We start from the raw sequence: 72,089 nt of genomic DNA on the forward strand, positions 1-72,089 counted from the left end.
CTGATGATTTCTTATTTGTTTATAAATTTAATTTTTGTAATTACACATGAAGGTTTGATGCCATTACCAAATTCCCTACCCCGTCCAGAAAGCGAAAGGGAACGAGGTTCGTGGAAAGTGTTCAGAGGTGAATGGGAATTTCCCTTCTTCTTCCCCTTCAAATACCTCAATGCTGTTTGCAATGGGCCAAATTACGATGAATTTCAATTAAATTATCATAATGTTGAATTATCGATAATTTTCAGTGTAAAAAAAGATGAAATTTGAAAGTTCCAAATCAAGGTAAGTAGACCAACGTAAAGGGGGAAAAAGTGTAAACTTCTTCAATAATTATGCGTACAATCCAAACTTAAAATTTCCGTGTAATTAAGCTTACGGTACAAATTGTATGCCTATTTTTCTCACAACTTAATGGGTTGATTCCTTTGTGATATAAACGCACTATATAATAAACATAAGCTTCAGCAATTATTATAGGAGAAAGCAATGGATATATGAAGCCAAAAATTGTATTTTTTGTTTGATTTTTTTCTTAAATAACATCGATCGTTTTCGATCATTTTTACAAACCAACTCACTATCAATTTTCCATATATAGAAAGTCCACCCCCACCCCCCAGATAAAGGAGAATTTTAGAAAAAGCTGGGACGCATTCTGTTTATTTTCAATAAAGAGCTAATACACTAAATTTAAGCTCCGTAAGTTTAACGGTTTGCGAGATACTCAATTTTTATTCTCAATAATTAGGATCCTCACTACCTCCTTAGGATATTATGTATTATAATGAAAGCAATATAACATCCCAGTTTGGATTAAGGCATAAATATAGCGTAAAAATACAGGGCCAAAAGTAATTTGATTTGACTTTGCAATTTGACCGTGATGATCAGGCACACATAGTTACATTCAGTTTTTTATATAATAATTTATATATTACAGTGATTAAAAATGTATTTTTTTCAGTAGTTAGATCCTCTAAAAACTCACAGGTCTCGAAAGCCAAGTAGTAGTATAAGTCCTATTGCTCTTATTACAATTAAAGATATCAATATCCAAAAGTGCCTGAAGTTCTTTTTTCACTTAGTTAGATATACTCACCTCAGGTAAGTAGACAGAAAAAACTGGAAAAGGAAGGGAAATGAAGGTCTTGAAAGTAAAACGAAGACAAATTTACCAGTCTTCAGAAGATACTGTCTACAATGCAGTGAGCAGAGAGGGTCGGTAGATCATACTGAGTCGGTGGGTCGCAGTGGGTCACGGTGGGTGGTGGGTCGCAGTGGGTCATGGTGGGTGGTGGGTCGCAGTGGGTCACGGTGGATGGTGTTTTACAGTGGGTCACGGTGGGTGGTGGGTCAGTGTGGGTCATGGTGGGTGGTGGATCGCAGTGGGTCACGGTGGGTGGTGGGTCACGGTGGGTCACATGCTGTTGTCCCACGACCCAATGACCCACCAAGAAAAAGACCCACTTGACCCACTGACCCACTCCATCTCTGGTCACATGTGGGGGAAGGTTACCGAGACATGTAACAATTATCTAAAATGACCGATATAAGCGTCAAATCCATAGCTTTCGTGGTCGTTGAGCTCAATGGTGAAACTTAAGATCGCGTTTACTTTGAAATTTAGCCTCAATCAGCTTAGGAACGGGGGTCATAATAGAGGGGTCATCGAGACGAAGCGTTTGTTTTTTTAATTTCGAACCAGGAGTTCTCATAGGGAGCGTTTACCGGGACCGGCCTGGGATCTGGGCTGAGAGTTACCAAATTTAGCTTATGGGTACCTTGGTCAAGGCCGCAGGCCAAAACAATATATATACTGTATATCGTGCTTGTCAAAAGTTCCGGAACGGCTAAATATCTCGGATAGTATGCGTTTTTTCGAAAATTTAGAAGGTACAAAAGTTGCAGGATATGAAAGGAACTATCGGAAGCTTGTGCCTGTCTAAAATATGTACGGCCCTGTGTGGGACCCAGGGGGCTCAACTTTGATTTTTCAAATGAGAACCCTTTTTATTGCAAGTTAGGTATCTCCAAAGCAAACTAAATCAAAATATGTACTACTCAAAGTTATAGGATGTAAGTACCAGGCCAGTAAACTAAATAACATGCAATGCAGGAAAATTACATAAAGATTAACATATTATACAGTAATTTCGCCGTGTATATTCAAAAGTATGTTAATAATAATAATAATAATAATAATAATAATAATAATAATAATAATAATAATAATAATAATAATAATAATAATAATAATAATAAATTATCACGTTTACTGTATAGTTTTAACTTTAACGAATTACTTACGTCTTCGTGCGCGTGGACATTGGTTCTAGTCCTTTGGGTATTATTGAACACAGAGGTTCTTAACATAGTTTGGCCACAACTGTAAGTCCTGTCGTTAGGAGCTCAGCTGTTTGTTTTAGTGTTTCGTAGCAATTATTATTGTTAATGTTTAGTGCTGAAATTACTGTATAATATGTTAATGTTTATGTAATTTTCCTGCATTGCATGTTATTTAGTTTACTAATGGGCACTAATTTGTCTCCAGGTCATCGAATAAATGAGTTTCGGCATGCACTTTGGTAGAAATATCATTACAGGAAGAACATTACCGGTTCGCTCCAAACATCAGGGCTGAACTTAGTAATACCAACTTATTTGATTTATGATTTCCTGTGGGAAGATCGTGTAGGGATAACATGGTGAAATTCTGAGTAATACAGCTAAACAATATAGGTCCAAATTCTTTGCAACTCAAAGTTTTTTTTTTTTAATTTTACAAAACGATCGTGAAAAATCGAAGAGTGACTTCTCATACTAAACGAGCAATCCTTGAGAGGGTGGAATCACACATCGGGTGGAGATGATTGACGATGTTGGTTGAAAAAGGACAAAAAACATCTACGGGGATTACCAGTGCCGTTCAAAACTTCACTGATCTGAAGTATTCTCTTTTCATGTTATTGGTCTTAGAAAGAATCAGTGCACAATTTGTTAAAAATACATTTTCGGTAGAGTAATCTGTGGGGTATCGGTATCATCAGGGGCGGATTTTAATTTTGAGTATGCCCGCTCCCTCACTTATGGATACATACACACATTTGATTGATTAATAAGAGGAGGAAATAAATTTTACAGGACTGGTTGATGCTATTTGTTAAATAATTATCTACCATTAATATAAAAAGTGGAAAGTATATTTACTCTTTATCGTATCTTTCCGCGTTTATTTTTTTTTCTAAAATCTTGGGTAGGCCCGTGCCTACACTCTAAAGCCGGCACTGAGTATCATGCTTGGCTTCCAACTAGAAAACTTCCATTCGATTCCACACCAGATAACATATTCTTTTCGCATAAAAAATGGCTGCACGGAAGGTGAATGATCAATATTCTTTGCTCAAAGTTCTCCATCTAGAGATGAGAGCAAGAATCATGTATCGTGGTGGATTTTTCGTTTCATAAGTAAGTGCATTTTTTTCATGGATATTATCTTCTGCCCCTTGAAGCGATGGAAAATATGAGAAAATCATTTAGCGTAATATAATTGACCTTTAAAACTTTTAAAGCCGTGGATCCAAGTAAAACAACAAAACATTACGTTTGCAAATGCAATTTACACAACAAATAACACGAACAGTGTGACAAGCAGGGAAAACAGAGAAACTGTTATACGGTAAGACGAGACAAACAAAAATCATAAACTGAACGTTTAAAGTATATAGCAAGAAAACGGACACCTGAGAGTGTGGTGCAGTGAGTAACGTTCTATCCTACCAATCAGTCGATCCATGTTTGAATCTTCGGCAAGTACCTTTTTTTCTTTTCGTAGAAGATTAGCCGTTATTTGTAATATTTACTCTTTTTACTTTTCATCAAAGGAACAGCCAGTACTTGTAGTATTATATTTTTCTCTTTTCGTCGAAAGAACGGCCATTACTTGTAGTATTATGGTGCCCTTCTGTTAGATTTTTCTTATTCTCGTCTAAGGGAATAATATAAGGCTGCAAGTATAATTCTACCTAGGTAGATCAAGAGTAACGATATTCTGGATTTCTTTCCATTAATAAAATATAAAATTAAGCTTAAATCGAAAACTAAATATACAAGTAATTGAAATGAAAGTAGCAGGTTGGTTCAATTTAACCTCAGGGCAGAAGAGCAAACCACTAGGCAGAAAACCAAAGCAATATAACCTGAGGCGCATTCAGCTGGCTGTTTTATCTCTGTTTTAACTGTGAACTGAACACACCTTTTTAAAAACACAATGTTGTCAACGAATTACTGGTCTGTGTATAAACATAAAAAGAAGAGGAAAGAAACAATATTAGTATATTTTGTTTTATTATTAGATGTTTCAGTATGTTGAGAAAAAGAAATCATGTCCACTATTAAATGAGAATATGATCAATAAGTTAGTGTTCATACCGAGTGGAATGACAGCACGAATTCTGGAAGGTCATATTCTATTTGGGAATACTCACGTGCGAATGAAAAGAATGTGACAGTTATGGAATCAACCTATCAAGAGATTGATTTCTGAAGGGAGTTCATTTAGTTAGGGATCCCAAGTTAAGTTGTAGAAGCATGTCTCATATAGTCTCGGTGCTGAAAGGGATGTTACACTCCCATAGAACCAACTGATCAGTCTTAGAAGTATCAGTTTCAGGAAAGGTGATATATTTGTGAACTGTGAAAGGTCTCTATTAATCTACAAGCCAAGCTTAGAGCAATTTCCACATAACCCAAAACAGATTAAAGTCACAAATATACGTATAAAAGTTGATGGCTCGCTGAACCATTGTGATCCATAATTAAACTTGATTTTTAGCTCCGTAAAATTGTGATTCTAGGTTCACTGGAGAAAAAGCTGGGGGAATGACAAGGACATGTCTCCTCCAATTTGGAACTGAGGAGGAGTGTCCTCACAAAATCCGATTTGAAGGTTTTTTTTTTGCAGGAAGGTGATGATTTGTGTCCGATTGCCACAAAGGAAAGTGAGATGAAATTGATGTCCCCCAGAATAATCCTCAAATCTGCCTGCCTCCCTATGTTGAAAACAATTCTTCTGCCCTGATGCTCCACAGCATTGTTTATCAACTTCATAATATTTTGAACATGGCTTTAAATAATATATGTGAACGGTCTTACCCCCTCCCCCTAATGTTGAAGACAGATTTTCGCCGCTGTCTAGGTTCGTAATTCGGGTTCAAAAGACCTGTAAATATATTTTCAAAAATCGAAAAATAGAATATACAATTCGTTTAAAAATATAGGCTGGAGCAATGTTTAAAGGTCCGACACGAATTAGTTGAAATGTTCATTTTTCGAACGAGAAGAGTTTATGGAAATATTTTTTCCGAAATATTCAAACATCTTCTCCAATAGAATAGTATATCAATCGAAGTGAAATGAAAAAGATCACAGTGATTCCAACTGCCAAATATCTTCTATGTTTATTGTAAACAGCTAAAATGCTTACTTACTTTGGCCCGTTTATGAATACAAAATTAGAAATTAAGATATTGGATCAGTTGCCTTGCTTTCTTTGCTAGAGTTGGAATTCCCAAAAACGATGCACCACGTGGTCATAGATTTGTAAGGAGGAGTTTAAATGCCGAGATTCATCTTCCTATCATAAGAGCTTCATCAGAAACTTTCTTTCTTTACATTTTTAGTACTCCTTTCTTCGCTTAGGACATGTATTATATGGAAGTAAGGTGAGAAAAGCCCGGCGAGAGTTAACTAACAAGGGGAAAGCAGACTTTTTAAAATAAACTTCGGGGATATACTTCGGAGGTAGTACTGCACGTTTAAAGTGTTAATATTACATACTGGGGTAGCGCAATTGCCAGAAATATTGGGGGAAAAGCGTCTTAAAGGTTCCAACTCGCCTCATGTATGAGACGAAGCGTAAAGTTACCAAGTGAAGGCGTGGCAGAGCCAGAAAGATCCACGTCTCAGGTGTAAAGGGTCCTGGATTTGATTCCTGCTTAAGTCTTTTTTGTTTTTTTCTTTATCCAATAAAGCAGCCATTTTTAACTACAAGTAAAATATTAATTCATAATATGTTTGTGAAGTTTTGTCAAATTTCCAGTAGACGTCAGCTAATCATTTTTTCCAAGTACTAAATGTATTTAAATATTCATTTCAAACGTCTCATTCGATTTCCCGTGGTGATCGGACAGACAATCACGATGTCACTTTTACATATTGACCGCCTATTTAGAGCTTGTCCCCTTTCAATTTTTTTAGAGCTATTTTTTTCAAAGCAATCGTGAAGAATCAAAGAGTGACTTCTTATACTAAATGAGCGATCCTTAAGAAAGTAGACCCAAGCACTTGTATCATGATAGAGACTATTTGTGCATGTTAATTTGGAAAGGGAAAGGAATTATCAGGACATTCGAAACACTTCATTGATCTGCAGTATACACTTTTTGATTTATCGTTCTAAGGAAAAAGCACTACACCATTTGTTAAACAAACTTTGGCTAGCGCAATCGGTGGTGTATCATGGTCTCTGCAATAGGCATATTTCTGAAGAAGCTTGTCTGTTGTAGAGACTCACATGTGTGAAGTTCAGGAAAATTTCATTTTTTCCGATCACCGCCCTCTGATACATACCCCTGGTTAGATATACCTGCTACCTCGTTTTCATTGTTTCACTTCTCTAATAAATGTCACTGGAATTTTTGCCTCGTTTTCACTTAACGTTTCAAACGGGTAATACGCTCTCTTTTACCACTTCTCACGTGCTGTATGCATTATTTAAAAAAATCGTTTTACTTCGAGTGGATTCGAACTTACGTTCTTTGGATTTATGATCTAGCGTCTTAACCACTACACCAGGCAGATTTGAGGATTATTCTGGGGGACATCAATTTCATCTCACTTTCCTTTGTGGCAATCGGACACAAATCATCACTTTCCTGAAAAAAAAATTCAAATCGGATTTTGTGAGGACAGTCCTCCTCAGTTCCAAATTGGAGGAGACATGTCCCTGTCATTTCCCCAGCTTTTTCACCAGTGAACCTAGAATCACAATTTTACGGAGCTAAAAATCAAGTTTAATTATGGATCACAATGGTTCAGCGAGCCATCAATTTTTATAAGCATATTTGGGACTTTAATCTATTTTGGGTTATGTGGAAATTGCTCTAAGCTTGGCTTGTAGATTAATAGAGACCTTTCACAGTTCACAAATATATCATCTTTCCTGAAACTGATAGTTCTAAGACTGATCAGTTGGTTCTATGGGTGTGTAACATCCCTTTCAGCACCGAGACTATATGAGACATGGATCTACAACTTAACTTGGGGTCCCTAACTAAATGAACTCCTTACAGAAATCAATCTCTTGATAGGTTGATTCCATAACTGTTACATTCTTTTCATTCGCACGTGAATATTCCCAAATAGAATATGACCTTCCAGAATTCGTGCTGTCATTCCACTCGGTATGAACACTAATTTATTGATCATATTCTCATTTAATAGTGGACATGATTTCTTTTTCTCAACATACTGAAACATCTAATAATAAAACAAAATATACTAATATTGTTTCTTTCCTCTTCTTTTTATGTTTATACACAGACCAGTAATTCGTTGACAACACTGTGTTTTTAAAAAGGTGTGTTCAGTTCACAGTTAAAACAGAGATAAAACAGCCAGCTGAATGCGCCCCAGGTTATATTGCTTTGGTTTTCTGCCTAGTGGTTTGCTCTTCTGCCCTGAGGTTAAATTGAACCAACCTGCTACTTTCATTTCAATTACTTGTATATTTAGTTTTCGATTTAAGCTTAATTTTATATTTTATTAATGGAAAGAAATCCAGAATATCGTTACTCTTGATCTACCTAGGTAGAATTATACTTGCAGCCTTATATTATTCCCTTAGACGAGAATAAGAAAAATCTAACAGAAGGGCACCATAATACTACAAGTAATGGCCGTTCTTTCGACGAAAAGAGAAAAATATAATACTACAAGTACTGGCTGTTCCTTTGATGAAAAGTAAAAAGAGTAAATATTACAAATAACGGCTAATCTTCTACGAAAAGAAAAAAAGGTACTTGCCGAAGATTCAAACATGGATCGACTGATTGGTAGGATAGAACGTTACTCACTGCACCACACTCTCAGGTGTCCGTTTTCTTGCTATATACTTTAAACGTTCAGTTTATGATTTTTGTTTGTCTCGTCTTACCGTATAACAGTTTCTCTGTTTTCCCTGCTTGTCACACTATTCGTGTTATTTGTTGTGTAAATTGCATTTGCAAACGTAATGTTTTGTTGTTTTACTTGGATCCACGGCTTTAAAAGTTTTAAAGGTCAATTATATTACGCTAAATGATTTTCTCATATTTTCCATCGCTTCAAGGGGCAGAAGATAATATCCATGAAAAAAATGCACTTACTTATGAAACGGAAAATCCACCACGATACATGATTCTTGCTCTCATCTCTAGATGGAGAACTTTGAGCAAAGAATATTGATCATTCACCTTCCGTGCAGCCATTTTTTATGCGAAAAGAATATGTTATCTGGTGTGGAATCGAATGGAAGTTTTCTAGTTGGAGGCCAAGCATGATACTCAGTGCCGGCTTTAGAGCGTAGGCACGGGCCTACCCAAGATTTTAGAAAAAAAATAAACGCGGAAAGAAACGATAAAGAGTAAATATACTTTCCACTTTTTATATTAATGGTAGATAATTATTTAACAAATAGCATCAACCAGTCCTGTAAAATTTATTTCCTCCTCTTATTAATCAATCAAATGTGTGTATGTATCCATAAGTGAGGGAGCGGGCATACTCAAAATTAAAATCCGCCCCTGATGATACCGATACCCCACAGATTACTCTACCGAAAATGTATTTTTAACAAATTGTGCAGTGATTCTAAGACCAATAACATGAAAAGAGAATACTTCAGATCAGTGAAGTTTTGAACGGCTCTGGTAATCCCCGTAGATGTTGTTTGTCCTTTTTCAACCAACATTCGTCAATCATCTCCACCCGATGTGTGATTCCACCCTCTCAAGGATTGCTCGTTTAGTATGAGAAGTCACTCTTCGATTTTTCACGACCGTTTTCTAAAAAAAAAGAGAAAAAACTTTGAGTTGCAAAGAGTTTGGACCTATGTTGATTAGCTGTATTACTCAGAGTTTCACCATGTTATCCCTAGACGATCTTCCCACAGGAAATCATAAATCAAATAAGTTGGTATTACTAAGTTCAGCCCTGATGTTTGGAGCGAACCGGTAATGTTCTTCCTGTAATATATTTCCACAAAAGTGCATGCCGAAACTCATTTATTCGATGACCTGGAGACAAATTAGTGCCCATTAGTAAACTAAAAAATATGCAATGCAGGAAAATTACATAAACCTTAACATATTATACAGTAATGTCAGCACTAAACAAAAAGTATTATCCGCACTAAACATTAACAATAATAATTGGTACGAAACACTAAAACAAACAGCTGAGCTTCTAACGACAGGACTTACAATTGTGGCCAAATTATGTTAAGAACCTCTGTGTTCAATAATCCCCAAAGGACTAGAACCAATGTCCACGCGCACGAAGACGTAAGTAATTCGTTAAAGTTAAAACTATACAGTAAAGGTGATAATTTATTATTATTATTATTATTATTATTATTATTATTATTATTATTGTTATTATTATTATTATTATTAACATACTTTTGAATATACACGGCGAAAATACTGTATAATATGTTAATCTTTATGTAATTTTCCTGCATTGCATGTTATTTAGTTTATTGGCCTGGTACTTACATCCTATAACTTTGAATAGTACATATTTTGATTTAGTTTGCTTTGGAGATACCTAATTTGCAATAAAAAGGGTTCTCATTTGAAAAATCAAAGTTGAGCCCCTGGGTCCCACACAGGGCCGCACATATTTTAGACAGGCACGAGCTTCCGATAGTTCCTTTGATATCCTGCAACTTTTGTACCTTCTAAGTTTTCGAAAAAACGCATACTATCCAAGATATTTAGCCGTTCCGGAACTTTTGACAAGCACGATATACAGTGTATATATTGTTCTGGCCTGCGGCCTTGACCAAGGTACCCATAAGCTAAATTTGGTAACTCTCAGCCCAGATCCCAGGCCGGTCCCGGTAAACGCTCCCTACGAGAACTCCTGGTTCGAAATTAAAAAAAACAAACGCTTCGTCTCGATGACCCCTCTATTATGACCCCCGTTCCTAAGCTGATTGAGGCTAAATTTCAAAATAAACGCGATCTTAAGTTTCACCATTGAGCTCAACGACCACGAAAGCTATGAATTTGACGCTTATATCGGTCGTTTTAGATAATTGTTACATGTCTCGCTAACCTCCCCCCACATGTGACCCGGGCTCGCATACAATTTCACCTGAATTTGCAAGTCATCGCTAATGAAAGTGTCACCATTGACCTCAGCGTCCGCGAAAACTATGGATTTGATACTCATATCTGTCATTTTGGATTATTTTTACATCTTGGTACCCCCCCACCACCTGTGACCCTCGGTCCGCATACGATGGTAGCTGAATTTGCAAGTCATCGCTAATAAAATTGTCACCATTGATCTTAATGACAGCGAATATTTTGAATTTGTTACTAATATCGGTCATTTTGGGCTATTTTAACATGTCTCGGTATCCCCTATCCGCTGACCCGCGGCCCGCATACAATAGTAGCTGAATTTGCAAGTCATCTCTAATGGAAGTGTCACCATTAATTTCAGCGAGAGCAAAAACTATGGAATTGTCACTAATATCGGTCATTTTGGGCTATTTTTTTTACATGTCTCGGTATTTCTCCCCCCCCCCCACCATTGCCGCTGACTCCCGGTCCGCATACATTTGTTATTAAATTTGCAATTCATTGCTAATTGAAGTGTCACCATTGATTTCAGCGAGCGCGAAAACTATGTATTTGACACTAATATTGGTCATTTTGGATTACTTTTAATGTTTCGATATTTCATCCCCCCCGGTGACCCCTGGCAAGGAGCTGAATAGCGTGAATTTGGAAGTTTATTGCGAGAGGAGCTTTATTATTGATTTCAGCGACCGCGAGAACTATGAATTCGACACTAATATCGAAAATTTTCTACCACTTTTACATGTCCTGATAAACGCCCCCCTCAGACCCCCTGGTTCGAATTTTGAGAAAAACGTTTAACTTTGATTTCGAGCGTGGACCAAGGTATTTGTGACTAAAATTTGGTAACTCTCGGTCTATTTTTCTGGTTCCCAAGCCGGTTCCGGTAAAAGCCCCCCTGAGACACCCCTGGTTCGAAATTTAAAAAGAACGGCTTTGTCTTGATCTGGGGCATGGGTTAGGTACCCCTGACCAAAATTTGGTAACTCTCGGTCCACTCGTCTGGTTCCCAGGCCGCACAGAGACAGACATACAGACAAATACACAAACAAACTCTTTATTTTATTTATATTAGATAAAGAATTAATATACTGAATATCAGCTCTCCAACTTGAACGGCTTGTGAGATACTAAATTTTTCGCAAAAATTCGGACCCTCTTAGAATACGTAATATAATGAAACCGATACATATATGATAACTTCCTAGTTGAGATTGAGGCCTAAGTATATACCAAAAATCATTTCATTTGACTTTGCAATTTGGATATGATGATCATGCACACATAGTTACATTCATTTTTTTATATAATAATTCATATATTACACATGATTCAAACATTTTTTCCCAGTAGGTAGCTCCTCTAAGAAATCACAGGCTGCGTCTAAATAAGTCCTATTCCTATTATTACAGTTGCAAATATCAATATCTAAAATTGCCTGAAATTCTTTTGTCAATAGAAACAAATGAAAAGAAAAAAAGATGCCTTGAAAGTAAACAAATTCACCAGTGTTCAGAAGCTGTCTACAATGCACTGAGCAGAATGAGTCTGTGGGTCGTACTACGTTGTTAAGTCAGAGTGGGTCCTGGTGGGTAGGGGGTTGCAGTGGGTCACGTTCCGTTGACCCGTGGCCCCCAACCCGCTCCCTGAACCTTCACTAATTTAAGATAATTTACAAAAAAATGCAAGAAAGCAATTATTAATAACATATATATAAAAATATAGAAATATATTTTGAAGGAAAATGTAAGGTGTAATCGAGACTCGAACTCGATTTGCCCACTCAATAAGCAGACACCTTACCGACTTATCCACGGCACAATGTGCAACTTGTCGTTTCGAAACTTTATTTCTAATGTGTGTGTTACGTAACACCGCTACCAGATGTCAGTAGTGGTGCGATCACCGTCTTGAAGACCCATTTCGAGGTTACGAAATCACTCTTTTAACCCCTATGAATCCGATTTTTATATACCTATCTCTCTCTCTGTCTCTCCCTCTCTCTCTCTACACACACACACACACACACACACACAATGTTTATATTGACAACAGTAAGTAAGAGTATAGATTAAGTTATTCTTGATTTTAATCTACAGAACAAATGCTTTTAATGAAAACATGGGACCTGTTGCCGTAGATGGCTAAAGGCCGTAAATAAAATTCAAACTTCAAGTGTAACTGGGGTAACTCCCGACAATGGCTGATTTAAGACGTTTGATAACAGCGCGGGTAATGGCTGGTTTATAAACGCAGGAGCTAGAGCAAGTGTAGGTAAGTGGTTACAGCTTCTAACTGTCATTCTAAGGGTCTGGGGTTCGAGTCTCGGCCCTGGACTGATTTAACTTTTTTCAAGGAATTAAAACACTATAAATAATGTTCGCGTTTGATGCTGAATGAGATTTATCCTCTGAAGGAAGAAAAACTAGGACGGATACAGGGGGCAGGAGGAAAGACGGACACTGTTTATCCTTAAGTGTTAAAATTTAATTTATTCCCATGTCTTTTGCTCTTTCCTTTCCCTCTTTCCTTCTTTTCTCATTTTGTTTAGCTTTCTATACTTTTTCGGTCTCTGCATGATGCCTATTATTCTTTTCGTTTCCTTTGCATTAATTCCTATCTCTTTGATCTTAAAGTGAATGGAATTTCTGCAGATTTATCTCGTGGTTGTTTCTCTAAGTGATGCTCTCAGATAGTAATACTTTTTCCTCCAAATGGAGGAATATCCTGACATTTTATGTTTTCGGGCATGTATCTGCTGTCATGTTGGTTGTCCAACTATCAGATATACAGTGAAACTATTCTGCTACTGGAAAAAGCTATCATTTCTTACGTATCCAACCTCCATTTATTACTGTCGCTGACTTTACACAAAGATGGTAATTTTATTGCCAAAGAGTAATAATACACAATTCAGATGACTGTCACAATTTTGGATTAATTGTAATGCTTTCTTCGGTAATGAAGTAATGATTACTGCGGGTAAAGAGTCGAAAGACCACTTGCAAACCTCATGAATTACTAAGTATAACATTCTGGGAAGCAGTGTTTCTTTCAGAAAAAAATGTTCCGGGGACTCACTTAGTATTCCGGGGGACACTGATAGTACTATTCTATTTATTATTATATTATAGACGTATTATTTTTTCTCCTTCGAGGGGGTACTTTCAGAGCTCTTTGGGGTGCAGTGCCCCCCCCCAAAAAGCATGTCTGGAAGAAACACTGCTTTGAAGAACAAATGTTGGAGGGGGATGTATTATAACAATTTGAGAATCGAAACTCATGTCTACCCTCCAGTTTAATAATCATTTATGCCTTGAGCAGCTCCCTTCCCACTCCCACCCCCACTCCCCTACTGAGTTTCTCAACTTTACGACGGCAACTATCTGAATTTGCTTTTTCGGCGGAACCTTATGTGACTCACGTGTCAACGAAATACTTCGTAGAACAAAGATATGATCTTTGAAACCTCAGTATGCAACATGTCTTTCCAATTGATTTTCTATACCTTTTGTTGCTTGAAACGGATGGTTCTCCTCCAAGCAGTAGCTTTCATCTCTTCCACTCACAAGTGTACGACCAAAGAAAAGCTGTTTCTTATATATTTGCCTATTTCTTTTGTTTTCTGGTAGGATAGATTCTTTTCATTTTATAATACTTATCATAAAAACACATGGCAAAAACAAAGTTCCAAAACTCCTTTATATATTTACCATATCCACGTGCATCCGTGTATGACACACACACACAAAAAAAAAAGAAAAAAAGAAAAAGAAAAAAGAAAAAGAAAAAAAGAAAAACGGAATTTCATGGATCATCAGTAAATTTACTCAGAATTCAAAGAATCAAGAATTAGGAATCGAGTTTATTAAAACTGTCTTCTCAAACCGAAACTGGTTCAGATAAACCATTTCCGGCTTGATCATTGATCACCATAAATCGAAAACAGCAATACGTATTGTGATCCGGGTTTCTGTTTTGGAAAAACATGCTTAATCTCTATTATTAACTCTCTACTAGGGATGGCCAGACGGATCCGGATCTCGGATATCCGGATCCTACAAGATCCGGATCCTGATCCTATAAGATCCGGATCTCGGATCCGGATCCGAAATTTCGGATCTTGGATCCGGATCCGGAATTTCGGATCTTGGACCCGGATCCGGAATTTCGGATCTTGGACCCGGATCCGAAGTTTTGTATCTTGGATCCGGATCTGAAGTTTTGAATATTGGATCCGGATCCGGATATCCGGTTCCTGCATCCACACCCGAAATTTCGAAGTTCAGATTTGTACTCCTGTTTTGAATATTTTAGGCCTTAGATTGAGACCCAGAACTAAAATATCCATATGTATAAAATTTACTAGGTGAATTTTATCTAACTCAGTGGGAAGACAATTCAATTTAAATGACAAAAGATTACATCAAAATCTCATTTTCACATTTTTCGGGGTTAGACCATTGTTCCGCACACCCCATCATTTAGTCTTTAGTACCGGTATATCTTTAAACGTACTACAAGTATGCCACTTTCATCTGAAGTCAGTAGTTGTATAGATCTGCCTTTTTTATATATTAATCGAGTTAGGATTAAAATTCGATTGTTTGTGAGACCTATGATAATATTTTCAGAATGAGTTATAACGTTGAAAAACTGCATAGTAATGCTGCATATTTTCTTTGTGCCACATTGGAATTTAATGTAGTCTATCTTATACAATCGGCTCTTATGATTAATTCAATGATCTGCAGCATTACGCTAAAATCATAGATGTCTTTGAATTTTCGTCATCATTTCTATTTCTTTTTTATTACGAGCAAAATAAATATTATAAGCGGTATTTTACATAATACATATAGACGCAGATCAGTCAGTTGATTGCTTAAAGTTTATAGCAAAGCTATTACATTTCTAAGACACTGGCGGCCTTAGAACAAAATCCATGGCTTTCCCATAAAATCTTAAATATCTCTATATAAAAAGGGCAAAGTCCTGAGTGACTGAGTGAGTGAGTGACAGATCACCGTACAGACCAAATCGCTTAAGCTACAAACTTGAAATTTGGACAGTTTATAGGGTTTGTGACGTAGGACACCACTAAGGAAGGACTTTGGGAAATTCGACGAGGAAGGGGGGAAATGGGGTGGAAAATATTGATGATTCTTGACGTTAGATACTTCAAATTTGGTATTTGGGTTTCTCATTGAAAATAATTTGATACTTGTTTAAGTGCTTTTTGATATTTAAATTAGAAGGGGCAGGGAAGATATAGAAAGTAAAAGAACGGGTGGTAATTGCAATTTTGCAATTAGTATAATAATATGCCTATATCTCGGAAACTTAAAGGGTTAGAAACATGGAATTTGGTATTTGGACTTCTCACTTAAAATAATTAGATACGTATTTCAACGTTTTTTTTTTGTGTGTGTGTGTGTGGCCCAGAAGGGAAGAAAAAGGGCGAGAAAAAAATTAAGTGGGGATTACAATTATTGTATTAATATGTTATATCCTTTAAGGTTAGAGACTTGAAATTTGGTATTTGCACTTCTCATTGAAAATAATTTGACATGTGTTTCAGTGTTTTTTGACGTTTTAGTAAAAAGGAAAAGAAAAGAGATGGAAAGGAAAGAGGGTGGGAATTGTAATTATTATAATAACATGTCGATATCTGGGAACCTCTGAAGGTTAGGAGCATAGAATTTGGTATTTGGACTTTACATTTGAAATAATTAGGTATGTACTTAAGCGTTTTTTGATGTATGTCTTAGAGGGGAAGTAAAGGGGGGGGGAGAAAAGACTTTTATATCTCGGAATCCTGGAATGTTATAGAAATGAAACTTGTTATTTGAACAAAAATTCGTTATCTTATGAAATGAAATGCTTGTGTTTTACATCGCACGTTTATGCCGGTTACGCTAAAGGAGACGGTGATTATGAGAAATAAATGAAATGAAGAAAGTAGGAGGAAACGGGAAAACCCCGAGAAAACCCACGAGCACGGTGTTTGTCCACCACAAAGTCCACACGGTGCAAGCTGGGATCGAAACAGGTACCCCAAGCACCGGAGGTGAACACTCTACCACTGAGCCACCGCGGCCCCTTAAAAATTCGTTACGTTTGCAGGCGTATGATGTGCGAGGCCGTAGACCGAGCAAATGTGTGGGCTGGGGGGAAAGCCCCCATGTACTCGCACTGAAATTCGGCATGTCTCGGGATACCGGAATGTTATTACATACAATTTGATATTTGAACTGAGATTCGGTATGGTTGTAGGTTTACAAGGTACGAGGTCATAGGCCGATCAAATGAGATATCAGAGGGTCTAAGGGCAAATCCCCAGACATTTCTTTTTAAATTGATTATGATTAGAGGCTTTTGTGGTGCGAGGCCCTAGTAACGGGGGTCTAGTGGCGAAGCCCCCAACTAGCCGAGGTCTATTAAGTATATAAATGTATTTGCGTAATGACTGGAAATTGCATGTATGCCTGTGGACAAAATTGCATAAGTAGCCACGAGAAATGACAATTCTTTAAGATAAAAATTTTAAAAAGCTACCAAAATGTACTCTTGAATGAGTTGTATAAAATTATGTTTGCGCAGGGGCGAATCCAGAATGGACTCTTGGAGGGGGCGGATGGATTCTTAGGGGGCGGTTGGGATGCTAGCAGTGAAAAATTACTTAGATGATCCGAAATTGCCACAAATTACTACTAAAGTACACTATTAATGGTGGCGCTGGGTAGGGGCGAACGACTTTTCGCCCTCACCCTGCATCCGCCTACGTGTTTACATGAATGATATAGCTCCTTATACAACCTATGCAGAGTTAATAGTAGTGGATTACTAATTACAAAGATACGTGTTACTGCTCGAGGCTCCATATGGTATTTTGTATACACATACAGTACATTAATACATTGATTTTGATACATTAATTGCCATTTAGAACTTCCTCTCTACTACAATTCTTAATTCTAATTGGAGTGGTACGGTGACAGAGAAACGTATTTTTAAAGAAAGAAAAAAAAGCTCATCAAGAGCAAGAAAAGGAAGTTGCTCCTTAATTTGATTTGATCTATATTTTATGGGCTGTTCTATTAGCAATGGCCTAGCCCATCACGACTAGGAAATGGCCTCATTCAGTGACCACAATAACTCAGAAAGAATTAGAAAAGTAAGCAGCCAGAGTCTAATGAAGAAGCTTGGGCTTGAGACTAAGGTTTCATCCCAGCATTTGACTAGTGTTACAGAAAACAAAGGACAAATTTCCATCAGGACGACAGCTTTAAAAAAGATTTACTACCTTTTCGGTCAAGTATTTCCACTAGAATCTAATCTGACAATGAGATTGCTCTCACCTAACTCGACAGTTTTACTCAATCAAATTTGGAGTAATTGTGACATATTAAGGAACGAAAACCAAATATCAACAGAATGAAGAGAACGCAAGGCTGTCACACGATCAGATACCAAAAGTGTCTTAAAATCTTATTTTAAGCATAGGAATGAAAATCACTTTGTCAATAATTTCGAAAATTTTGCTGATTCGGAACACCCGAATTTTCTGACACGGAGTTTCGAATCCGGATCGAAGATCCGGATTTTCGGATCCGGATCCAAGATCCGTTTTTTCGGATCCGGATCTAAGATCCGAAATTTCGGATCCGGATCCAAGATCCGAAATCTCGGATCCGGACCCAAGTGGATCCGGATATCCGGATCCAAAAGTATCCGGATCTGGCCATCCCTACTCTCTACTAAGACCGGAACTGGTTCATTCAACTATAATTTTTCGTTTCAATAAATATTGATCCAGGGGCGGACTAGTAACCATAGGGCCCACCGTGCTAAACTGAAATGAGGGCCCACTGTATAAAAATGTAAAACATGTACTTTGTATTCTTCATATGTGTTACATATAAAAGTCCATCTTCGAACCCATAAATAGTATCCCATATATTCATACAAAAGCAAAACATTAATTACAAAAAATCTGAAGTAGGAACATTTTAATAGAAACTCATACAAGTGTGTAATTTGCATTATCATTTTTATTGTAAACACACAATACCGGAATTCGTGCTTTTAGTTATTTATATAGTGCTATTGTGTTTTATGTAATGAATTTAAACCACTTATTTAAACAAATGGGTGTCATGTTTTAGAAAACCCAAAATATATACTTGTGCAGTAAGTAAAAACTAATCTCAAGTCAACTTTGAAGCACTAAATAATTAAAGCACTGATAGAAATAATGTAAGTTTCTTTCCTCATAAATCAGTTCTAATATCAAATTGGTTAAAATTTTCTACTGAATTGCATACTGTAACCTAATATAATATTAATATGAATGCCAGAAATGTATCCTAATATTAATATCTTCATTATGTCCCAGTTACACTCACAATTTCAAATATCTACCTAATTCTTTGGAGCGAGATACAAGATCGTCAATCACTTTGTCGTAATCAAACGTATATGATCTTTCTATGTATAAAAGAATAAAGTCTTCCAACAAATCTTATCCAAGCGATGAACGCAACCGATTTTTGATCACTTTCATAATCGAGAAAATTCTTTCACATGATACTTGGGTACACGATAGAGTTAGAACATACTTATACGCTTTATACAACGATGGATATATTGGACCATAAAGATTTAATTCGTGAAGCAGGTGCAGTGCACAAACTAGACACACTTTACGCTGTCTTGCAGGTTTGCATTTCCATTCATCTTCCTCCTCACTCACAGTTTCATTATCTTCCTCTTCTTCATTTTCCTCTTTTCCACTACTATGAGCATATTGCTCGCTGCCATGCTCATTTCTTAAAATATCCTGCTTTTTTACATATTGGTGGATTATATTCCCTATAATGACGAGCAAATTGGAACAGTTCCTCTTGAATTTGTTCTCTTTCCACTTTGCAATAATGTGGTAGAGTATTGAGAGCTGAATCAGGTAGTTCTTTTAAAATACTTATCTCATGGAAACGGGTAGGATCCAGCCATGCAATGTTCCTCATGAGGCTGTCATTGCAGATAAACCGAGAATGTAATTGCTCAATTGCAGTATCGAAAATAACATTGAAAACGTTTATCTGAAACACTTTTGATGGAGAATCTAAAATTCTTGCATCATCATGGGAAAGCTCGTCTGCTTGAAGAGTTGTTACTGGTATTCTCTTTGCAAGGAGAGAAGTTTCAACTGCAACATCGTATCCTGCATCCTTCAATTGTCTTTTCAAGTCCTTTGCAAACTCCATAGCTTTAGTTTCAATAGAACAAAACACGTTCCGTTTTTGCTTTAAGTCTGATTGTAACGTACAAATCATTTTTGTAGCCGTTAGATAATCCAAACCAGATTTTTGCAAATACTGCGAAGTAGGTGTACATAGGTGAAAAAGTTGGCTGAAAACAAAAGCCACAAGAATATTTTCAAATTTACACCAGTTCTGAACCAAACACTTGGCTTTAAATGTGACTTCTGCTTGAAAATCGACTTATATTTGCAATCGACCAATATTTGAAGCTGCGTCATGAACCTCTTCCGATCTTGCAAAGGTGTCGAAAAATCATCAAAGACACTCTTTAGAGCTCGATCTTTACTCCACCACCTTGTCAGATTTATGTTTTGTAATCAGCGAAGTAGCTGTCTACCACTTGAGTTTTTTTTTTTTTTTTTTTTTTGCTTAATCCACACTTGCATTCTTTTATATGAATCGCAGATGAAAGTAACTGTCATTTGAAGTAACCTAAGAAAGTCTTTTGCGACTTTGCAACATTCTGTTGCATTTATCATTACCAAATTTAGAACATGCGCGAGACAATGCACATACTGAACATTCGGATTAAGTTTTTTGAGTTGTGCTTGGACACCGTTATACTGGCCACTCATGTTAGCTGCACCATCAAAAGAACAGCCTACAATATGCGACGTTGACAGTTTCAACTTACTAAGTTCATCCTCAATCTGTTTGTAAAGACCCAGTCCAGTAGCTTTATCGACAGGAATTAGTTTCAGAAGTTTCACTCTTACTTTACCATGGAGCACATACCGAACACACAATACTAACTGTTCAATAACAGTAATGTCCTGGGCACAGTCAACTTCAACACTAAATGCACCAGCCTGCTTTATTTCGTTAACACTATTAGTTTGAATCTGAAGAACAAGATAGGTTACTAACTTCTTGACAAATATCTTCGACAAAAAAGTTACTAATGAGCCTCTTACTTGTGAAATTCCTTCACCACACTTGTCTTGGCGCAATCTTCTGTTTTAACTCTTCATAAGCGCCTCTGAAACATGGTTCTTTAAAATATCATCATACTTGCATACCAATAAAACCAATTCTAAGAAATTTTCATGATTAACTTTTTTGTTGTTGAAATCAGCGGCTGCTTCTTCGCGCTTCCCTCGAAAAGCTAATCCTTGTCGTCCAAGAAAAACAACTATATCCAATATACGTTTCAAATAGGGATGCGCACGAGTCGAGTCGAGTCGAGATTTAAGCCCGTCTCGAGAAAATGTTGTCTCGACTCGTGTCTCGACTCGAAAATATGTGGGAAACATGGTCGTCTTGAAGGGGTGTGCGTAGTCTGCAAGCAGTGTGGGATACGCCTCGGCCGTCATGGTGCCTTGCTCGGGCTCCACTAGACTCATGGATGCTCACGTGAATGTTCCCAGCCGCAGCCAGCTTGTCTCCGTCCCGCAGTACAGGTGTCAAGGAGCTGTTCCCTTGGAATACAACGGATTTGCACCGTCCCATCGTCATGATGAAGAAGTTATCGGGATTCATCAGACAATGCAACGCTCTGCCACTATGCCAAGGTCCAGTGGTGATGGTCATGTGTTCCTTTCAGTCGTAGTTGCCGATATCGTGGTGTTAACATTCGCACATGAATGGGTCGTTGGCTGCGGAGGCCCATTGTTAGGAGTGTTCGGTGCTCTGTGTGTTCAGACTAGTGTTGTGAAGGCCTGGGAAAAAAGGGAAACTTTGAGTAAAAAAACAGTTTTTTATGGTTTTCCCAAACTAGGAAGAAAACGGAAAATTTGGGTAAAATTGAAATTTTCGAATATTTTATTATATTATGCTTTCAAAATTAAAACTATTTTCTACTTACTAGTTTAGAGTTAAGATGATTGAGTACTTATGTTTCTTGTATTAGAATAGGGAAATTTTGTGCACAACTCATCCAAACACTTCAAAGTTAGCACCGTGATAGAACGGAGTTATGGGTACAAAAGAAACTAAAATATAATCCTAGCTTAATTAGAATAGACGAATTAAAATTATCTTGAGCAATCTTATGAAGTTCCCCCCCTTGATGGCAAGGAAGTGTTAAAATAACGGGGCCAGAATCATTTTAGTTAATACGTTAAATCAAACATGTATTTTATAGAGATGTATTCTTTGTTCTATATAAAATTTCCGGGAATTTTGAATCCATTAGAAAAAATCATTTGTTTGGAAATATTAGCAAAGCAGGAAAATATAGTTTAAAAAACCTATTTCTTGGCCTGATGCTAGTCATCTTATTTGCTGTAACCTGTCTGCAGCATATATAGTAGGAAGTCGAAAATCCGAACTAATTGGGACCACAGGTAGTTCGGATTTTCGAAAATGACCAAGAAAATGGCATTTAGACTTACATATACTGTACGATATGTTCTTCTATCGATACAGTGGTTATTCAATACATACAGTAATTACAATACCGCACGAAAGGCTACTTACATTTAATGTTTCTGAAGAACCTGCTCGTACACTAAATTACACTAAATCTTGTAAGTCACATTTAAAATTTATAGAAAATTAAAAAAATAAAAATATGTATGACGAACAATTACGTATGAATGAACTTTTGTAAAAACACTGACTTAACACAACGTCGACGGACACACTATTGTTTGTTTATCGCTAGCGTTATATTAAGACAAAATGTAAAAAGCTTCTAGGGACCGCGTTCGGATTTTTGACGTTCGGATTATCGACGTCCTACTGTATATACAATGTATTTCGCTAACGGAAAAATACTTAAAGAAACAGGTTTTAATTTTACTTTTTTAGTTTTCGGATTTCTGGTAAAATCTTCCCTGTATATTATTTGTATATTTTTCGAATAACTCAAAAAGAGATATGATCTTATTTACACATACACACATATAACGCAGAAGTGAGTAAATTTGATCACCGAGAAATATATTAAAGGGTTGAATATGTGAAACTTTCCGTTCGTTATTATTACAGACTAGCCTAATAGCTTGCACGGAAAGAATACGTTTCATTTTGGACATAAAGGGCACCAAAACTGTCACCAATGAACTTACCGAGCCCCAAGAGTATGAACTCGACACTAATGTCGGTAATTTTCAATGACCTTTACCTGTTCCCGTCCCCTCTTAAGAGTGCTAATGGGACTGAATTTGTGGATTTAAACGGCATGTTCTGTTCATCTCAGGGACCCCGAAAAGTATATATTCGACCGGCATTTTCGATCATGTATATATCTTTCTCCCTCTCTCTCTCTCTCCATATATATATATATATATATATATATATATATATATATATAATAAAGATGGCGGTACGCTAGACCTCACGTTCACAATGGTTAAAAAGTTGGCAAGTTAGTTGCATACTTTTCAGGGTACTACTATTACTTATAATAATAATAATAATAATAACTAACTAACTAACTAACTCTATGGCCTATGGAACCCGAAGGCTCAATGCCGCGTTCACAAAAGCTCTCCACTGACTTCTGTTCTTAGCTAACTGCATCCAGTTTCTACTTTGGATTCCAATCTCTGCAAGATCCATCTTAATATTGTCCTCCCATCTGCGCCTAGGTCTTCCTAATGGTCGTTTTCCGATCGGTCTTCCAGTCAAGACTTTGAAAGCGTTTCTACTTTCTTCCATTCTAGCTACATGGCCCGCCCACCTAAGCCTCCTAGACTTGACGACCCTAACAATGTTGGGTAAACCGTATAAATTATGTAGTTCCTCGTTATGAAGTTTCCGCTATTCCCCATTCCCGTTCCTCTTGGGTCCGAATATTCGTCTCAGGATCTTGTTCTCAAATACTTTCAGTCTATGTTCTTCCCTCAGAGTAAGTGACCATGTTTTGCAGCCATACAAAACAACAGGCATGATTATCATTTTGTATATTTTAAGCTTCAAATTCTTCGACAGAATTCGCGACGACAAGAGATTTTGAACCGAATAGTAACACGAATTCCCTGCTTTTAGTCGACATTTAATTTCTTCGTGCATATGATTTTCCTCTGTTAATATTGATCCTAGATATTTCAAACTATTCACTTTATCAAAAGTATTATTTAATATTTTAACGCATCTATAATTTGCTGTATTACGGTCCCGACGCACCTCCATGTATTTAGTTTTCTCTGCATTTACTTTTAAACCCATGCCCCTGCAAGCGTTTAATAAGATCTCTGCATTTCTTTCTATTGTTATCCCAACATCCCCTACTAAATTTACATCAGCATATGCCATAACCTGGAGCAAACCGTTCAACTCTATGCCCTGGCTGCTATCTTTGATTTTCCTTATAGCGTATTCCAGAACAAAGTTAAATAATAATGGCGACAACGCATCTCCTTGTTTCAGGCCATTTTCGACGTGAAAGCTCGTGGACAAAAATTTTCCTACCCGGACTTTACTTTGGGATTCATTTAAACATATTTTAATTAATCTAATTATCTTTCTCGGTATTCCAAGTTCTGTAAGAACATTGTATAATGTTTCTCTCCTAACCGAGTCGTACGCCTTTCTAAAATCAATAAATAGTTGATGCACCGGGGTATTGTATTCCCACTTTTTTCGAGTATTTGTCGAATGGTAAATAGTTGATTGATTTCCTCTAAATCCGCACTGATAATCTCCAATAATTTCATCTGCGTATGGGGTCAGTCTTGCTAATAGAATATTTGAAAGGATTTTATAGGATGTTGACAGAAGAGAAATGAATCGATAATTATTACAGTCAGTTTTGTCGCCTCTCTTGTGAATTGGAACAATGATTGATTCTTTCCACTCTTGTGGCAATTTTTCCTTGTTTCAGATAAGGAGAATGAGTTTGTGTATCTTGTTCCACAATTTTTCGCCTCCAGCTAAAATTAACTCAGCCGGAATTTCATCAACACCCGGAGATTTGTGTTATTTAATTTCTTTATAGCGGTTTCTACTTCTATTCGTTTGGGTTCTGGAATATACGGTTCTGCGGTGTGTATCTCCTTTTATCCACGCACACTAGTTTTTGGTTGCGTGTTAAGCAAATCGTCAAAAGAAATCTTTCCATCTATTTAAGATGCTATCCGTGTCAGTGAGAACTGTACCGTCAGATTTCTTTAATATATAAGCACGAGGTTGATAGCCTTTCTTAAATTCATTGGTTCCCTTATACATGTCCCGGACGTTTTTATTTTTACTACTACTACTACTACTACTACTAGTAATAATAATAATAATAATAATAATAATAATAATAATAATAATAATAATAATAATAATAATAATAATAATAATAATAATGAGCACAATTAGCTCCCAATGTTCAGACTTCAAACCCTACACTTTTGAGTAGAACAGCATTTTCATAAAAGATAATTGAAATATAAGCATGTACGCAGGATTTTTTTCGGAAGGAAAAGTGAAATGAAATCTTTAAGTTTTATATCCCAGGGTTATGCTGGTTAGGCCAAAGGAGACGGTGATAATGAGAAATGAACGAAATGGTGGAATGAAGATGAAGTTTTCACACTATTAATGTAAAATTTGGCACTCTTATTGAGAAATATCTGAATTTTTTTGAATTTCTAAAGGAAATTGGGAAAAATTGCTGCTTATTCCCCCTTTTGGGGGTGTAAACACAAAAGTTCCTTTTCCTTATAGGAGATTCAATGTTAAATTTTGGAAGCAGTTTTCTCCAATAACACTGTTTGACAAAATTCAACTTCAAAAAAATTTTATTATTCGTAAAGATTTTGTGGCAAATGAGTTGTATTTGTTACAAAATGCAAAAACACTCACTCACAAAGCTAGTAAAGCAGTCTCAAACATTATTTTGGGAAGGCCCCCTTTTGGGGTGCAAGGGGCGTAAAAAGATGGTGGGTGATGTGTTACCAAAATCCCAAAATTTATTTTCGGAGTGCCAGTAACCGTCAGATTAATCACGAATGGCACAGAATTAAAGCTTGTATGCTCCTTACATGTAAGAGTAACTGATAATGGGGCTAATCACCATAAATATCCTTAGTAGGGACATACGAGAAGAAGGTATTTTTCGTTAATTAATGTGAAATTTTTCGTCATTGTAGCGAAAGAGTATGCGTTTTTGAAATCTGGAATGCCATTTTGGTAACGCACCGCCTTAAGGGGGTACAGGGGGCAAAGCATTAGATGATGGATCTTTATAAAAATTCAAAATTTTGTTCCGGAAATGCCAGTGAGCGTCAGATTTTTCACTAATGTCACAGAATTAATATTCTAATGCTCCTTGGATGTGCCAGTGACTTATGTGGGGCTATAGCCCTCTTTCAAAAATAAGAAAATCACCATAAATATTCTTAGTAGGGACATACGAGAAGAAGGTATTTTTTGTTAATTAATGTGAAATTTTTCGTCATTGTAACGAAAGAGTATGTGTTTTTAAATTCTGGAATGCTATTTTGGTAACGCACCGTCTTAGGGGGGCACAGGGGGCGAAGCATTAGATGATGGATCTTTATAAAAATTCAAAATTTTGTTCCGGAAATGCCAGTGATCGTCAGATTATTTATTAATATCACATAATTAATATTCTAATGCTCCTTGCATGTGCCAGTGAGTTTTATGGGGCTATAACCCGCTTTCAAAATTTAAAAAGTCACCATAAATATCCCTAGTAGAGACATACGAGAAAAATGTATTATTTGTCAATTAATGTGAAATTTGGCGTCGTCGTAGGAAAAAAGCACGCGTTTTTCATATCTGGAACGTTATTTTGGTAACCACCGCCTTAGGGGGGGATAAGGAGCGAAGCATCTGATGATGGATTTTTATAAAAATTCAACATTTTGTTCGGGAAATGCCAGTGCGCGTCAGATTATTCACAAATGTCACAGAATTAATATTCTAATGTTCCTTGCATGGTCAGTGACTTATATGGGGCTATAGGCCCCTTTCAAAAATTAAAAAAAAAAATCATCATAAATATCCTTAGTGTGAAACTCGGCGTCGGGTTAACAAAAAGTTATGCATTTATCAAATCTGGAATATTATTTTGGTAGTGTACTGCCTTAAGGGGGGCACAGGGGGTGAAGTATAACCAATGGATCTTTATAAAAATTTCAATTTTTTTTTTCAGAAAATACAGTGTGTCATATTGATCACAAATAATTCAAAATTAATATTCCGATGCTCCTTGCATGTGCCAGTGACTGATATTGGGCTACAGCCACCCTTCCAAAAATCACATAATTTAGGGTAAATATCCTTAGGTGGGACGTACGGAAAGGAGGTAAATATGCTTTACAATTATTGTGCAATCTGTCATTATTGTAGAAGAATGTTTTGATTTTTTTAGAAAAAAATCGAATCTAGTGTAAATGAATATCGTCTGTCAGTGTAACAGATTAAGGATATAGTTTCGTTTCTTTGGCATCACTGGAATAAATTCAAAGAATTTTGCGTTTTTAAAAACCAAATTGGACTCTTCTTATAGCATAAAATCACACATAAAGTCACCAGCATATTTTCGGCACACTTAAGCAAACCAGCTCGAAATAGAACGCAAAATGACAATGGAAAATGCCGCAAGTACCACGAACGAAAAAATCCTAATGAGAAATAATATTTTAAAAATTAAGATATTGTTTTCTTTATTCATAGAAAAAGCATATCTTTTTCCAATTTCTTCCACAATAACTGTGTGATCCCACTTTCCACGCAGTAGCCCACTCGTATACTGCACATGTAAGCATGTCAGGAAATCGTATACTATGGACACATGGTTGTAGTAAAAAAAATGTCTCGCGAGGAATAAGGATTAGGTTGAGTCAGGATATACCATAAACCCAAGAAAACATATTATCCCTTTCTAAAAACAACACTTTTCTTTTGGCTCATTTGTCATTAACTAAACTGCTTAAAGATTCCATTAATCTAAGTGTAAGACAGATAAAATGAACTTACTTTTATTCAGAATACCCTCGTGAACGTGCAAGACATGAATGAATTAATGCGATTTACTAGAGCCACTGTGAACACCTTCTCCACGCTCTGGACAATTCTTTGCTTTATGTTGCCCAATAAGGAAGAATTGTCGTAATAAAATTCCAGACGCGTGCACCATCATAGGTACAAGCGAAAGAGTGTTATTGTATTTTCTAACTAAAAATGCAAATTTACCCATGTGACACTCCCATTATGCAAAAGAAATTCTAAGTCCACGCCCCTAAAAGAAATCCACACATGGGTATTATCTTATTGTCACAAACATTTTTTTCTAAAATAATGCCAAATGTCACATTTTAAAAACTGCTTCTGCCAGTAGATCTTTGCGTAAGAATACTCATATTGAATTTATGATGCTTTTCAAAGATAGCTGTAGTAACATAACTGTAACTGTACCAGTAACTGTAGTCACTAGTACATAAAAGCAGTATAGAGTATTAATTCTGTGCATCTTGCAACTAATTTGACACTCATGAGCACTCCCAAAATAAAATTTGGAATGTCTATCAGTTCTCCCCTTATAGTTCCCAAAGGTACCAAATTACCCTCCGTGCCCTGTTCCTCCTATTGTCAAAATATTCCAGATTTTTACTATCACAACGCCTAATTTCACATTAATTGACAAAATATAGCTTCTTCCGTATGTCGCTACTAAGGATATTTATAATAAAAATTTAATGTAATTGTTGAAAGGAGGTCTGTAGCTCAATATCAGTCAGTGGCACATGCAAGGAGCATCGGAATATTGATTTGCATTATTTGTGATCAATCTGACATACACTGGATTTTCCAACATACATTTTGAAATTTTTATAAAGATCCAATAGGTTATGCTTCACCCCCTGTGTCCCATAATGCGGTACATTACCAAAATAATATTCCAGATTTGGTAAACGCATAACTTTTTGCTAACCCGACGCCGAGTTTCACATTGAGAAAAAAATCATTCTTCCCGTATGTCAATATTTAGGATATTTATGGTGATTTTCTTTAATTTTTGAAAGGAGGCTATAGCCCCATATAAGTCACTGGCACATGAGAGGAGCATTAGAATATTAATTCTGTGACATTTGTGAATAATCTGAATCACACTGGTATTTTCCGAACAAAATTTTGAATTTATATGAAGATCAATCATCTAATGCTTCGCCCCCTGTGCCCTCCTAAGGCAGTGGCTACCAAAATAACATTCCAGATATGAAAAACGCATACTTTTTTACTACAACGACACCAAATTTCACATGAAATGACAAAGTACCTTCTTCTCGTATGTCCCTACTAAGAATATTTATGGTGATTTTCTTATTTTTGAAAGAGGGCTATAGCCCCACATAAGTCACTGGCACATGCAAGGAGCATTAGAATATTAATTCTGTGACATTAGTGAAAAATCTGACGCTCACTGGCATTTTCGGAACAAAATTTTGAACTTTTATAAAGATCCATCATCTAATGCTTTGCCCCCTGTACCCCCTTAAGGCGGTGCGTTACCAAAATGGCATTCCAGATTTCAAAAACGCATACTCTTTCGCTACAATGACGAAAAATTTCACATTAATTAACAAAAAATGCCTTCTTCTCGTGTGTCCCTACTAAGGATATTTATGGTGATTAGCCCCATTATCAGTTACTCTTACATGTAAGGAGCATACAAGCATTAATTCTGTGCCATTCGTGATTAATCTGACGGTTACTGGCACTCCGAAAATAAATTTTGGGATTTTGGTAACACATCACCCACCATCTTTTTAAGCCCCTTGCACCCCAAAAGGGGACCTTCCCAAAATAATGTTTGAGACTGCTTTACTAGCTTTGTGAGTGAGTGTTTTTGCATTTTATAACAAATACAACTCATTTGCCACAAAATCTTTACGAATAATTATTGGAGAAAACTGCTTCCAAAATTTAACATTGAATCTCCCATAAGGATAATGAAATTTTGTGTTTACACCCCCAAACGGGGAGCTGGACAGCAATTTTCTCTAATTTCCTTTATAAATTCGAAAAATTCAGATATTTCTCAATAAGAGCGCAAAATTTTACATTAATAGTATGAAAACTTCACCTTCTCCCAGTGCTGTAGAAAATTACACGAATTATGGAACAGTCTGTATATATATGGCGGAAAATGGCGGACAAAAAGTATACCACCGTGTAAGGGACATCAAAACAAGAAGAAATGTACTCTTAACTTTGGTCAAATCCTACTAGTTTCGGAGATATAAGGCGCCGAAGCCGTGTGAAAAAGAACTTTGGACGCCCATAGTTCTGCCACTATGAGTGATAGAGTGGATGTTCTTGGTCTCTTGTAACAAGTTGAATAAGGTCTATTCAAAATGCTATATTTCATAATTGTGCACTAACACATAATGGAGATACGAACGGAAGCGGTATGTAACCACAAAGGCCTTTGTGAGCAAATGCCGCTACCATTAAGATCTCCGTTATGCGTCAGTGCACAACTATGAAATATAGCAATTTGAATAGACCTTATTCAAACTTGTTACAAGAGACAAAGAACATCCACTCTATCACTCATAGTAGAGGAGCTATGGGGGGTCCAAAGTTCATTATCCCACGGCTTCGGCGCCTTATATCTCCGAAACTAGTAGGATTTGACCATCGGCGCAAATCTGTCTTCAACATTGGGGAAGGGGGGGGGGGGGTAAGAGGAGTTGATAAGCGAAACTGGTGATATCCACACAAACTTGCGCCGATATCAACATGACGGGACTTTAGTTATTATAACAAAGGAAAAATTATATCGTTTAGTTATTATTAAAAGAAGGAAATGTTTGAATTAAAGAAAATGAGAACGGGGGAATAATTAGGCCGGGAAATTATGTAGGCCAAGATCATGCTTCCTGTTTCTTGTATGAATAGAATAAAGAGTTAGATTCATTCCTAAATTTTTGTATCATATCATATAGGATTTATCGGTCTGCAATTCTTACCATTATAACTTCAATTTATGCATAAATTAAAATATATTTATTTCTCAAACTCATGTGGGCAATTTCCCACTTCCTTTCCTGTGTTGGGCATAGCCCCTCGAAACCAAATCCTAAATACGCCATTGGTTTTCTTCAACATTGGGATTCGTGCAGATTTGAGGCTTATTCTAGGGAAGGGAGATGAAACTCACATTACGGTAGATGCATCTGATTTCTGAGGTGAACCTGTTCTAGAGTGTATTATATATTAGGCAATGTAGATGAAGTAGTAGTACACATCAGTATTACAAATCACTGCCGTGAACACATTCTGAAATCTGAATACATGCATATTTATAATTAGTATGTTTCTAATTAGGCATCCACAAAGATCGACGTTAAAATTGTTTTATAATAACATAATAATATAAATAATGACTTGTCCAAAACTATGAAGATAGAATATCAATTATGTATGCCTATGACACAACAATACTCTTATTTGAGCAAAATGATGATAATCTCAATAGCATTACAGGAGTCGTTATAGAAATCTGACGCATGTCATATACTCTTTAGTTAACAGATGTAACCTTAAGATTATGGAGAAAAATATTCCAGCAATTAAATTCTTTTCTTTGCTTACGAAGCACCCTCTCTCAAAAGAAAAATTGGAACACGCGGAAATACGTAGGAACAAACCATGGTTCGACCAGGAATGCATTAAACTAACAGAGAAGAGAAAACAGGCAAAATTACGTTGGCTACAAAATCCGAATGAAATAACTACACAAAATTTCGTAGACATCAGGTGGGAAACTTCCAAAATTTTTAAAACAAAGAACCGCAATTTTTTGAGAGTTAAAATTAAGGAACTTGAAGATAATAATAAAAATAAAAACATTCGGGACATGTATAAAGGGATCAACGAATTTAAGAAAGGCTACCAAACTCGTGCCTATATTAAAGAAAACTGACGGAACAGTTCTCACTAATACAGATAGCATTTTAAATAGATGGAAAGATTTCTTTGACGATTTGCTTAACACGCAGCCAAAAACTAATGTGCATGGAGAAAGGGAGATACGTACACACCGCAGAACCGTATATTCCAGAACCCAAACGAATAGAAGTAGAAATCGCTATAAAGAAATAATTAAAGAAACACAAATCTCCGGCTGTAGACGAAATTCCGGCTGAGCTAATTTTAGCTGGAAAGGGAAAATTGTGGAATAAGATACACAAACTCATCCTCCTTATCTGGAACAAGGAAGAATTGCAACAAGAGTGGAAAGAATCAATCATTGCTCCAATCCACAAGCAAGGCGGCAAAACTGACTGTAATAATTATCGAGGCATCTCTTTTCTGCCAACATCCCATAAAATCCTTTAATCATTCTATTAGCAAGATTGACCCCATAAGCAGATGAAATGGGGATTATCAGAACGGATTTAGACGAAATCATTCAACTATCGACCAAATATTTACCATTCGCCAAGTACTCGAAAAGAAGTGGGAATAAAATACCCCGGTACATCAACTATTTATTGATTGTACAAAGGCTTACGACTCGGTTAGGAGAGAAACATTATACAACGTTCTTAAAGAATTTTGGAATACCGTAAAAGCTAATTAGATTAATTAAGGAATGTTTAAATGAATCCCAAAGTAAAGTCCGAGCAGGAAAAGTTTTGTCCACGAGCTTTCACGCCGAGAATGGCCTGAAACAAGGAGATGCGTTGTCGCCATTATTATTCAATTTTGTCCTGGAATACGCTATAAGGAAAATCAAAGATAACAACCAGGGCCTACAGTTGAACGGTGTTCACCAGGTTATGTCGTACGTTGATGATGTAAATTTAATAGGGGATGATAGAAGAACATTAGAAAAAAATGCAGAAGTCTTAATAAACGCTTGCAGGGAAATGGATTTAGAAGTAAATGCATAGAAAACTAAATACATGGAAGTGCGTCGGGACCCCAATACGGCAAATTATGGATGCGTTAAAATATTAAATAATACTTTTGATAAAGTGGATACTTTCAAATAGCAAGGATCAATATTAACAATCGAAAATCATATTCAAGAAGAAATTAAATGTCGACTAAAAACAGGAAATTCCTGTTACTATTCAGTTCAAAATCTCTTGTCATCGCCAATTTTGTCGAGGAATTTGAAGCTTACAATATATAAAACGATAATCATGTCTGTTGTGGTTGTGAAACATGGTCTCTTACTCTGAGGGAAGAACATAGACTGAAAGTATTTGAGAACAAAATCCTGAGACGAATATTGGGACCCAAGAGGAAGGGGAATGGGGAATGGCGGAAACTTCACAACGACGAACTACACATAATTTATACGGATTACCGAACATTGTTAGGGTCATCAATTCTAGGAGCCTTAGGTAGGCAGGTCATGTAGCTAGGATGGAAGAAAGTCTGGACTGGAAGATTGTTTCAAAGTCTGGACTGGAAGACCAATCGGAAAACGACCATTAGGAAGACCAAGGAGCAGATGGGAGGACAATATTAAGATGGGTCTCACAGAAAAAGGAATTCAAAGTAGAAACTGGATCCGGTTGGCTAAAGATAGAAGCCAATGGAGAGCTTTTGTGAACGCGGCATCGAACCTCCGGATTCCATAGGCCATAGAGTTAGTTAGCTTACGAAGCATGAGTAGATACCTAGGTTGATACTACAAATAGATTAAATGCGCATTTACTGAAAAGATGGGTTCTACTGACATTGGGTAGTTTATATACTCTTCATATGTTAGGGTCTAGGGGAGAGGAGGAGATAAGATTTCACAAGAGGTTACGTCACGCATACTCGCATACCTTTATTTTAATTAAAAATGGAAAAGCCAAGAGAAACCAACTTCATCTCACTTTCCTTTGTGGCAGTCGGACACAAATCATCACACTGATCAGCAAAAATCACTTTCAAATCGGATTATTTGGATAGCCTCCAGTTCCAAAGTTGGGGGGGGGGGGGCATGTCCCTTCATTTCCGCGGAATTTGTGCCTGTACCTACCGCTGAGACAACTTTCCAGCATGAGGAGAGGATCATATTCTCCTCGGTATTTTTTTGCAATTTGTGCCCAAGTAGCAGAAGTGGAGTTAATACATATTGATGAGACTACTAAACGCACTACAGCGCGAAGTTCAGTTTGAAAGATGGAAAAGCCAAGAGAAATCAATTTCATCTTATATTCTTTTTGGGCAGTCGAACACAAATCACCACACTTATCCCAAAATGCACTTTTCACGTCAGATTATTGGGGGTGACAGTCCCCCCCAGCTCCCAGATTGGGGGTACATGTCCCCCTCGTCCCCCCTGGGATTTGCGTCAGTGGATTTGACCAAAGTTGAAGAGGACTTTTTCCTTGTTTTTATGTCCCCTACACGGTGGTATACTTTTTGTCCACTATTTTCCAGACACTCTGTATATACAGTATATATTCTAAGGCCTGGGCAGTTGCGCCTGCACAGATCTGACTAAAGCACTCTTCAATATGGACTGGATACATATTTTCTTTTCACGCCCGAAAATCCATATACCTACTTGTGCTGCCATCTACAAGCAGATGTTTAGTTCTCTAAAGTTAGATTTTAATACCATCTTTCGCAGTTGCAAGGATGGTGTAGTGCTAACGTGTGAGAGAGCTATATTAGGGGTCGTAGGTTCGATCTAAGGTGCTTCCTTTCTGTGTTTTTTTCTCTTCTTGAAATTATTGATTGTATTGTTTTTTATCTCCTACTAATGTTTTTTTAATAATATTTCAACAAAACTAGTATTTTAGTGTCATAATATGCCCTTGTACTCAACAATTTGATATCTCCTAGCCTCATAAGCCCGTAAAATTTAGGAAATGTGGTGTTTCTGGCGTGAAAAGAAATGCGGATAGGTTTAGTACGACACAAATGACGTTATGTCTGAACACCAATTTCTGCGTGCCGCTAGGGTCACTTAGGCACTCTGAATACTCCCCACTTTCTCTCTGACAAGCCGGTGTTGCCATGTTCTCACCCTACCCTCCCTCTCCATCCCTCGCTCTTCCTTTTACCCAAACGCCAAAAATTAGAAGGGCAAAAGATTCTGTTCACTCTGGATCATTTGATATTGTGTTTGTAGTGGATACAAAATTTAATTTCAGTTTGTTTTGTAAAGCTGTTTGCAAATTACATGTGTCTGTTAGTATTTAGGATCTGTATGAGTTTTTTGCACGTTAAGTATATATACCGGCTCGTTTAGGTATATATTCTGCTATTCTTTTATTATAATAATGAATTTAAATTCTCGTGCACTTTGATTCCTGAACACAATAATCACTGAAGATAAAATACTACGAAGGACTTACTAACGATACAATGAACTGGGCTTTCTCATCTCATTTTATATCACGACTCTTTTTATCACATCCTCTTGCCTGTCATCCCCATAATTAATTTCCGGTTTCTAATAAGTTTTTCATTATTGCTGCCAATCACTTACATTTGTAAGTTTTATTTTTTTATTTTTATTTATTTATTTTTATTTATTTATTTATTTATTATTATTATTATTTTTTTTTTTTTGCAGATTCTCACCAGTTTCTCCTCCTTTTATTCCAAATGTATTTTTTTTTAACTAATCTTTCCCCAGTAGCACAGTTGATGGGCCGATGTCGATCAACATGGGAATTTTTGGTGGGATCGATGTCGCTGTCGATGACGATCGATGCAGAATGGCAAACATTTTTTCGACATTGGCCAATATCGGCAAATCTATGTCGATCGACATCGGCGTCGATGTTGATCTATGTGGGTCCCATGTGGATTCTTCCAGATCAATGTTGGCCCCACATTAATCCATGTAGCCCCATCTAGATCTGCCTTATATCAACATAATCGATCTTGGTCCCTGGTTGAACAATACCGGCCTATGTGGGATCAATGTCGGCCCATCTAGATCTGCCCCATACCCACATCGTCGTTCGAGCTCCCTAGTTGACCTATGTGGGATCTATGTTGAACCACCCAGATCTTCCCTGAACCCATATCTTCGTTCTAGCTCCCATAGTTGATCGATGTGGATCTATGTGGGATCCATGTCGGCCCATCTAGACCTTCTTTATACCCACATCGTCGTTCTAGCTCCCTGGTTGACCGATGTGGAATCTATGTTGAACCACCCAGATCTTCTCCATACCCACATCGTCGTTCTAGCTCCCATGCTTAATCGATGTAGCTCTATATGTTCCTTGTAAAAAGAACGGAGCTATTCAAATGTATTTGAATCGCCCAGTACTTTTCACAAGGAACATAGAATAGGCGACATTTCTGATCTTCCAGCTTCTATACACAATTGCGAAACGTACGAGCTCAGCCTATTTCTTTTCACACTAAATGATTAAATATGAAAGTTTTATTCAAACCTGAGTGCGGATATGTTCTTTTGTATTGCATGTTGTAGATCTGGGTTGGACCCATATAGAGCTACATCGGTTAACCATGGAAGCTAAAATGACAATGTGGGTATGGGGAAGATCTGGGTGGGAGATCCCACCCACATCGGTAAACCAGATGTGACCATATAATTTTTACAGATTTAACACCAGATGGATATGTCAACATATCAGATTTGAATAGGGCCATGTACTGCATCTCTGGCGCACGCTACATGCTTGTCTACCATTTTGGATTCAAGTTGTTTTTCTAATGAAAATAGAAGAAAATGACATCGGATACATCAGACATTTTTTCAAAATGTCACTGGTGCAAGTAGTTTTGCCGCACTTCTATCTATGGCGGATCCAAGAGGGCGGTCGGACATTTAGCGTGTTTCAGAGATGCAGTATTTAGACTAAACAAAACAGTATATAATAAAAACATTTTCAGATTGAAGTATTCACATTTTTATTTTTTAAAAAAATAATTAAAATAAAATTTACACAAAACATATTCCCTAACTTTTTTTTTTTTTTATCGTGAACTTCACTCATTGCATAGAGGTATATATTGTACAATTGTTTTGCTGTTTCCAACATAACGAATGGAAATAAATACTTTTAAACACGTAACTTATTATCATTAATATAGAAACAACATAAAAAATGAGTGAATCTTCTCTTGCATCAACTTAATAGTTACCAAACGTTGACACTGTCTTCACCATTTTGTTTCATTCCATATGAAGAGTTCGCAGGAAGGACTATGAAGGGCACGTTTTAAAATGCTCAGAAAATTCTTTCTCAGCACCAAAATGTATAATTAAGATGGTGAAAACACGTCGTAATTCGCTCACGTGTACATTCGCGAGTGGACTACGCCCTGTTTTCACCAACTATTTTGCATCTTTTGGTGTGGAGAAAATATTTTTTGAGCATATTCAAAATGTGACCTTCACTGTTCTTAACGCGTACTCTTCATATACATCATTGTTTCCTTCCACTGAAGAAGGAACCAGCTCTTGTTCCGCGACGTGTGGAAACTATTTAGTTTATTCAAAAAAGGGTTCACTGATAAGTGGCTATTTTCCTGACCCTTATGTCAATATATCATATGTATAATAAAATTAAACACGTAAAAATCATATACACTCTACGTCAACAAAAGCCACTGTAAATAAATTTATTTCAAACATTGATTTTTTCCGCTACACATCCCGACTAGGGAAACTAATATATAATTAAAGAAACTATGCAGATAATATTTATCTTTCTACTTAACCTGAAATAATTTAGAGAAAATTTAGGAAGTTCTTTTCTTCTGTAAATTATTAGTTTCCCATAAATTTTAACTTCTCAAAAGTTTTTTTTTTTTTAATCCCACTGTAAAATATCCGTTAATTCGCACACTGGTCTGTAGTGTGGACTCATCCCTTACACTTACACAGACAGCACGGAAGTTCGGAAAGCTCAATATATTCAGTAAAATATGCATGCCACTATAAAGTTTTAATTTGGATAGGTTCTTTGCAGTAAAATACAACATAAAACTTATAAAAATGTATCACTAGGAAATATTTCTGCAAATTAGCGAACTGAAAGTTACTGTGATAAATTAAAAAAAAAAAAAACTATTAATAACGGTTACTTTCATGAAGTTTATAATTCTCTTGTACTTTAACATATTATTGTCTACTATTTTATCTATATTATAAAAGAGAACGTACAAATCCTTTGTTCCCTCATCACGCTAATACGGCTGAACCAATTTCTTTTATTTTTGGGGGGTTATTAGGATTTGGACCCTAGATGGTTTTTATCATATCACTTTAATTTTTAATTACCAGTGTCTTGAGATAATTGACCATTCAAGTGTCCATACGTACAAATCCTTTGTTATTAGTTCATCATAGGTAAAAATAAACGTATTTATATGCAACCCGCATGACCGTGTCACTCGGCGGGTTAACATAAATGACAGGCGCTATAATGTTAACATTTACTGCAATTTGAAAGCGAAAAAGTAAAAATTATCTAAGTAACAAAGTTTATTGCGTTCCGGGGTGACCGCAGCGAAGCGGGGCGGGTTAACATAAATGACAGGCGATATAATGTTAACATTTACTGCAATCTCCTATGGTTTTTATCATATCACTTGAAAGCGAAAAAGTAAAAATTATCTAAGTAACAACGTTTATTGCGTTCCGGGGTGACCGCAGCGAAGCGGGGTGAACGCTGCTAGTTTACAATAAGACATTTCGTTCATATAAGTTTGTTTATATCGGACACGCTGCTGAGGGTTGACCACAACTAGCCGCGGGACCGATCACCCCACGGCTTTCTCTCCGGGGCGACTCTGCAAGGTGAATTCAAGTGGTCCTTGGACTCTTGCGGGTTCCCCGCGGAACGACTGTGCATCTTCCCCTAAGTCTTGAGCCTGTTCTCTTCTCCGATTACATCTATAGCCATCCCAATCTCGTGAACCACTTAAGACTTTCCCAATCCGTCGGACAATGTCGCTAGTTTGTATATCAGGAAATCGGAGTTGTACTGCTCCTGAAGAAGAAAAAATGGTAAAAACTCAATGCAATAATACTGTATCACCAGAAGGGACTACACATTTAAATAGCAAATGTCATCATTGAGAAATAACAGATTAATTTTGAAGTTACATAAATAAAATTCGAACGAAAATATAACTTTCTCCTAAAATAGAAAGAAACCTTTTATACATTGCACAAAAAACATCCATTGTACGCATGAGCGCATTATTACGTGCTCGAAAGGCTAATCTAACAGGACATTGTCGTTCGGTGTCAAACAGAGGAAGTAGGGAGTGGAAAACGATATGTGGATGGCTCAGAATATCCACTCGTTTCAAGTCAAAAATTGAAAATTCACTTGCACGGTGCGATTGACAGAAAATTACAACTTCTTTCAGAGGCATAAACAAGGAAAACAATGATACCAGAGTTACGAGGACGGGGTATGGGAGATATTACCGCAAGCTTTACTTTTACTAGGATAATGCGAGAATGGACCTAAACAAAGGATTTCACTGGTAGTAATCCCCCTCCAAAATTCCTAAAAATATATACTAAAAAACGCCATACATCCGAAAGATGAAATTAGACTCTAGTATATATATATATATATATATATATATATATATAACAAAATTCTTTAGGAACTCAGATCCTGCACAGGCGAATCAGCGACACCATCGCGAATAGGGCTTTTCCTCAGTCTCATCCGTGAACGGCAGAATGCTAGGACCTAAAATTATTAGGGGCCCCGAACTACATCGTGGCGTGAATCTAGTGCACATATCTTGAAGTGAGGTCACTTTGCTACCTGTTTAAACCATTCCATATTCGTCGCACGACAAAAATCGAAGGATAAATGTGTTGTTTCGACTTCATTAGACTTTTATACGACGCATAGAAATTATATTTACAGTAAAATTTCTAACGGACATCTCAAAATAACGGACAGTTTTCAATTTCCTGGCAGAAATACATTGGGTGCAATGTGAAAATTACTTCTGAATAGCTGACATTCTCAATAACGGACGCGGATACTGAAAACTATTCCCCAGCGTCTATGTAGAACTTCCAACTAACGGACAGCCTGAAATAAAGCTTTGTTATTTTCTTGAATTTCAAGCAATAATAGGCAGGATCGTTAATGTACCGCGCATTGTTGGATGTGATAATCGAACGCAAATGTCTCCATTTATTTGTTTTCAACATGCATTTAGTTTAGTATCCATTTTCAGCAAAAGTTTATTTAATCTTTGTCTATTTGCCTTGCTGCAAGTTGTTAATTTCGAAGAGAGAAAGAGTATTCTGTCCGAACATAATACTATAGAAAAAAAAAACTGTATTAGCTCATTATTAAACAGAAAGACATTTTGCCTACGTTATGTTGCTTATACGAGTAGTACGTTAAGTTTATACTGTAATTTTTTTTTTAATAGCGGACATTTCCCAATAATAGGACAGTTATATTCCCTATTTGTGTCCGCTATACAAAAGTTTCACTGAACTAAATCAAACTTAGTAATTCTTCTGTCAGTCTCGTTCGATCCCTAATCGTAATCAAATGCACAGGAACAGGCTGATTTAAATCATTGTATAACCATGTCGTATGTCTATTATCGAGCGATAAAAATCGAATGGTGTATTCAGGCACTTATACCGTACTTTCTCAATAAAAAAATAAATAAATAAATAAATAAATAAAAACGCCTGGGCCCACGTAGACTAGGACTTTTCATTAAATACACATTCCTAATGAGACTTTTCCAGCGATTTTACTCTTACACAAAGAAATCCTGGGATACTACTTTTAAAACTAGACCTGGATGACTTTTGCCCAATGAAATACAATTTGTACATGACGTACCTATAACTACATGGAACAGTTGTAATCCACAAAATTTTTCCTTCCCACGTAATCCGTCAATGCTAAATTTCATTGCGACGTCCCTCGAAAATACTGTCTTCAGAATGGACAATGTCAGTTTTTTATAGTCCTCTCCACGCCCATTGGAAAGATAATGACACTAAAAAAAAAAAAAAAAAAAAAAAAACCATAGTTAGTACATTACCATATGAAATACAACAGCAATATGAAATAAAATTTTATTTTGTCATCAAGCATTAAAAATTATGTAACATTCGTTCATGCAGTTCTCCATTCTGAACAATCTTCTATATTTTCTGCACAGGTCACTAAAATACACTAAGACTACTTTAAATGATTGCAGATGAAGTCGAGAATTGCTGAGATCGTATTGCCCGTTTGTCTTACAAGTTCGCTTCCTGCAAAACCGTGACATCATCATAGTCACTGATTCCACTTACCAAGGTGGAGATGGGTGCTAGAGAACTTCAAAGAAAGTATCCAGGACTTCCCGAATTCCCGAAAAGTGAAGGGACTTCTCAATTATTTGCAAAGCGAAGGCTTGGAGAATCCATGCACCTGTGGAAGTTGCCCTTCAACACTTAATTTTTATGAGAACCCGCGGATGGTTGGAAAGGTTGTAGAAGATGGTACCGGTATTGCCAAACAAGGCATAACTGTAGACATGTCTACGACACGAGGAAACCGTATACCATCCTACCTTATGATTTTGTTGTTGAAACACGAAGGTGCTATACAGTGAAAGCAAGATTTTCGAACTAGTATTGGATTGCATTATTATTGGTAGTAGTAGTAGTATTTAAGATCCAATATGGACACCTAAATTATAAGTCCTAAGAATTCACAGTCCAAACTGCTACCGCTAGAGAAATAGTTGATTCGATTTTATTTGATTTGAAAGTGTATTATTAAGAATACGTCACAATCAGCTTTGGATTAAAAAATAAATAAAATACATAAAAATAAAAAAAATACGTCATCTCCAATCCAGTTTGGCTGATGTACCGTACATGTACGCAGCAATGTTATAGGCTCATGACATATCTCATAAAAGAAGTCATACCTGTTCTATATAAAAATGCATGTTAAAAGAATGTGCATTGCGTGCGAAAGGACTCTTCAAAGGCACCGAAAAGCCGAAGTGTAAGTCATTGTCGGCTTACCATCACCTTGTAAAATTAATTTTGTATGCATTGCTGAATTTTGAAACATGCATTTTTGCAATAGAACACCAACGACTTCCTTTATGAGATATGAAGCTGCACTCTCTACGTTGATTGGACAGTGTTTGAATTTTAGGCTTCTGAAATTTATTTTCCCACGCTTTCGACGGCCTGCATCTCCCAACCTATTGATCGGTATGCACATGTCACAAAGCATTTTCTTGTTTCCATGTCAGGTACCCACCCCTACATTGTTTGGTACGCATAATTTTAACAACCTGTACATCCGAAAAAGCATCTGGCCACGAGATCTATTTTTAAAGAATAAAAGTTTTCTTTTTCAAACAATACCTGAAGGATATTTACAAATACTTCGTGTCAATACGAACTTAAGAATACCACTCACCAATTTTGAAGCCATCTCTCTGTCTTTTAAATCTTCTTCTAAATTGTGAACCATAGACAAACTGCGTAAAGGGAGCTTGTCAGCTAGCAGGTTTGCATTTTCTATAGATTGCAAAGCTTCTTTACCACTACAGGGAACTTGGTGCAGCTCATGTATTTTGGCTTCCATTTTATCAACTTTACATTTGAGATGTTTCATATCTAGCTGGATTCTCTGCAGTAACTGGAATATTTTTTCAACGGCTGAAATATCAAAAGAAAGAAAAAAAAGTAAATTAATACAAGACCAAGGAGGCAATGGTACACATTGTTTGAAATATTTTTTATTCTACATTAAGATAGTGTGTGCCGCAACTACCATTAACAAAAGTCATCTAGGTTCTGACCGGCACATAGCTCATATTGACCCTGAAGTCGATACCCACAGCAACATACGGGATGAATTTTAAATCACATATTGATAAAAGCTTCATAATCAATGCATAAACAGTTTTATTTTTATTTTATTTTTTTTAAGTCTATTGCAAGAAAACTACTAATTGCTATTTGAGGGCTTTCCTAATCATTACACCACATTTGGGTCAATTTTATATGTCTGTAGAGCATTTCAAGTGTCTTAATGGAATAAAATAGCCTGCTCGTGTCAATATCTAGGCATTCTACCGTATACGGAAGTTCTGCTGAAAAAGGTTACTGCAAAAACTCCTGTTGCGAGAGAATGCAGTTACATTTGATATTTCAACTTTCAACTTAATGTAGTATAAGAATGATATGCTCCAATGTTTCTCTGCAGAGCCTCCGTATATGGAACAATGTCTAAATATCGATACTAGCAGAGTAACGGTTTCAAATGGGGTGCGAGGAATGCTTAACATTCAAAGAACGTTGATCGCGTCTCTGTGGTGTGACAATTAAGACACCTGAACGGAATTTGCCTAATTTGGGTTCCTTCGAATCTCAGCCAGAGCAACAATAAAAACTTGAGTGTGTGTTGGTAAGCAAGCGAAGAAACCAGGAGCGCCACGAGAGGGCGTATCAGTGTTGCCAGACCGATCAGTTGATAAAGCAGAAGACTCGAAGATAAAAAACAGGAGAAAGCAGTAGACAAATAAAGCGGCGGCATTTGAGTTCAAATCCAGGGAGAGAAAAATTTTGTCATTATTAAGGGGACAGTGGTCAAAACAAGCAGTCCAGAATTCATTATTACTTCCATTTCAAAATAAAACAATACATGCAAAACATAAATATGAATTGTAATTACTTCAAAATGTTTTCCAATGATAAGGTAATCTTTTGGAGATAGAAAGACCCTCATGCCCCCTTTAGATATATTAATAATGTTTGATACAAACGTGTGTGAAGTAAGACGTAGTGTAAGAACAAAGTGGGGTGGGAAAATGTCTTATCATACACCTAACTATAGTATAGCTATATGATACAGTCACACGTAAACGTAACATAAGACGGTGTTTCGCTGACGATCGTGGAGAGGTGATCTAAGCTACTTTTCCAACCAGGGGTAAAAGTGGTTCTGAAAAGGTAGGGTGACGCACCATCCCTTGTGCCTATCTTTGCCTATTATAATTTTTTTAGGAAATGGGGGGACGCTATAGATATTTTTTGGAATTGGAGTAACGACGTTCAAACACTTCCAACCCAAGTACCAATCTAAACAGCACGTACTCGTAAATCTTACAGTAAGAATTAAAGAACGCCTACCATCATGCATATAGAAGATGAGCAAAGCCCAATAACTATATGCTGTACAGAGCTTTGTGGATGCATACAGAAAAATTTCCTCCTTTCATATAAGGAAAAAAATGAAAATTCTATATTAATAATAATATATTTCTTTAACTTCTCGAAATAAGGAAAAAGCAGGAGATTGTTCACTTTTAATTTTCTTTCGCAGTAGATCAGTAGAACGTAGAAAAAGCAGGAGATCTCCTGCAAAATCAGTAACTCTGGCAACACTGGGGCGTATCGGTGTCGACTTGACAATTTTGTCTGCTACCTGCGCACAGGCAGTAAGAAAAAACAAATGACTAACAAGACGCTGTTTTGTACAAAAATATAAATTTTTCTGTTTCATAGTACAAACTTTATATCGTCAGCCCGTCGGTTTAGCATTCAAAAGGTTGGGAGTTTAATCGCTCCTAACATACGCTTGCCCACAAGCCTCCTCTAATATGGAACAGAATAGTTCCAAAGCAACCATTCCAACAGAATGCGCTGCAAAACAAAATGTGATAAAACTAGAATTACAGATTATATGTTCTGAATTTTAAAGCCAAGAAGTACTTCCATTACGAAAGGAACGCCGGATCTAGAAATACTTTCGGAGGAGATCTTAAACACTAAAGGTTTCACTGTAAAAAGTAAATCTTATTATGATATATATGTTTTAAAATGTAATTAGTACGAAATTTATATTAGTTACACAAAAATCTATTTTTGAGGAAGAGAAGGGTCCGGACTCCCCCCCCCCCCTCCCTTCCTTCGCACGGCTTGGAACATAACAATTTCAATTTCCAAGCATAACTTTTACCATAATTTCGTTTTTCATTAACAAAAATTGGTGATAATCTCGGAGACTACTAGGTCAAGGCGGCCACACTAAGTGGTCGGAGAAAATCGATGCATTGACTACGTGCTAGCAGGGTTCAAAATGTCTCTAAAGAAGCAATATAGTCTTCATTTTGTTTGGTTATTTAATAATGACGACACACGTAACTAAGCTTAGCAATACAGTTTAATCTTTGGATACTTACTACTGCCAATTCCTAAACGAGCTGATGTGAAGGTACTGTCTGTATCTGCACATGAAGTAGTGGCAACTGACGACGCTGACATTCTGCATGGAGTTTGGATTTGGGAGTGGGATGGTGAAGGTCCGTTTGTACTTTTACGATGTGATGCAGACGAGCAACCTCCGTTTGAATTGTGCACCATAGGTGATACGTTTACCTCCGCAGTTCCTCCTATAGATACTCCAAGCGACTCTGAAAGCAAGTAATGAAATTATACAAACATCCAGTTTTTACTAGACTGTTAGGTATACAATAAGCAGGTGACAACTTATGGTTTTAAAAGCATGTTTAAAATGTTACAATGATTACATCCAGTATTCTATCTGTAGGGGGATGGCTGGAACTTCCTCCTCTCTGTTTCTCGAAATACCTCTCAACCTTGGATATGATGGAAATAAAACCCACTTTTTTGAGCTATTGACGAATTTATCCCCCTCTCCGGAAATCGCAGAAATCGTACACTGATTACATTAACTCACAACGTTAAAAGATACTAAAGCTGTTTATCTGCTTGTTTGATCTTGTCCTAAATAGACTCCCTATCATAATTAAATGAATATTTAATGTGTACGTTATTTTTCATTTATTTATTTATTTATTTATTGATGTATACTCATAATAGAACCAATTTAACGACACAGTTTGCATTACGAGCCAGGTTTTTCTGTAGTTAACCATCATGAGAAGATAGCATTTATCCGATAAAAGGGGAAAGTATTAACAACCTCGTTAAAAAAAAGAAGAAAAACAACTAGCAAGCCTTTTCATAGAAAAAAATTACTTGAGACTAGATCTGAGTCTGAATGATTTGTTACGTAAGACTTGCTTGAATATAGCAAGTAGCCAATTTTGGACGCCAAATTGAAAAACTTGTTTATAAAAATCAACAAACTAGACATCTTATTTTTAGTTGTTAAGGCTTCTCACTCCAAGCTTGTTGTACACATTACAACAACTACTCTGCACATCTAACGAATAAATTGTTTTCAACAGGTTCATAAAACATTGTGGGTTACTTCTATCTGTCTACTATTTCAGCCAGCCTTACTTTTGAATGTTTTTCAGACGAAGTAGCAATAAACTTTCTCCAAAATAGTATATAGTTTCACATTTAAGTAACGGCTGCACTGGCATAGTAATACGAAAGAACAGTGTTTCTTTCAGGCCTGTTCCCCCCCCGGACGAAATGGTTAAAACGTACTGGAATAGAACCAGCAGAGGGAAATATATGGTTTTAGTCCCTCCGAATACTAAGAGTAACCCCCGGAACATTTTTTTCTGAAACAAACACTGCGAAAGAAGGTCAACTCTCTGGCAATAAAGAATCGCCCACGAAATCTTGATAATTTTAACTTTCACACATTTAAAAAAATATATATTTAAAACGCGATTCAATACATAGTCCTATGAAACAAATCAGCTACGAGCTAAACTTTTAATTTGCGTTGAAATTACTATCAAGAGAGATATATATGAGGAGACAAGCAGTGTTCTTGAACGAAATTATGAATATAAAATATATTTAGCATAATTACCTTTCCGAATAGGTGCTGGGGGACTTGGAACACTACATTCGTTAAAAGTTTCATATGGTCTTCTCTTAGTTCCTGGATATGAGTCATCACTGTCCTCTTCAGACAAATATCTTTGTGGCTTTCTGCGACATCTTCTTGAATAAATTTCTTCGTCAGAAGAAGCACTACTAACGTTTGAAGTCAGTAAAGCTTTGTCAGCCTTTGCTGCAGCTTTTTGAAATGAATCTGAAATGTTAAAAAATACATATATTCTACAGTTACTGATAAGGGAAAGTAGCTGCGAAATTATTCTTGGCATGAAAACCATACACGATAAGAAAGCAACATGGTTATGGATCTACCCTCAGTTGTGATTTCTTTGCTAACTGTAAAACATTAAATATTAGAATATCCCAAATAAAACAAATCTGTTTACGAATCTAAACTTTTAATTTGCGTTGAAATTACTATCAAGAGAGATATATATGAGGAGACACTAAATACTCTTGCTTATGTAAAGTTATTCACGACTGAAATTCGAGAGTAAGAAAGCCTGTAACAGAACTAAGAATAGAAGGCCTAAGAATACTAGCATTTTTATTTTATTTATTTATTTTTTAACTTTATTTAACGTACCTTTCACATTTCCTGCTCACGATAAGATAGTGCAAGGCTGGATTTGGAGAGAGTTATCCAGGCCTTGTCTTTAAGGTACTATATTCAGCATTTGCCTGATTTGACTGAGTATAAGATCCCGGAAAAAAACTCTAGCATAGTTAACACCAACACAAACACAAACACACACACACACACACACAAAGAAAAAATCCTTCTTATTTCTCTGACTGGAATTGCTACTTTTCCCTGACTTCTTTATTTTCTTCCATATACTATTTACTTCATTTAACGTTATTTCAAAAGCACTATCCTATCAAATCCTATAAGAAACGTCATGGATTCTAAAAGCTAATTTAGTATATGAGGTCCTAACATAAAAAGTTCATTTTAGGTCATACAAATATATATCAACTCATACCAACTTGTAATGTAGAGGACAACAATTTTTCTTTTTTCTTCAATAAGACTGTATTCCAGCAATGTATTAAAATAGAAGACATTTTTTAAGCATATTTGTCACGAAACAACTGGTGACAGGAAGCTACGAATTTGAACAAGCTTACTTTATGAGTTTTTTTACCAACTAAGCTTCTCGAACTGTAGTCACAAGTATACAAATTACAATGGAATTAAACCTTTAAACTTTTCCTTGTTTTGACGAAAATATTCTCACAAATTTCGACCTGTAACGCTGGAGCGTCGAACAGGTGAGTCCACCGTTAGTAACCGTTATAAACGAATAAAACAGGAACAAACGTAATCCGAAACAACCTCTTGCAATTTCCCTGGCATTTATGTTTATTTCTTGTTTTCCTGATTTTCCAGAATGCGGACATGGTGTCTAGTCAGGATGGCCAGCCACCGGGCTGAAATCTGCGACCTACCAAATACTAAGATAACGCGCTACCAACTGAATCACGGCTGCTCCGTATGTTAGATCTTGCTATTCAATGCAGAAAATAGTGAAATAATATTACATTTTGACTCAAAATTGAGGTATAAATACTCAAAAACACGAAACAGATAAAAAGAAAATACAAATAGTACTCACTGGATTGTCCATAGATTTTTATGTTCACAACTGTCCAATCAGCAGATGGCTCCTTACAGTCCCTGATAAAATTTTGAATACGCCTAACGGATGATGTCTTAGGCCAAAGGCATTCATTTTCGTTTTTAAGCCATTTACTAGGTATAACTTCTAATGCTCCGTCCTCGTCAGTGAAAGCTGCTACGCAAAACTTTTTTCTTCCTGAGGTCATGTTGATTCTGTCTACAGATATGCTCTTAAAAAAAAACTGAATAAGAAAACACTGCAGCGTATTTCTCTTCCAAACACAAAATACATTTTGATGTCACAGAGGTAAGGGAAGCACGGGATATCTTATTCGACAGTTTGCCACACATAAACAAATACCAACTGCGAACTGCATGGGAAGGAATAATAGTCACCTTCTATCGTAACATCCAAATATATCAACCAAATGGATGGGTGATCATTCGAACTATTTGTCTCAATAATATTAGTAACTTTGCCTATTTTCCCTGTAGTGACTTGAACAAAACTGTCCTTATCAACAGAGATACCAATCATGAACCCACTATTACTCACTGCTCTATATTCTTCACCCACAACCGCTAAACATATGGTCCTCCGCTATACGGTTTATTCAAAGCTAATTTGCAGTATGTCCTGGAAGTGAACTCACGAATAGATCAGGGTTGGCAAAAACCATGGTTTTTATTGGAAAAAACTGTTTTTTTGGTTTAAACCAGTTTTTTTATTTAAACCAGGTTTTTTAAATTTAAACCAGGTTTTTTGGTTTAAACCAGGTTTTTTTGGTTTAAATAATTTGCTCTATATATTCATATCATGTATGGACAGAAATAAGTTTGTTTCGCCTTGATGTTATTATGCAACAACCGGGTTATACTGGAAGGGGTCACATAAGCTTAAAGCGGAATAAAAACCGCTTCTCGAGTTACATCCGAGAGAAATTGTCCTCCATTTGAACTCGGTACCAGGACTAATTGGCCACAAATGCAATACGTCTGCCGACGCACTCACGAAGGAATCCTGATAAAAATACGTTGTACTGATCTTTACATGCTTCTTAATATAACTATCAAGAGTCATTTCAGAAGAACAAAAAGATAAACAGTTGCACAAGTGAAACCATTATACAGAATTACATATGGACAATTTCAAAGTAGTACGGAGTACAGAAGAACTAATTTAGTTCAAGTTAGTTAACAACGACTTTTATTGGTCGAAATTAAAGAAATACGACGACTTAATTTGCATATCAGTACGAAAAGTGATTAAAGATACGAATTATTTGAGTCCACTTTGGCTCAGACTCATTTATACATAAATAGATATCAAAGATACTTCTCATTTCACTAAATGCCTCTCGTGAGGTATGTATGACCCCCCTCCCACACACACACACAAAGTACGGCATTTCGATGTATTTTACCAATAGTAAACATTGAATTGAAACAATATTTAGAATTTTTCTTTGATTGCAATTACATAACAATAACAACAACTACAAAAAAAATCACAAAACAAACATACATTAACTTACTTTAAAAAAGTTGCTTTTGTAGTATAATCTTTTTGAGTAATGAATGGGGAATTTAGGTCTGAATATAATACGAATAATATACGGGAGTGAAACGTAATGACCCACAAATGTGTGTTCATCAAGATTTTACAAACACTTACACTTTTACGAACATTTTTCGTTTTTTGGTTTAAACCAGCCAACGCTGGAATAGACACAATCATATTATCTTCGTAGCTTTCGCTTAAACATCCGCAGCGCTGTGGACGGAAAATGCACATAGATGAAACAGTAAAAAAAAAAAAAAAAGTCACCAGTTTGTTTTTCTTCTCTACTGTTTCATCTATGTGCATTTTCCAATCATAACGTCGAGGATGCTTATTATTTAAGATAATCTGATTGTCTATTCGTGAGTACATTTCCTATTTTCCTTATTTTGGACCATTTTTGTCATTACGCTCCCTTTTTATCCATGTGATATATCCACTCTACTCCTTATCTTCCCTTCTTAGGCAATGAAGTAAATTTTAATTCAACGACATCGAACGTCTAAAATTGTTATGACCAGACTTGCCCCGCTTTTTATTCGCATAAAAAATATAGCATCTCTAGTATCTAACCCTTATACACTATATTAACTGTGTTTCGACCTTAACAATGTATTTATAGGGCCTACTGTTTCTCTCATACAATATCTGGAATATGTTTGCTACCTGTACATGGTGTATAAAAGGTTTGCGGTAACCACTGAAGCACCGTAGCTCAATGGTAGAGCGTGGGTAGCATTCAGGAGGTTCTGGGCTTGATCCCAGGGGTTGTTCCCCGTAGATAAGTGGTAACACTTGCTACCTTATAATCCATGATTCCGGGTTAGATTCCTGTGGGGATAAAGGTAATTTGTATCCCACGTAAAACTGTAGGTCCCGTCCTTGGAAGCTCAACAACTCGTTCAAAACGTTAACTTGAATCCACTCACACTCAATTACCATGGTCCACTATTCAAACAGTTTTCTCACTTATTTGCCAAGATCAAATTCAATGACTTTTCCAAGTTTTACACGTCACTACCCAAAACTTCACTGTACTGTTTTCTTAACTTGTTTCATGGTTGGCACTTCATCCTGTAAGTTATTTCAGAAGAGATCTAACCAACCTAGCTAGTTTTTAGGCAAATCTAGTTTCTGAGTGACAATCACAGGCTAAGTAACCTACGTGTGAATCTGTATTTTCATGGCCAATTCTAGTTTTCAAATGGCGATTACAGGCAAACCAACGTAGTGGCAGACATAAATTAACCTAATATGACCTAACCGGCAAGACCTTATTTTGATTATTTATTTACTCATGGGAAGGACAAAAAGAAGGGATCGATCCTTCAGGTAAAACTAGGATTTGGACAGGAAGTGGCCCTGGCCTTTCAAGAGAACGTACTATCCCGGCATTCGCATTGTGGGGCGGAGGAAAGCCTCAGTCAGGCCTGCGCGGGATTCCAACCCACGCTCGAACTACCCAAGCGCTGCGTGACAGGCGGATGCTCTTCCCCTACACCAACAGCTGGGTTCAAGATCCTACGTTGCGCAAAACAGCGAAAGTATGCGCTCACCTAAAGTTTATTAAGTACAAGGAGCAAAATAGTAAATTAACTTACTTAAAATGGAGTTACAAGTTATATTTATCAACACTGTGTCCCTTGTACTTAACACAAATCAGTTGTGATGCGTGTGCATCTACCACTGTTTTATAAAAAGTAAAATCTTGCTGATCTTAACCTAACCTGAAACTATGCAAGAATGTGCCAATTCGGTAGTGAATAACTCGATAGTACCTCCATTTGTCATAATCTCTCAATTTAAAGTACTTTTTAACGCATTTTTTTAAGTAGTAAATAAACTTGTTCCAATATTTGGCCGTCTCGGCCTGAGCCTCCTATGCCTGAAGACCATAAATCAAAATTATTCACGACTAAGTATAGTGATATCTACACATGTTTGCACCTGTAACAACAAAACCAGTACCAGATCGAGCGCGGACTATAAACTAGCCAAAATTTATTTGGAACAGTTTATGTGGTTATCTATAGTCGACATCGTTCATGCAAATCAAAGATAAAATATGCATTCTATTAATGGAAGAAAAATAATTTTAATACTCACCTTCAATAATAAATACGATTTCGTCGAATTGATGGTAAAACCAAAACAAACAACAGTCATAAGTATATTTCCTGCTTTTCCCTCGCTTCGCACCGCTTGTGGCGCCATACGGTGTTATGGTTTTAAAACTGTGAACAGTTGACAAACAATCTGCGTACTCCGATCGACATCGATTCGACATAGATCGAGGCCGAATCGAAAAATTACTTTTTCAAATAATTGCCACAGAACCATCAAAATGTTAATTTCATGTGTTTCAAATTTATTCATTGTAAAAAGGAAATGTTTCCATGCTTTTTTCTTTTTGTTGGGCAAGCCTATTTATATCCCACGTGGGACCTATATCGGTAAATCAACATCGGCAAGCCCACCAAGTTCCCACGTGGGACCCATATCAGTAAATCAACCTCGGCAAGCCCACCAAGTTCCCATGTGGGACCCATATGGGAACTTGGTGGGTTATTGTGGGCCAGTTTAGATCCACGACGCCGACATTGGCCAATGTCGCACAAATATGGGTCCCACGTCGGCGTGCTACTGGGGTTATTTGTTTAATATTCTTTGCTATATTTGGTAACAAAGTATAGAAATAAAAATGTCTATCAAAATAAGAAGTTTAAAGTGTTTTCTTTTTAAAAAAATATTTTCTGCTACTAGGTCCTAATTACAAGTATCGTTTTAATTTCCCTTCGCGGGTGAACTTGTTTCCCATTAGATTTGAATGATGTCTCGTCTTGATAACTATACAAGGATCATTACTTGTATGTTTCTCGTCTCCTCTCTAATTTGAAAATGCACTCGTCTCGTGCGCAACACAGGCCCCCAAACAGCCTCAGAGGTTTGGGGGGGGCATGAATATGTTAGGGGGGCCAAGTTATTAAAAATTCTCTTACACATAGCTAAATTGTGTTTTTTGTGTTAATAATAGCATTTGGTGTTAAGGTCTAAGGGGGCCACGAAAAGTTTGGGGGAAGGTTCCTGAGCCCCCCTCTAGTTGTGGGCCTGGAGCAACACTACTTACAATCCTACTTAAAACTGCCATATCGATGAAATTGATATGATAAGGGTACATTTAAAGAGTTATGTAACACGAAAGAACACTAATTCTGTACTAAAGAATGTCTAAAAACTGTTATGATGCAATAGACAAAGTTGACAATTTATTCTGGAATAATGTAATGAAACAATGGGACTTAATACAACAGGCTTGGACAACGCAAGGAATTTTTAAAAATTGTCAACAAACGTGTCACACTGTTAGGAAACAGTGACAGCAGCATGATGATGATGATGATTATATCAATATTAGCTCTCCATGATAGAAAAGACGATGATGATTAACATGTACTGTACATCAAGTGAGTTTGTCGCCACGACATTTTATTTTTCATTTCTCAATAATAAAAAAATGTCGTCTGTTAAAATTGCATGTTCCTTTGTGTATCATTATTGTATTTAAACATAAGGCATTATGTTCAAATGATTATAGTAAAAAGTTTAAATTAATATTCTTGGCGAAAGCGTATTTATGGTTACGGAGTACTTTTCTCCGCCTCTCTCCCCATTTTTTTCTCTTTTTTCATCTGTTGAGAAGAGCGAATGCACTGTAAATCTCGCCTCTTCGAGGTAAACTTGCCTTCAGCCCGCGCGAATCTTAAGAAATGAAGCACATGAGTGGGATTTCTTCTCAGCGGCAGATGTGTAAGTATGGCAACTCAGCTCTGTTGACAGTCGCTCTGGGGATGTGTAATGTGTTTGCAACCTGTATTGCTTGAAACTTTCTTGTCGTCTTGAAAAAGAGCGTTGCAATAACTGAGAACATTTCACTACTCTGATATAGAGTGATGCTGGCATAGCTGCTAAGTTTATGATGAATTTCATAGTACATTTAAGCATTGACCGGTATTTTAACAAAACTTCTTATTTTCACATATAATCTTTATGAAATCGAAAAAGGACTATTATTTTCAATATAGGCCTATTTTAATTTCAAACAACTTATGTATTTATAATGTGTTTCTGGTAGTTGAGCATCTCGGAAACGGGAGAACCCCGAGAAAATCCACGCACACGGTGTTTTTCCACCACAAAGTTCACTTGGCGGGGGCTGAAATCGAACCCGGGACCCTAAGCACCGATCAAACATCGGTTATTTCCGAGGTATGATTCAGCATTTTACAATGATTTCGTCACAATTAAACGCCTGTCTGCCACATGGAGACGCTGGAGTATGCATAAGAAGAGATATGAGATCCCGTGAGTTCAAAGTCTACAGAAAACATAATTGTCATTTTTTCTTGTTAAAATCAACAACACCAAGCAGATACAGTAGTTTGCAAACTCTATTTTTTCAATTTTGTTTGTCGATAGTTATTATATAGAGTCTAAAATAAGGCGTGTAAATATTTGGGGAAAAGACTCCTTACGTCGAGAAAATGAAAAGAAAATAATAAAAGTTTTGCGCAAAAAAAGAAGCACATGATGCACTAGGTATGTAGCAGTGTAGTTGTGTATGGCAACAGTTCTTCAATAGAGAACAAATAAATTCAAAATAAAATGTAGTAAATAAATGTAATAAATAAAAGTAATGTAAATTCTCCACTGAATTTAATACAAGCACACACAAATTTAAGATGATAATCATGTCTATGAGCTTTCTTGGAATTGTCCAGAACTATTATAGAACTACTTTCCAGAGAGAGGGATGATTAAATGAAAGTGAATGATTATAAAATAATTGGTAGAATGGTTATGTGGGAGAAATGCGAGAACCGCGAGAAAACTCACGAACACGATATTTGCCCATAATAAACTTAAATAGCCTGGATTCGAACTAGGGAACCATCGCACCAGAGACGAGTACTCCACCACTTATCCACCGTGTCCTCTGATTACTGAATGAGTACGAACGCTTGTGATATGTCGTGACGAGTAATATACACGATATTCTATTTCAGTGAGTAAAGAAATATATACTAAGGGAAACCAATCCACACTAACAAAATTTAAACAAAGGGTTTAAACGTTTCAAGTATTCGCTTTACTGATTGTTTTTCCTTGTGGAACTCAGAACACAATGCTATCACGATCTACTCTTTACCACTATACCACTATATTCCGAATATTAATCACGATCAGAGCTGATGAGAGAAAACTTATAAACATGTTCAAATGCTCAGAACAGTATTTCATGTGAGGTTGTTGAAAAAAAAGTTGAAGTTTCAAAGTAAAAATACACGCAATACATAATGAATTTCTGCTTATATCCCTCCCGTTTAGGCTCAAAAAGTCCCGAGCACAAACTAGCGATGGCGGCTGGAAATAAAAGTCTGCTGCCTATATAATTTTAATCCAAAATATGAAGGCCCAAAATCAAATTGTACTTGCATTGTCATGGTGCCTGATATTGAGAACTAACGTCTAAGTCAGAACAAACATTTTCGAGTTTTTTTTTTTTTTATGTTGGTCTTTAGGCAGCCTAATCATCTGTACAACTAGCACGGTTCTGTTGGCTATAGCTTTCAGTAGTATAATAGCATATAAATTCACTACATTTATAATATGTACACCTACAAATTTTCAATAGGTACGATTAACCCATTACATCCCAAATTATTTTTTCTTACAATTGTTACTTTAGTAAGAAATTATATATTTTAAAAATTTAAAAGCAGAGTGCCGTTTTGTATTACTTTATACTTAAGTAAAAACTTCATAACTCACGATAGAATAATATTTCTGCACAAAAACAACATAGAGGGAGGAAAATACAGGGTGCGAATTACCGGGAGGATGAGGGGGGTTTTCCCTTCCAATCACATTTTGTTCCCCTCCAAAGAAATCAACTGAAGTATCCACGCCGGGGATGCTCGCTTTTCCCCCAAACTATGGTTAGTATAACGCTAAATTTTACTGATTTTTATCATTTCTGGTAAATTTAATCTGCTAGTTGTGTGAAAGACCTCAATATATGCGGAAAAATAATATATGATTCTGATCATAAGTATCGCTCGGAAAGCTACCGGTACAAGAGTGAGTACAACATTTAAACACGTTCTGAAAGGTTAGGTGTGGTGCGTGCACGTCAGATAATATATACATAGTTATTGTCGGAAGATTTATTGAATTAATCATTTTTATGTGTTTGGTGGGGCACAGGCGTCTCTGGTGGAGGGACAGGGAGGAAGTGTCCCCTAATATTTTGTTGAGGAGATGAAATTGACCAATGCTGATCTATATATAAAAAGTACAGAGAAGTAGAATAAATGAATTTATATGTGTTGTTATATAGGGTCTATAAGGTATAACATAATAGTGATATTCCCCTTAAGAAAGACGGATAGCTTATTTATTTATCGCCCCTTTCGCCCCTTTGTAGCTTATTTATCGCCCCTTTCTTACTAATTATCACAAAGTTTAGTGTGGGTCCTATATGGCAAATGGATACACGGTGGATATTCCGTTCACCTGAAAGTTTACATACTTGCACAAGTCTGTCACAGTGTTGAAAACAAAAACTACTCTCATCACTGATTATAATAATATTTCATTTACCTTACCACCAGTGTTGGGTAAGTTACTTGTAAAAATGTAACGCGTTACAAGTTACTTTACTTTCTCTTAAAATGTAACGCGTTAGTAACGCGTTACTTGCCCCCAAAAAGTAACTGTTACTTTACTTCGAAAGTAACGCGTTACTTTTAGGTCCGAAACTTTAAAAATGTGAAAAAATATGACTTCAATTTTCCCAACTACTATTACTACCGCTATTATTATTATTATTATTCTTATTATTATTATTATTATTATTATTATTATTATTATTATTATTATTATTATTATTATTATTATTGCACGTTATGAATCGCTTTATGTAAATGCAAGGACAAATTTTTACTTGATATATGAACATTTTCATATAATGTAACATTGATAAAATGCCATACTGCGTTACTCGTATGGATAGACATGAGCGAGTTCGAGCGAGTTTTTTTTTGACACTCGATTCGACTAGAAACAGACATCTTTGAGCTCGACCCGAGAACTCGACTCGAAAAACTTCCTCCAACTCGACTCGAATTGGGGTCGAGTTCCGAGTCGACTCGTGCCAAATCCGGTGTGTAGTTTCGAGTACATTCTTCAAGTATATTACATAGACAGTATAATTATTATCAATGACACTACTACTACTACTACTACTACATATATTATTATTATTATTATTATTATTATTATTATTATTATTATTATTATTATTATTATTATTCATTATAACAACACTGTACATAAAAACAAAGATATGCGGTTTGTATTTGAATACTAAAAAACTAATTGATTGCCAACCTCGGTAGTCGTGAGGTCTAGGAGACAAGGATATTGTTCACGAGCTTCTGAATTTGGGTTGAGGGTCTAGGTTGAGTATTCGGACTCGAGCCAAACACTGTTAAAAGTTATAGGGCATTGGCCAAATATCTTCAAAACTGCTCGGCCCGGGTTTAGAATTATCATTCACAACCAACCCGAACCGAGAAGTGAGCCGAGCCAACAGCTCACCCAACCGACTCGGCTAGAGCCCTCGGCTCAGTTGAGCCGAACCGAGCAAATGGCTCATCTCTACCAAGCCAGCTCGAGCTCATGGTTCACCCCAAGTTAGCCGGCTCGAGCCATCTTCTCAGTTGAGCCGAGCCGAGCTGAGCTTGTTATAAAAAAATCTCTTGTGGTCTCGTTATCGTGACGAGACGAGATGCGAGCAATGTCCCCTCTCGTGAACAACACTCAAAATATTCCATGGCTTTCGTTTTCCAGTGTAATCAGGCCATGATTTCAAGATGACTTAAAACGAACGAGCCATCAAACTCGACTGGACTCGAAATTCGACGCGAAAAACTGAATCGGCTCGGAACTCGACTCGAGGATATTACCCTTGATTTGACTCGAAACTCGACTTGAATTCGAGTCGAGTCGAGTTTTAGCTTGACTCGTGTTCATCCCTATGCGTTAGAAAAAATGGTTGCTTATTATTATTCTGCTAAACTAATTGTATAATAATAACAATGTTGTTATGTAAAATTAAAAATAAAGAATATAGAGAAACATTACACTACTTTATAATCAACGGGACTCTAGGATAAGCAAACTGATCTGAAAGAACTCCAATATTACATACCATCAGCAAACTATTTTCTAGTAATAAAGTAGGCCTGCTCATCAAAACACAGTTTATTCATATTAACCCCTTACTGTAAATCGTTAATTATTACACCCTAGTAGTTGATAAATATTTTCCGCCGGGGCACTTCAGACACTTTACTTTTAAGTTCTGTCCACCATCATCCTCACGTCAGCTCTTATTTAAAAAAAAAAAAAAAAAAAAAAAAGTATTCTTTCAAATGTTCGAACGGTAAAATATTTTCGTTCTCCATCTTATAAAAACAACACCAATCAAAGTAAAATAGACTACCGGTATCATTGCACTCCTAGTTCACTCACTGAATGTATTGATTTGGAGCTGTCAAAATCTACGACAAAATCTTTCAGGTGCTTGCAGTCAGTACACCTGATTTCCCTAAGGCTGTCCTCATCTTCAAAAAACAGCAAGTGGCACTACGAGCTTCTCTGTTTCTCTGTGTGTCTGTGACTGTCGGTCACTGACATACATAGTCCATGCTCGATTGTTTCATTCTGAGAAATTCACTTACAAGAAAGAAACATTTGTTTCCGAAAAAAATACATATATATTGTAGTTACTCATCCGAAATGTAACGCGAAAAAAGTAACGCAAACTAGGTACGTTACTTAAAAATTTGTAACGCGTTACCGTTACAGTTACTTTGGAAAAAATGTAACACGTTACTAGGAAACGTTACTTGCGTTACGTTACTTCCCAACACTGCTTACCACTACAGTCTTTCCTGATATATATCACAGAACATCAAATTCCAGCAAGTGACTCGAATACAGGTATCAAAGAAGCTTTGGATAAAATATCAAAGTTTCAAAAAATAAAATAAAATAAAATAAAATAAAATAAAAAATAACAACTTATATTTGAACCAAGTATTTAAAGTTGGAATACAGCAAATGATTTAGGACAACGAAATTGGAAGAGGTGATTGTTATAAAAGTTAATCTTCTACTAACATCATTTACGAGTACTATCTAGAAGAATATCGAATAACAGTTTGATTGGAAAACATATTGATTGTAGGAGGTAGAAGGACTAATGATGAAATGGTCGTTACCGCAGAATCTGAATCGAAAATTAACGTGATGCCAGAGAACATATGAAAAAGCTCTGAAAATAATATGAGATGAAAATAAAAATGAAAAAGATTAAAGCAGTAATGGGTAGATGATTGAAGCTGTGATACAGGGCTGAGCAAGGCAGTAGTTTAGGTGCCCATTACAATGCCTACATATTATTAATAACGTAGCTGTAAATTTTAAACTTTAAAAAGAAACAGCTGGAAAAATGGTGAGAAATCCTTAAGATGATTGTGATGAAAAGCATACTATGTGGTTCATTGAATGAAGAGATATAGAAAGGACTGGGATTAAGAATATTGCATTGTAAGAAGCAGAAACGTTGCGTTACGAGAAGACAGCACAAAATACTCGAGTTCTTAAAATTTGTAGTTTTGAGGTGAACGTAAAATTTGGAGCAATGAACTAATGAGATACATTGGGAATAGTGGGTAAAAAGAATATAAGTGGAAGTAATTAAGACATTGTTGGAGAATAAATTATATTCCGAATGGCATGTAGAAGGTATGGTAGAAGGAGAGAAGGAAAGTAGAGAAAGAATAAATCAATGGATCGTATTAAGGATATAATTCCTATGTCAAGGCAAAGGAGTTACCTAAAAACCATATTGTATGTCAACTTAAATTTGTAGCAATAATGGAAGAAAATTATGGAAAATGGGAGAGTTAAATGATTTAATCACTTCTGCACTAAACCTAAGTGCAAGAATCTAAAACATATTCATATCCAAACAATCCGCCTGGTACTTACAGAAAGCATAGGCTGGTGGATGCTCCACTTTATTTTCATGCAACTAAGTTCCCTTCTCTTACTTATCTTTCTATTTGAACTTCAAAGTTTCAGAATGTGGCCCCGCGTAGCGTAGTCGCTAACGCTCTTGCCTTCGGTGCGAGCGGGTTCGATTCCCGGTGGGGGCATCGGGAATCGAAAAAGTGTAAAATTCGTTTTCAGTCCAGCCACCCTGAATGAGATTTTTCTCATTCACACCAGGCAAATGCCGGGGTAGTACCTAACTTATAGGTCCCAGGTCGTTTCCTTCCTTTCCCAGCCCTTTATTCTTTTCCTTTCCCCTGATAGTGGGCTCGCTGAGAGACGTCATTTCTCAAATGTGCAGGGTTAAATGACCATAGATGCCGAAAGGCCAGAAATCTAAATCCCACTTTCCGAAACTTAAAAAAAAAATCCACAATTTTCTCTTTCATTATAATATTTATAAGTCAAGATAAAATATAATCATTGTAAGTTCCATATGCAGCTCACGACTTGAAACCCATCGGAAACAAATGAACAGGAAATACTGGCCGAAATATGTCGTGCTTAACCTATCGATTATACTGGTAAATGTATTATGATCCAGTTAGCTCCTAATTCAAGTAAAGTATCTTTCACTGATAATTTTGACGTAAATTCATTTGGGGTCTAGTAGCATCCTAGTCGTCACTGCCCCTATTTTAATTTGCCAGAGACGCCCGTGGTGGAGGCTGAGGCATTATTGTTTCATTTTAAATTATTGCACCTTCAGACTGTAAGTCCTGTTGGCCTAATTTTATCCCCCCCGCCAATATAATATCTATATCTAATTCGCACACTAAGAAAATATGTAACTCTCCTCAATTGAGGACGCTGAGCTTTAATGGGTTAAGAGTAGGAGAAATGTATAGATGAAAAAAAAAGAAGAAGAAATTTCAAAGTACTGAGAGCAAAGTTTAGAAAATAAAGTAAAACTATAGACCTATTTGTAAATACAATACGGCATCCTGAGTATTCTCAATTTGCGCATGATTTATTTTTAATTTGAATTGATAGTTAGACTCTTAATATTTCTGGTCTACGAAATAATAAAATAATCCTATTGATGTATGCAGTATCTAAAAGTTTTGTAAGGGGACTTGGTATGTGATGTCACGCAAAATAGCCTGTTTCTGTTGCTGTGGTAAGCAGCACATTTTTGCGTTGTTTGAAGCTTTGCATCTCCGTCACTAAGAAATATTTTTCTGCGATTTTTGGTATATGCTATACTGTGAAGACTAGTTCTACACATTCAATTAAAAGTTTTGGTCAGAAAGAAATGTCCATTCTGAAATTTCCAACCCGGAGAAGGGTTTACTATATTTTCATATTTCTTTTGAACTACTGGAAACAAATACGGGGAATTTACATAGTCTAAATGTAGTTTTGTACCCAAAATAGAACATCTCTTTCACTGTCATTAATTTAATATGGAAAACGCAGAAGGAGATATGGTACAAGCGAAAAGGTTAGTTTGTCGTAACACAAAGGATAATTTTCTAATCTATTATACAGAGTGTTTCACCCAAAAAGCCGTGATTTCCAGCCGCTACCAAATGTATTTAAATAATAGTATAGTACTATGAATATGTAAATACACAGCAAACAAAGTATAAATTTTATTTTACAATGTTTATTTTTTTCTTTCATTTTGCATAATGCAGTATAATAATGGCGGACCGTAGACTTACGTTGCAGCAGAAAATCTCATTGGTGAATTGGTTCATTGAATCACGCTCACTTGTTGGTTTCCAACGACGATTCTGATTGGAGAATTATTGTGCATGGGCACCATCCACGAAGTCCATATGGCGTTATGTTGATCAGTTCAATAAGACTGGTAATGTTACAGGACTGCAAAGAGGGAGATCCAGACCAACTGTGTGTACAGAATAACGTATTGCAGTAGGATTCTGCAGCGGCATATGTTGTGAATAGCCAGACTAAAAAATATCTGCAACATCATGTTGACGTATTCTGCGAAAAGACCTGCAAATGTTCCCCTACAAAATGCAGATGCTTCAAAAATTAACAGACATTGCAAAAAGAAGGGTCTGCATTTGGAACTCAGTTCAATGCGTTAATTGCTGATGACCTAGACATTACTGAAAACTTGTGGTGTACAGATGAAGCTTACTTTTATCTGTCAGGCGAAGTAAACAATCAAAATATAAGATTTTGGGTAACAGAAAATCCACATAAAATGGTACTCAGCTCTGCATCCGGAAAAGGTTTTGCTTTGGTGTGCTGTATCAAAACGTGGCATAATTGGACTTTTCTTCTTTGATGGCTATACCACATTAGAAAATTATTTGAAAATGCTTGAGTATTACTTCTATCTTGGCCTTCGTCATAAAAGGTGTCCACCTCGTCGGCAGTGGTTCCAGCAGGATGGAATTAAACCGCACACAACAGAACCTGTCCTTAATTTCCTTAACACAAAATTCCGCAATCATGTGATCTCTAATTGCTATCCATTGTTTTCTTGAACAGGCTTAGAGTGGCCTCCTTGCAGCCCAGACATTAACCCTTGTGATACGTTTATGGAGTTACCTCAAACAGGAGGTATTCAAGCTTAAACCCCGATCTTAAAATGAAATAAGAGCAAATATTGAGCACTGTACGGCAGCAGATAGTCACGTCACCCTTGGTACGGTTTTTGATATGTGAATCAGGGTCAATGAAGTGTCCAATCGTCAGGGTGTACACTTCGATCTTGCGTTACATTAAACTTTACTGTTGCATTTAACTTTATTCTTTCACTTATCATACCATGTGAATTTCTCTTACTATGGTTATCAATAAAATGCGTTGTTGCACTTCAAAATCACGGCTTTTTCACTGAAACACCTTGTAGAAAAATCAAAATATTGAAAACTTGAGCTTGTAAAATTTGCTCGTGGATCGAATTTTATATATATATATATATATATATATATATATATATATATATATATATATATATAATTGGTCATTCGAGACAGACTTTTACGTCCTGTAATTCTTGGAAATTCCAGAGCTTCTTCGTGGCTAAGCGGTTAGCGTACGCGCCTTTGGAGTGGGGGACCTTTTTCTATTCCCGGGGAGCTCATGTGGTTCGGAATCCAGATTAATCAGTAGGTCCAGGCTTAATAGCCTCGCTGCTGTAAGGGACATTAAACTCAAAATCAACTCAACTCATTGGAAATCCTATCTTAATTGGAAAAAAAGTATTTTTTTAAATCATTATCACATATTACTTTTGAAATGCAGATTAGTTACTTACAAGGATATTATTTACTTTCCATATAAATTCTAAATGTTCTACCTGAAGGAAGAAAAGGAAAATTCATTATTACTTTCTCTTAAACCGTTTGACATTATGCTAGAAATTTAGTGTATGATAGCTTTTTGCTGCAGAGGCTACGGAAAGGCACTCATTTGAAAGAATTCAGTATGTTGGACGAAGGACAAGGAAGATATTTCACTACTACGAGTAGTGTTCAAATGAAGAGGTACGAAACGACATTGTTGGTATATACAATCGAAATCTTGTTTTAAAAGTAATCATCAGAGCTTGAGCACAGCTATCCAACAGTTTGACGTGCCGAAGGATTCCCTGTACCCTGAATTATTGTGGCTGTGACAGCAGCTAGACCTCCACTGTGTCTTTCAGTTCGTCGTCCAAGTTGAAGCGCTTGCTTTGAGATTTTTTTTTTTTTAACGGACCAAACAAATGGAAGTCACAGGGCGATATGTCCGGCCTGTAGGGCGGATGCTCAAGCTGCTCTTACTTGGACTTATCTAGTGCACTTTGTGTGACTTGGGAGACGTGTGGAGGATCGTTATCGTGAAGCAGAATCACTCTCTCCGGTAGCAGAGCATGTCGTTTGCTCTTAATGAACTTGTGTAGCCTATAAAATGTTTCATAGTACACGTCACTGTTAATTGTTTTTCCGTGCTCGAGGAATTCGATGAGTATCGGATCTCGGCCCTCGAAAAAGATGGCAAGCATCAGGTACGTACGCAGGAGGTGGGTCCTGGGTAGTGCTCTCAACGGGTCGGGTCGGGTCGGGTTGAAGACCGACCCGACCCGACCCGTGACCCGAATTGACTGACCCGACCCGATGACCCGACCCGACCCGACTGACCCGAACCGTGATCCGACCTGATTGACCCGACCCGACAACCCGACCCGAGCTGACCCGACTGACCCGACCCGATAACCCGACCCGAGTGACCCGACCCGATAACCCGACCCGAGCTGACCCGATTGACCCGACCCGACAACCCGACCCGATTGACCCGACCCGATAACCCGACCCGAGCTGACCCGACTGACCCGACCCGACAACCCGACCCGAATAACCCGACCCGACAACCCGACCCGACCTGACCCGACTGACCCGACCCGACAACCCGACCCGAGTGACCCGACCCGATAACCCGACCCGAGCTGACCCGACTGACCCGACCCGACAACCCGACCCGAGTTGACCTGACCCGACCCGACCCGTAACCCGACCCGATCCGAGTCGGGTCGGGTCGGGTCACGGGTCGGGTCGGGTCAACCCGATCCGTTTGAGAGCACTATGGTCACAACACTGGGTGAACACCAAAATGCACTCCCATTGGGAATTGAACCCGGACCACGTGTACCGAAGTCTTACACGTTAACCACTAGCTAGATCAAGCGGGGATTTGTATATGCATCTTAATGAATATTTGGCACTTTTGAGGTTTGGTTATTTCTTTTTATAACTGATACCAATGTCCGACGTGGGAGAAATTTATTTTTATTTTTATTTTTTATTTATTTATTTATTTATTTTTATTTTATTTTTTTTTTCTTTAGTTCTATGTGACGAAATTTTTCTTCAAGGTCAGTGTTCTCACCTGCTGGGACGGCAGGGCGTCTTCTCGAAAGGCAGTAGCAAGAGTCTCTTGGCGGAGACAAAAGGAAATCGTTTAACTACAATGATAAGGGTTGAGGAAACAGGAGAACACCTGTGATTTTTTCCAACCCTTCAACTTTCATTCCAAAATAGGTTTTAATGATTCCGGGACCCGTACCACTTTGATTTTTCTTTCTCGGTAATTAAAACGTATTTTACAGTATATATAGTTGCACGTAAGAAGATACATAATATGAATTTAAAAATACAGGTTGATATTTAATTATAAAGTACTAATTTTATTTCATCACTTTCAGCCCAACAAATGAAATTCAAACAATTCGCTCCCTAGGTCTTGGTCATCAATACCTACTGCGTCTTATTCTTTGTCTTGCAGTCAAGTCTTGGTCCTGTATTTCGTAGTCTTAGTGATCTTTCATGCTATACAAGAGCCAAGAATGCTCACCTCATCGGTACAAATGAAGACCAAGTGTGATTTTGATTATGGTATTTCATACAATACGGAAAGCTAGAAAATACGCTCATCGCTACTTGGTGATCACCAAAACAAGGCCAAGAGCAAGATTACTATGCAATTCGTCTTGCATATCCAATCTTTATCTTGTTCTTGTATCGATGTCCTTGGGCTTGGTGAAATAAAATGAAATATTCACTTTAAGCAGGGGTGTAGCCAGCAGGTTCGTGTAGGAAGGGCCCGTCGTTTTTGAGGGGGGGGGCGGCTACAATGTACAAAGCCAAAAAAATGAGTTGCTGCTAGTGTTTTTCAGGCCTAAAAGAAAGGAAAATTTTGGTTTCCTTCTGGAAAACTAAAAACACAATTTTATCTTATTTATTATTATTATTATTATTATTATTATTATTATTATTATTATTATTATTATTATTATTATCCATAAATTATATTCAAGATAGTTTTTATTATGCTTAATCAAGAACTACTGCCCGGGACCAAACGCTATACTTTTGTGCATAACTATAAAGATAAACAGAAAGTTCTGTCCCTTTTCGTGGAGGTCTGTGTTCAATTGGACCTCACACCGTGAGTTGAATGCGAGTGGAGATAAGGCGAACGTCAGTTGTTGGTGTGGGTATACCCAACATACTACCTGGTTGTGGCAATTCAGATACACAGTGAACTTGCGTAAAGACAGAGGGAACATGGGACATCCACAGAGCGTCATAAGAGCATGTATGCTGAACGAGTTCAAATGGAGGTCAAACGCCGCTGTATCGGGACAGAAAATATGCCAGGCCTTTGTTGAGGGTGTCGTGACGACGCGGACAGTGCAGCGATGGTTTAACCAGTTTAAGGACGATGACCAAACACCCGAAAACACCACATGTCAGAAGACCAACACATGTACGTACAAAGAGGAACTGGGACTACAATTCAGTGTGTGGAGAAACCATTCGGCAGCACATCCATCAAGTTGGGAAGCACTACAAGTTGGGTCTCACATGTTTTGACTCCGGGCCAGAAGGCAACGCGGCAGTCGCATGGGTTTATTTACTGTTTCGGAGCCATTTCTGGACAGGGCGTTGACATGTGATAAAAAGTGGGTCCTATACGAAGCTCCACGGCGCCGTCATCATTGGTTAGCATCCCATGAACCGATTTCAAAACAGCCGAAACCAGCACTGTACCAGAAGAAGGTCCTTCTGTGTGTTTGGTGCATCGTGCATCGGGAACTGCTACTAGCTGGTCAGAGTATCAATGCAACTGTGTAGTGTCAGCAGTTGAGCTGTGCTCAACAAAAACTCAAAACTCTGGAGCCATCACTTCTGAATTGCAAATGGGTCCTCGTTTACGGGACAACGCTAAGTCCCACGTGGCTAGAATGACTCAGGACACCATTCTCCGCCTTGGATGGGAAACAATATTGCAACCACTATATTCCCCGGGTATTGCACCGTCCGATTATTACCTGTTCCATTCTTTGGACAATCACCTTAGAGGCCGCCAATTCAAATCCCTAGTAAAAGTCCAAAATGCACCTGATACCTTCTTCGTTTCACGGCCCACCAACTTCTACCGCGATGAATTCCATGGCCTTCCAGAACGTTTTCAGAAGGTCGTCGATGTTGATGGGGACTATTTTTGATCTTCCAGGTTAGGTGACGTATCGATGTTCGAAGGTAGTGGGTGAAAAAGCAACAAAACTTTTCTTGGTTACCTTTTTATTTAAATTTAAGACCTTGTATACAGAACCTATGTACACGAGATTGATTTTCTTTAAATTTCACTTAATTTCTTTATAGTTTCCTGACAAAAATATTTATTTATTATTCGTGATAAAAAAAAAACAATTATTTTATTACACTGAGTAGAAATAAAAGAGAGCGAATGAAATCCAAACTGAATAAAAACATTGTTTCTCACCAAATTTTCCATTCTCTGTCTTTTAAAATACTTGTTAAAGCATATAAAAATATAATGTACTTACAAATCAGTTTAGTACCTTTGTTTTATGGCTGTATTTATAATACCTTGTTAAAATGTTTGTCTTTAAACTGTCAAATATAAATCGCAGTAAATTGTGTAATCTGCTGTCACAAAAATGTATCCTATTGTTCGATCGGTATGGAAAAACAATATTTCTCCATACTATTTTACGGTAAATTATTAATTGTCAATAACTTTGTTACTTTTAAATGAAGGAAGCGAGATTATTTTACTATGATGTTTTTAAAGCTGGTCATTTGGGGGGGGCAGGAAACCATTTGGGGGGCCTGGACCCGATGAGCCCCTTGGCTACACCCCTGAGTTTAAGGTCCCTCGATTCTGCTTTGAGGCTAAGGGATATGGTGACCATGAGAAATGAATGAAATGGTGGAATGAAGAAAGTGGGAGGAAACAGGAGAACCCAGAGAAAACCCACTACACGGCGTTTCTCCACCACAAAGCCTACTTAACACAAGCTGGGATCGAACAATGGACACCATGCACCAGAGATGAATTCTCTACCACTGAGCTACCGCGGCCCTGCTTGGGCTTGGTCGTCCATATCCAATCTTTCTTTTGGCCTTGCTTAAACAACTTCTAGTTTTGTTCTAAATCCAGACTCCATATTGGCGTAGATATTAATATTACAGTCGATTGATATTAATATTACAGTCGATTGGTAAAATCAATCTTCCACATTTAAAAATTAAAGTACACACAAGTACAAAAATAAGCATTTACCATAAAAACACTAGCTGCAAGTGTTCAAAATAGATTTATGGTTTCTATAAAAACAATTCAAAATTGCTATTTTTAATTAGGCAGCTAGTGTAAAACAGCAGTTTTCGACTACAGCCAAGTTTAAGCTCAACCTAAACTTAGTTGACCAAAGTGAACTGACCCGACTGACCCGACCCGACAACCCGACCCGACTGACCCGACAACCCGACCCGACTGACCCGACCCGATAACCCGACCCGACTGACCCGACCCGATAACCCGACCCGATAACCCGACCCGAGTGACCCGACCCGATAACCCGACCCGAGCTGACCCGATTGACCCGACCCGACAACCCGACCCGAATAACCCGACCCGGCAACCCGACCCGAGCTGACCCGACTGACCCGACCCGACAACCCGACCCGAGTGACCCGACCCGATAACCCGACCCGAGCTGACCCGACTGACCCGACCCGACAACCCGACCCGAGTGACCCGACCCGATAACCCGACCCGAGCTGACCCGACTGACCCGACCCGACAACCCGACCCGAGTGACCCGACCCGATAACCCGACCCGAGCTGACCCGACTGACCCGACCCGACAACCCGACCCGAGCTGACCTGACCCGACCCGACCCGTAACCCGACCCGAGCTGACCCGACCCGACTCGGGTCGGGTCGGGTCACGGGTCGGGTCGGGTCAACCCGACCCGTTTGAGAGCACTAGTCCTGGGGGTCCGGACCCCCCGAAATTTCGACTTTTGTGTAAATTTAGCCTAATTTTACGGGCAATTTTAGGAATTTTAATATAAAATATCCTCATATTGAGTTTGAACCCCCCGAAATAAATTCCTGCGTACACTACTGGTGAGCATCACCTTGCATGCTGAGGGCACAGCTTTGGAATTTTTAGGAGGAGGTGACGATACATGCTTACATTGCATGCTGTCTCGCTTTGTCTCTGACTGGAAATTATGGCACCAGAGTAGGCTTAGACCTAAATGTAACCAAAACTGGGGGAGGAAAGAGACAATAGAAACCTTTTGTATTTGTAATAGTGAAGCACCAGCGGGGCGCCCGGAGACAATAGGTAGATAGTATAGTTGTATAGAAATACACTATTGTTTAAATGACATATGATGACAGGTATGGCTGGTGTACTATTGTATGTATATTAGTGACACAAAAGAGAATAATAAAAGAGAAACCTTGGGAAAATCGTTGAACAAGGGTGTTTTGTTATAAAGAATAATAAAAGAGAAACCTTGTAGTTGCATGTAAAGAATAATAAAAGAGAAACCTTGCAGCTGTATGCGTTAAAGAATAATAATTTAGGTGATGAACAATAACGGATTCTTATAAAGAAAAATAAAAGAATTTTTAACCCGGCGGCGGCGGAAACGCGGACGCGGCGCGGGAAGGCGCGGGGGCGCGAACGGAAAATACCCGCGTGCGCGGGCGCGAGCGCGTGACGTCATTTGAAATTTTTATTTAAATATTGGTTTTAAAAAATAGACATGTATAGTTTTGTTAGCGATGGAGAACCGTCAGTTTGTAGAAGACGTTGATGTGAAGCATAAGTTAGACGGTCAGAATGAATATCCAGATTCTCCAGATTGTACAATTAATGAAATTGAATTAGAAAGATATGAAAACGATAATATAAAAGTTTATGCAAATGATAGTGAGGCGAGAATAGATAATGAAGTGTATGAATTTTCGCAAGATAACTCAGATTTTGAGGCGGAATCAAATGACGAAGTGGTATCAAATGTGGATACGCCGCCATGTTCACCTGATTTATCAGAATTAAGTTGGAACTGTGAATGTGGTGTTAACTATGTGGATGTGAACTGTGTAAGAGATTGCATTGCGAAATGGAAACCAAATGATTATTTAATATGCTATGCATGTTATTGGCATGATACATGTGAATGGTCTCATGAATGTTTTTACTGTAATGATGACGTTTTAGACATTCGTGTTTGGTCTGTGTTAGTGAATCCTCGTGTACAGGAGGAATTATTTGATATTTATGCAGAAACACATACAGTTATTACACCATTAACAAGAGATTATTTTAATATTACATTTGGTGAACTATCAGTGGATGTGAATGTACGAAAAGAACTTTTAAGTATTTTTGTTGAAAAAGACAGATCGAACGACTATAGTGAAGTGTGTTAAGAAAACGTACTGTACATAATATATTTCGAAAATAATTTTTGTGTATCATGTAGTGAAGAACATATTAGTGAAGTTTGTGTTTTAAAAACTATAAGTGTATACTTACGTTTTAATAATAATATTTCTTGTGAACAATGCTTGCTGCATCTTGAACATCAATGTTTATTTCATGATGATATTGGAACTTTTGCTGTAGGATATTTATCCAACGACATAACTCTTATTGATTTATTTGAAGTGTTTGAAGAACACCATAGTGAAATTTCAAGTATAAACTTTATACGCAAAGTGCGTGATTGTTTAAAGAACACTGAATTTGTTGGACAAATTATACCATTTTTCTTAGAACGTAAACATAAAATTTCACCATGTGTTAATGAATACATTATTGACATACAAGGTTTTAAGATTTCAAATAATGAATTTATTATACGTGAATTTTGTTTAACTGCGTGTGATGATACAGTAAATTTGCATTGTTTAATAAAATCACCAGTAGAATACAATATACTTCCATTAGGTTGTCAAAAACAAATTGAATGGTTAACATTAAACTTACATGGATTAACTTGGAATGATAAATGCGGTTATACTGTATCACACATACGTAACCTTATATATCAACTTTGTAAACAAGATGCAACCTTTTATTGTAAAGGTGCAGAAAAAACACTTTGGATTAAAAATATTTTTGCACTAGCTAATGTTATTGATTTGGAAAGTAAACAGTGTCCACCATTAAACACAATGCATGCAAACGTATTTAATGATTATTGTGCTTTTCATGAACAAAATATTAAACTTGAGAAAAAATCAGGATGTGCATTTCGTAATGCACAACAGTTATGTTATTGGTGGAAGTTTCAACGTACTATAACATTAACTAATGCATTTGCAAAGTTGTAAAAAGGATATGATATGTTCTTGTAAATAAAAATACAAGATTTTCAATTGTAAATAAAAAAAAATTATTAAACTAATCTACTTGTTTTTTCTTTTCCATTATATTGGTTACATGATTGAATACAATTTTATCATTTTGTTTAAGATTATTTTTTTTGAACAAATTTAAACATTCGTTAAAGCTTTTCTTTCGTACAATATGATGCAGAAAGTACAACACAAATTGTCCACACAAGATTGAATTATCATCTTGATATGCGGAACTATTTGTAAAATATATTTTACAATTTTTATTTAAAAAAGTTTTTATTTCTTTTGGAAATGGTAATGCTAGGCTATCGAAATAGTATCCTCTTTGATTTTCATCAATGAATACACACACCCAATGTGTACCACTTGAAGATGAATTGCTTAAATTTATAATAAGTCCAGCCGGTGGTTGTACAGTTTTTGGTATTCTATCAATAGGATAAATGCCATGCACATTTGCACCAGTAACTTTATCACGAAGTAACACTTTTATTAAATCATCCGTGTACATAACTTTTGTTTTTTAAATTCACATCACATCACTTCACTTTATACGCGTATATGTTGGAAGACCTAGTGGAGTATATGGAATATTCTCATAAAACGAAATAACATGTTTAAAATATTCATGACAGAGTTTTTTATAACTTTTCCAATAACGATGAATGGTGCTAACGCATAAAAAATACTTTTGACAAACTTCATAGTATGATACCTTGCAACTCTGAATAATCAAGCAAAAATATTACAATATACAATGTTTAACACACTTTGTACCAGTAGGACACATGTAATTCATATGCTTAGAAGTGAACAGTTATACTTCTTTTATTAAAATGATACTTTTAAAAAGTATTATCAGTATATATATTTCTATCTTTATCAATTTGAATTAAAGAATCAAACTGGGCGTACACAATACATGTTATAGGTTCAGTTAAATTTTCAGAAAAGGAAACTTTAATATTTACAGGTGCATCACGCACAAGGTCCCACGTACAATCATCTAATGTTGCTGTAGGTGATAGAATAAATGCATAAAGAGTATAGCCGTGTGGATATTCTTCAGGAGTAATAGTATGTGCATCATCTTTATAATATAAACCAGTACCGGAAAACAGAGAATGGTAACTTAGAAGGTACAAATTGTTTTTAAAATCGGGGGTGAGGG

General features: G+C 36.9%; 2 protein-coding genes across 2 annotated transcripts; both read right to left on the minus strand.

Annotated features, from left to right (window-relative positions):
• Window positions 1-19,234: 19,234 nt before the first annotated feature.
• LOC145665309 (uncharacterized) lies at window positions 19,235-30,088 on the minus strand. Its single transcript, XM_081732604.1, has 3 exons — window positions 30,020-30,088; window positions 20,252-20,577; window positions 19,235-19,823 (listed from the first exon to the last, which is right to left on the minus strand). The coding sequence occupies exons 1-3, from the start codon at window positions 30,086-30,088 to the stop codon at window positions 19,235-19,237; spliced, it is 984 nt and encodes a 327-aa protein (XP_081588730.1).
• Window positions 30,089-38,228: 8,140 nt separating this feature from the next.
• LOC145664485 (uncharacterized) lies at window positions 38,229-51,971 on the minus strand. Its single transcript, XM_081731204.1, has 7 exons — window positions 51,683-51,971; window positions 48,011-48,245; window positions 46,363-46,587; window positions 44,789-45,019; window positions 42,019-42,260; window positions 40,429-40,588; window positions 38,229-38,577 (listed from the first exon to the last, which is right to left on the minus strand). Exons 1-7 carry the CDS (start codon window positions 51,788-51,790, stop codon window positions 38,348-38,350), a joined length of 1,431 nt encoding a protein of 476 aa, XP_081587330.1. The 5' UTR covers window positions 51,791-51,971; the 3' UTR covers window positions 38,229-38,347.
• Between the last annotated feature and the right edge of the window lie 20,118 nt (window positions 51,972-72,089).

This window comes from Thermobia domestica, chromosome 11, assembly GCF_964235325.1.
Source record: "Thermobia domestica chromosome 11, izTheDome1.hap1.1, whole genome shotgun sequence".
In the NCBI taxonomy this organism is placed as follows: domain Eukaryota; kingdom Metazoa; phylum Arthropoda; class Insecta; order Zygentoma; family Lepismatidae; genus Thermobia; species Thermobia domestica.

Excerpts from the sequence above, each read along its gene's own strand:
- LOC145664485 (XM_081731204.1), bottom strand. The coding sequence starts at position 51,790 with ATGGCGCCACAAGCGGTGCGAAGCGAGGGAAAAGCAGGAAATATACTT. Across the intron at positions 48,246-51,682 it reads AATCGTATTTATTATTGAAG|AGCATATCTGTAGACAGAAT; the intron begins GTGAGTATTAAA and ends TTTTTTTTTAAG. Across the intron at positions 40,589-42,018 it reads GAGAGATGGCTTCAAAATTG|TGTCATTATCTTTCCAATGG; the intron begins GTGAGTGGTATT and ends TTTTTTTTTTAG.
- LOC145665309 (XM_081732604.1), bottom strand. The coding sequence starts at position 30,088 with ATGGTAGCGGCATTTGCTCACAAAGGCCTTTGTGGTTACATACCGCTT. Across the intron at positions 20,578-30,019 it reads CGTTCGTATCTCCATTATGT|ATTCAAACTAATAGTGTTAA; the intron begins GTTAGTGCACAA and ends CTTGTTCTTCAG. Across the intron at positions 19,824-20,251 it reads AAACTTAATCCGAATGTTCA|CCAACTTTTTCACCTATGTA; the intron begins GTATGTGCATTG and ends TTTTGTTTTCAG.